General features: G+C 34.3%; 1 protein-coding gene across 3 annotated transcripts; it reads right to left on the bottom strand.

Moving 5' to 3' along the window:
• Positions 1-43,104: 43,104 nt before the first annotated feature.
• LOC136205892 (zinc finger CCCH domain-containing protein 37) lies at positions 43,105-61,112 on the bottom strand. 3 transcript variants are annotated; one of them, XM_065996735.1, is made up of 12 exons: positions 60,794-61,112; positions 55,256-55,503; positions 51,371-51,430; positions 51,197-51,271; positions 51,046-51,108; positions 50,745-50,963; positions 49,260-49,297; positions 49,128-49,174; positions 48,834-48,964; positions 46,101-46,154; positions 44,182-44,319; positions 43,105-43,736 (listed from the first exon to the last, which is right to left on the bottom strand). In XM_065996735.1, the coding sequence occupies exons 1-12, from the start codon at positions 61,095-61,097 to the stop codon at positions 43,614-43,616; spliced, it is 1,500 nt and encodes a 499-aa protein (XP_065852807.1). In that variant the 5' UTR covers positions 61,098-61,112; the 3' UTR covers positions 43,105-43,613. The 3 variants fall into 3 exon arrangements, with proteins under 3 accessions (XP_065852807.1, XP_065852808.1, XP_065852809.1); XM_065996736.1 differs by having other exon boundaries at positions 55,256-55,464; XM_065996737.1 differs by having other exon boundaries at positions 55,256-55,368.
• Positions 61,113-72,089: the final 10,977 nt, after the last annotated feature.

Below are 72,089 nucleotides of genomic sequence, written 5' to 3'. Positions count from 1 at the left end.
TCTATTAGTTTTATAGTTAGATTGATAAAAGTTAATTATATTGATTCTAAAGATAAAACGGAAAATCTATAATAGGTTTTCTTATTTTCTGAAAATCGTTTTAAAACTGATATATATATATATATATATATATATATATATATATATATATATAAATTAAATGGACAGCAGCTCGCCGCTGCCGCGAGGCAGCGGCGGGGCCAGGCGCAGTAGGGCTGCTGCCAAACAGCAGCAGCCACGTCCTCGGGCCCGTCCCGAAACCCACGTATTTTCAAATCATTTTAAATATATATATATATATATGTTTCAGAAATTAATAGTTTTCTGTTTTGATTATCGAATGAATGAATTTATTTAAAAGTTTGTTTTACCTATTTGTAAATCAAAAGTATTAAATGAATTGAAATCAAAATAATTGGGACATGCATAAATAAAGTTTTGTATAGTTGTATTAATCTAAAAGGTTAATATAGAAGATACGAAACTATTAGAATTAAAATTGGATGAAAGTTAATTGATGAGTTAATGTGATTAACCTAAATATTACATAAAGTATTTTATGTAATCAACCAATTAAATTTATTTAATTGAGTCTATGCATGTTTGGAGTTATGGACATATTTGGACCCTCTTTTTAGTCTTTTGGTATTTTTGAAATAGGGCATGCGAGTCCTGCCTTTCTACTATCTATTGTAATTTCTCCTCTCATCTAATTCCCTTCAAGTTAATTGAAGTTTTCTTTAGTAGTATAGAAATTAATATGTAATTTCAAGGCGCCATGGAGAAGATGGAGGACCTAAAGAGAAATATGTAATGGTTAGTATTTCCCTAGGTTTGGCCTTTTATTCCGTCTTTGGCTCGACGGAATAATTTAGATGATATGTCCATAACACCAATGTATGTGTCTGATGTATGCTAAAGCAAATCAAGACTAAGTTAGATTATGAGACTTAAAATAAAAATCCCTCACTAATTAAAAGTTAAGTAAATAAGCAAGTTATTAAAATCGGTTGCCCCTCCCTAATATTATAATTCAGCCGACATTACTGGGGGCCTTTGGGTTGTTGAGCAAACTCAAGCTCGGGGTCTTATGGTAACACCTGAATTATTGAAAATCATCTTTTCATGAATATGGGGTAATACTTAAATTAGATTATGATAATTGGATGAGCAAACTCATGTTATCATAAACTAATGGGCAATATGGTTGGGATTAATATGAATAGCATATTAGTTACTAATGTAGTCAGTAACCCAATATCCTAGGAATCACATCAAAGATGTGATTGATTACATGAATCTGCCTAACAAATGAGACTAGCTTGTTGAGCAAACTCAAGGTGAAATCTCAGGAGTTAGGATCCTAGCTCACTAAAGGATTTGCGAAATTCTTCGAATTAATATGGAGGGCTATTAATTTGGCAAAATAGTGGGAGCAATCTAAAATGAACTAAAAGACCTATAATTTTAGATTGATGTATTTTAAGGCAAATGAATAACGTACGTTTACTCTTTCTCACTCTCAGGTTTAAATTAAAACACTCCTAAAATCATGACTAACACCAATCTGCAAAATATACTTACCGATAACAAGTTGAACGGTTCAAACTTCACCGACTGGTATCGCAACCTCAAAATCATTTTGAAGTTCGATAAGAAAGGGTATGTACTTGATACACCGATACCCCCTTACCCGACGGATGGTGCTCCCTACCAAGAATTTTATGCTTACCTGAAGCATAAGGCTGATGACGATCACGTGGGAGACATCATACTTGCATCAATGACACCGGAATTGAAAAGGCAACATGAGGATATGGATGCCTATTCCATGGTCACGCACCTGAAAGAGTTGTTTGCGAATCAAACTCGGTGCGAACGCTACGAGATAACGAAGCAGTTATATAGATGCAAGATGCAGGAGGGCACATCTGTAATGACACATTGTGTCAAGATGATTGGCCTTATTACCAAGTTTTCTAGTATTGGAGATGCGATGGATCATGAACTAAGTGTAAACTTACTTCTTCAATCCCTCCCCGAGAGTTATTCACAGTTCATTATGAACTACTAGGTGAATGGCTTGCAAACCTCTCTTGTAGAGCTTGCAAATATGCTCGAGATAGTAGAGCCCAATATGAAGGAAAACGAGGGAATACCGGCCCTTGCTATTGAAGGATCAAAGAAGAGGAAAGGGAACTTCCCCAATCCAATCCATCCTGAGAAAGGCAAGGGAGCCATGCTCATCGAAACAAAGGAAAAGGAAATGAAGAAGCCCAAAGGAGAGTGCCACTATTGTGGTGAAGATGGGCATTGGAAAAGAAACCGTTTGGTATACCTAGCTGCCCTCAAGAAGGGAAAAGCCGGGACTTCAACATCTGGTATGTTTTATATTGAAATAAATACAATTTCACAGTCTGAATCTTGGGTATTAGATACCGGATGTGGATCTCATATTTGTATGAACATTCAAGGACTCAGACGGACTAAGGAATTGAAGAAAGGAAGCATAAACTTGCGAGTAGGAAATGGAGCAAGAGTTGCCGCCCTCGCTGTTGGAGATTATGTTTTAAGTTTGCCCTCTGGGCTTGTAATAGAATTAGGAAACTGTTTGTATGTTCCTGAAATGTCCAGAAACATTATTTCTATTAGCCGTCTTGTTGACGATGGTTTTCATATTTCAATAAAAGATAAACATTGCGAGTTTTATAGAGATGGGATTTTCTATTTTTCAGGAATATCACAAAATGGGATTTATGTGCTAGATGACAAAATTTCTGTATTCGCAATTGATACCAAAAGACATAAGCTAGATAATTCGACTTACTTGTGGCATTGTCGTTTAGGCCATATAAACAAAAGACGCATGCTTAAGCTACACCAAGATGGGCTTATAGATTCAATTGATTCTGAATCATTGGAAACATGCGAAGCATGTTTAAAAGGTAAAATGACAAAGACACCCTTTAGCAATAAAGGTGAGCGTGTAACAGACACTCTAGGATTAATACATTCAGATGTATGCGGTCCTATGTCAGTCCAAGCAAGAGGAGGATTCAGATACTTCATAAGCTTCATAGATGACCATTCCAGATATGGTTATGTTTACTTAATGAAGCACAAGTCCGAAGCTTTTGAGAAATTCAAATGCTTCAAGAATGAAGTAGAAAATCAGTTAGGAAAGAAAATAAAGATACTTCGATCCGATCGAGGTGGCGAATATCTTTCAGATGATTTTCTGAATTATCTAACTGAATGTGGGATATGCTCACAATGGACACCTCCCTATACACCACAACACAATGGTGTATCCGAAAGGAGGAACCGTACCTTACTAGATATGGTACGATCTATGATGAGCATAACATTACTTCCAAAGACATTCTGGGGCTATGCCTTAGAAACTGCCCTCTTCACCCTAAATCGAGTACCAACTAAATCCGCTAGTTCCACACCATATGAATTGTTCGTTGGTAGGAAACCCACATTCTCATTCATGAGAGTATGGGGTTGTTCAGCATTTGTCAAACGCATAGCGTCAGACAAACTAGATTCTAAATCTGATAAGTGTTTCTTCATTGGATACCCTAAGGAAACTATGGGGTATTACTTCTATCATCCAGATGATCAGAAAGTAAAAGTATCCAAGCACGCAACCTTCTTGGAGAAAGAGTTTCTCGAAGAAACAGAAAAGGGAAGCATGATTGAACTTGATGAAGTTCAAGAACAAGAAACACCAACTGAAACAATAGAGGCGGTTGAGGAACCCAAAGCAGTCCCATTAGATGAGACTCTAGTGCCACCCATTCGTAGATCACAAAGAGTTCGTGAACTCCCAATTAGATATGGTTTTCTAGTAGGAGATAATGATGAGGTTCTCGTGTTAGACGACGAACCCGAAAACTACGAAGAGGCTCTTACCAGTCCAGATTCTAAAGCATGGCTCGAGGCCATGGATTCTGAAATGGATTCCATGTACACCAACCAAGTTTGGACTTTGGTTGATCCACCCGAAGGGATAAAACCCATTGGGTGCAGGTGGATCTTCAAAAAGAAGACTGACATGGATGGAAAGGTTAGCACCTATAAAGCTAGGTTAGTTGCGAAAGGATATCGTCAGAAACAAGGAATTGATTATGACGAAACTTTCTCTCCTGTGGCTATGTCCAAATCAATCAGAATTATGCTCGCTATTGCCGCTCACTATGATTACGAGATTTGGCAAATGGATGTGAAAACAGCTTTCCTAAATGGAAACCTGCTTGAGGATGTATATATGATGCAACCTGAAGGTTTCATATCAAAGGATGCAAACAAGGTTTGCAAACTTCAAAGATCCATTTATGGACTCAAGCAAGCATCGAGAAGCTGGAACAAGCATTTTGACAAAACCATAAAACAATTTGGTTTCGAACAAAATTGCGAATAAGCTTGCATTTACAAGAAACCAAGTGGGAGCTCAGTAGCATTTCTAATATTATATGTGGACGATATATTATTAATAGGAAATGATATAGCTCTTCTACAGTCGGTAAAAGTATGGTTATCATGTAACTTCTCCATGAAAGACCTTGGTGAAGCAGCTTATATACTTGGTATAAAGATCTACAGAGATAGATCAAGAAGACTGCTTGGTCTTTCACAGGCTACATACATTGAAAAGGTGCTAAAGCGGTTTAGCATGCTTGAATCGAAATGAGGTAACTTACCCATGATACATGGAGTTAAGTTAAGCAATCATCAATGTCCTAAAACCGAAGATGATAAGAAACGCATGGCCATAATCCCATACGTCAGCGCAATCGGTTCGATTATGTATGCTATGCTTTACACTAGACCTGACGTAGCGTTCGCGTTAAGTATAACGAGTCGTTATCAAGGTAATCCGGGAGACGAGCACTGGAATGCCGTCAAGAACATTCTTAGGTACTTGAGAAGGACTAAAGACATGTTCCTAGTGTACGGAGAAGGGGATCTGAAAATAGAAGGATTTTCAGACGCCAGTCATCTCACAGATGAGAACGATTTTAGATCCCAATCAGGATACCTGTTTATCTTGAACGGGGGCGCGGTCAGTTGGAAGAGTTCCAAGCAGGGAAGTGTAGCTTTCTCTACGACCGAGTCAGAGTACATCGCTGCTGCAAAAGCAGTTTGGATTAAGAAGTTCATTACTAAACTTGGTGTGGTGCCTGACATTGTAAATCCCATTACACTGTACTGTGATAACAATGGAGCCATTGCGCAAGCAAAGGAACCACGGTCTCATAATGCATCCAAGCATTACCTAAAGCGATACCACATTGTAAGAGAGATTGTGGCAAGAGGAGATGTGAGAATAGAAAGAGTACCTATTGAGGACAATGTTGCAGATCCGTTGACAAATCCCTTAGCCTAGAAAGTACATGATCATCATCTAACTTCTACTGGGATAAGTTGTAGAAACAATTGGCTTTAGTCCAAGTGGGAGTATGTTGGGGTTTAGTGTCCTATAGACAATTGTTCTAGGATATAAACTAAATATAAATGAAATGTTCTTTATGTCATTTGTTTTAATAAGATATGGTTTTATAACTATATAAAGGCAACCCCTTTTAAAAAACTAAATAAGTCTAATAAAAGGAAATCCCTAAGTTTGTTTAAAGTGATTGTAAAGTATTCATACAAGCATGAAGTGAGACGAAACTTTATAATAAACTAATAAACTTAAAACCACACCAAGTCAAGTAATATGTTTAGGATTGACATATCACTGTTGAGACTTGCATGTAACAATATCTTCTGTCAAGACAGAGAGCTGATCTCATAAGCTTCAGATATACAGATAATCTGGACAGTTGCATGGATCCAATGAAAGAGAGTTCATTAGGATTGGGGACCCGAATTGAGATAACAGGATGGGTAGATTCATCCTTGTCACCTGTTCATCTCATTGGTATTAATAGGTATAAGTAATCCTCAGACTCAAAGGAATGTTAATTAGTGATTCTGGATTACGGAATGTGATGCTTTGATCCTGTTGTAACACGATCCATAACAAAGATGACTCTGGGGTGTGAACGGCAGACGTTGGGTGTCACAGGAAGTAATTGCAGGATAATTATACATTGGATTGAGCATTCGTCACTCCCGATAAATGGGAGATACGTCCAAGGATCGCTTGTGGAAGACTTGACTCTAAATCCTTGCAAGGTGATAGCTTAAGACTTGAAATACAGATTTCACTTAACCTATCTAATTGAAGTTGACTCGGCCTGTACAAGTAAAACGAACGTCTCGCTATATGTGACTTGACATTATCCATAATCATAAGATTCAGTTCAAGGATGTAGTTGATAAAGGATCGAATTATACTGTAACTAATACGGAAAGGTCAACGACAGAATCAACATTTCTTCTTATAGCTCTAGGGGAATGTTTCGGATTTGCTAATCACATTTCGCGTACTCATTCCGTTATGCAAAGATTAAATATAATTCTGTGAAAATTAATTTAATAGTTGCATACGGCTAGAAGCAATAAGAACCTAATGGGTCACACATAAGACTTGGAGCCCAAAAGAGAAACATATGTTAATTAATTGATGGAAGCCCAACTGAGTCCACTAAGGCCCAGTTAGTGAGGGGGGGCGATTTTATGTATGATAAATACATAAATATTTAATTTGATTTTAACAATTCTAATTAGATTATAATTGTGAATTAAACTAATTAAAGGATAAATAAGTTAGGAGTTTTAATGAGATTAAATTGCTCCTATTATTATCCTATAAGGTTATTATTATTATCTTTATATTTAAGATATAATTGTAAATAATACATAAGAATTATATTCCGAATTAAATTCTTATTCAGTAACCTAATTCTATCTAACTAGGGTTTAGATACAAGAGAATATAAATACCCCCCTACATGTAATTTTCGACATACACATGCACAACCCGGGAGAGAGAATTTCGACCCACAATATTGAGGACGAGATTATCCACCGCTTCCTTCCATTCAATTGATTTTCATCTCTTTCTCTTATTCCTTGATCTTGTGTTGATTTATTAGAGACAATCTATTCTTGATTGTTTTATACGGTTGATATCTTACTTGATTTTGGATTGTGTTTTTGTCTTGTGCTCGGGAACTCGAAGTAAGAGTTGTGGGCACTTCGATTGCAACGGTAGATAGAACATCAAAAGGTATTTCCTTCTATCCCTCTTTATATGAAATAACGATTAACGGATCTTGGGTTAATGGAAAAAGGTTAAAATTTTATATTTCCGCTGCCAAACGTTTGCCTATTTTCCTTCACACCCGGTGTCCAATTCTTTCTTGATGCCTAAATTGATATCCTTTTTAAAACGTTAAGTCTATATTTGCACTATTTTGTATGTCGAACCTAAATTAATACTTTCCAAAAACTATAGACATATTTTGATATATTATCCCTTTTATTTAACACCCCATGATAACTAATATTGTATGGGTAACGTTTTGTAATACACAAGAGTTGAAAGATATTAGGGGTGTTTGGTTCAAATTTCGGAATTGGAATTATAATCGGAATCGGAGTGCTGCGGAATCAGAATTAAAATGCATATTTATTTCTTTTGTCTGGTTTAATTCGGAATCGGAATTGAATTGCTTTTAAAAGTATTTGGTTCAAATATTAAAAACGGAATCAGAATATGAAAAAATTGAAATTAATTAAATAATAATATATTTAATAAGGTAAATAAATATAAAAGCAATTTGTGGAACATGTTAAATAACAATAAACTAAAAAATAGTTGATAGAGATTTATAAACAAGTTAACCAAACTAAAGGTTTAAGTAATAATTTTTTTCTATAGAAAAAAAGTCTGGTACCAATAAATAATTGTTGAGATTTGTATAGAAAAGAAAAAAAATCGTATCAGTCAAACTTCTACATTTTTGCAATTAATTATTAAGATATGATTGTTTATCAGGTTGACTAAATATAGATAAGGAATGGTTATAAATAATAATTTTCTTTTTCAAAGTTGGCTAAATATAATTAATTGTCATGTTTTGTTTTTTGGGCACAAAAATAACAGAGCATTTAATGATTGCACACAAATTCTTATTTCAAAAACAAGAAACTAATTTTTTTTTAAAACTAAAAAACGAAAATAATAATAAATGAGATAATTCAAACTAAATGATTGAAGAGCATGTAATGAGTGCACACATATTCATATTCATATGGAATCCAAACTTTTGGGTAAATTACACATATAGCCACTAATTATTTTTTATAATCAGTGATGAAGAAATTACGATTACTTTATGGTCAAAATCAGCAACCACTTTTTCCGAAGATTATATCGTCTCCATTGCACAAGATAAACCAATTGATGTTGCTTTCGTATCTATGATTCCAACACCTTATAATGGTACTTTTTCCAGTTTTTTTGTGACATCATATACCTACAATGTTTCTTGAACATTAACTTATAAAATGATTTGTAGATGATTTCACACTAAACAGCACAGCTGCAACTAAATTCTTCATAATTGCAAGATTTGGTCAAAAATTTCCAATTACACCCCTCATTCTTTATATATCTTTCACTTTGTTTGTCCTTTTTTTTATCATTTCAATTCTTTATGATTTTATTCTTCAATTACCCCTATCTAAGAAGAAGCGATGTAGACATTTATGTAATTAGCACATTTGCATCAAAACGATCGTTTTGATGCAGGTGTGCTAATTACATAAATGTGTACATCACTTCTTCTTGGATAGGGGCAATTCAGACCTCTCTTACCCAATTGTTTAGGATTATTCCTAATCTTTCAATCAATTATCTTTTCCTCCATTTCTCATGCCAATGTTGTTCATCTTTCTAGCCATTTCTTTCCCTCTCTTATTTTATACTACTGGTTCGTCCTTACCAATCTTCCTCATTCCTTTTGAAATTACTTTTACCTATCCGAAATATTTCTGCCCGTAACCGTTTCCTTTATCAGACGACTAAAAGTATCTGAAGAAAATCTTTATCTGTTTTTCGAGTGTGTAGACGACGATGGTTGGACTTCCACTACTTCGTTTCAGAAATATTGTTTTCCCGATTCCTATCCGTTTACGAGAAGACGCTATCAATAGATCGGGAAAAGCCGTATGTTCTCCAGTTCAGACGACGGTGGTGGTGAGACGTTGAATGTCTAAGTTTCAGATCCTCATGGCTATGGTTCTTTACAATACGTTTTTTTGCTTCTTACGGTTTTCTTCTTTGTAGTAGAGATTGAAGCTTTTTTCGTATTTCTATATCCTGAATAATTGTGATTTTCTTATTATAGTCGTCCATTTTTTTTCCTTCAAAGTGTGCTTAGGTTTTTATTTAGTTTAGTTTTTTTAGGATAATTACATTTCTTGGTTTTATTTGTCATATTCAACCATTGTAATTTTGTTCTCTTTTTTGGAAATTTAGCAGTAGTTGTACTTACCATGTATATAGAATTTTGTTCTCTTCATAGTAAATTTTATGGATAATTCTTAGAGGAAATACTAATTTTAATAATAATTTCAAAAAGGATGTGGGGTTAAAAAAAATTTCTGCTGTAATGCTTAAAAACTATACAATAGTTAAAGGGTGTTGTTAAACCCAGCCCCATTTTCCCACCCCTAGCCCCGTGAAAGGACGAAAATGCCCTTTCATGGGTTTTGGGAGGGGAAAAGCTATTTTTTTTTACGGATTCGACACGCGGGCGTGTGGCCATCACGCCTCACCTCGCGGTCGGATGTGATAGCCCCACGCCTCACCGCGTGGTCGGCCGTGACAGCCACAAGCCCGACCTTACGGTCGGGCGTGTGGCTATCACGGCCGACCACGCGGTGAGGCGTGGGGCTATCACGTCCGACCGCGAGGTGAGGCGTGATGGCCACACGCCCGCGTGTCGAATCCGCAAAAAAAATAGCTTTTTTTATCCCGTAAATAGTTCGTCAAACCCGTAAATAGTCCGTTAAACCCGTAAATAGTCCGTTAAACCCGTAAATAGTCCGTTAAACCCGTAAATATGCGGTTAAACTCGTAACTACAGAATTGTACTTAAAACCAAAAAATAATATAAGTTAATTAATAAATATTATTAATCACAACATATAAAACTAATATAATCTAGTCCAAGCCTCTCTCCTTTCAGCGTATAAATTCTCCAAGTGACGAACACTCTGATGAGAAAATAATCGCCATTGGGTGGCAATGGGAGGCACTGGAAACGAAGGATGTAAATAAAGACGTATGTAGTGACGATAACTCCCCAAATGACAAATCACAATCTCTCGCTCAGGTGGTCTTCCATCGTCCGAACGCATCGGCAGTATAGTGCAACATCCTAATTGTTTTGTAGTAAAGAGGAAAATTACTGCGTTCAATACAGATGCAGCAGCAAATAAGTCATCCGGACTCACCATCCAGTGGGACTCACCACAACCCGCTCCTGCCCATTTAATACGTGTGAGGGCAGCATCAAATCCATTCCCGTACACTGGCACATACAGATCACGGTTTGCCCGCATCTCATTCTCTATGAGCACTCTCATCAGCTTCCACTCCTCTTGGTTAAAAATGATGGCATCGGCTAAAACACGAAATCCACAGTTACCATCTGCTACAACATCATGGAATCTAGTAATAAATGGTACGATGAGACCTTGAACCCGATGTAAATGGTGGTAACTGGCGATATCCGCATCAAATCCGACTGAAAATATTAATATATGAAATTTATCAATAAAAATATATTTACTTTAACTTCAACATATATATAAATGAAATAAAATATACCCGACATCTGGCTGTTATGCACAGATGAGGATGAAGAACGGCCTCGACTACGACTACTCCTCGAACCCGAGGACCGTGCTCGACCTCGTGGTGATTGATTGTACTCCCATGCACTCGGATTTCGTTTTGTTGATGAATTTCCCTTTGGTCTACCCCTAACAGTGTCTTTGACCTCAGGTTCTTTAAAGCCACTTTGTTCTGGGTTTATCTGATCATGAATGTACATCGATATGCTACGCACCATTGAAGGATCTAATTTTTCAACCTTTTCCACAAGAGATTGAAAAAATCGGTGATCCTCAGACCCGTCAGCATATACTGGAGCAGTAACTGGTATGTCACTCAACCCTTCAAACGTAAGAGATCTCCAAAAAGGATGGATGCGGTCAACACAGACCGATTCATTTGTGTCAATATATGTTTTCAGCTCACATGCACATGGAATGCCATGAGTCATGGGCAACACGCATCCGTATTCAGTTACCACATCCATACTCAATGCGTGCATACGCTTGAGCTCATCATTTAGTACAGCCAAGCAGTAATGTGAAACGTGTAAGTCGAGATACGTGAAAGGTTCTCCACAGTGATTCACCGCAGATCTTCTTCTCGAGTCCTCGAGTGAGTATCTGATTATATACAATGACGGATTACAAAACTAATGTATTAAATTTTAAAAGATTAAAGCAAAGAACAGAATAAATGTCTTACTTGATTGCCTCGATCTGAGCCTCAATGTCCTTGTGCACCTTCGCCCACACTGTATCAAGTGCACCAGTAGATGAATTCAACCACTGTTTCAACTGTGCATGTGAACTCTCCACTCGACAGGTTGTGGTGTTTCCTAAGTGCAACACCTTGTTCGTCCATGCTCGACAAAACTTCTCTTTATGCACTAGCCACGTGGTCTCCACGTACTGAATCACACCAGGCCAGTTGCCAGTAGTATTCTTCATGGCTACCACTGCCGCCTCATATTCAGCTTCTGTCGGGGCTTCAATTATACGTTTCCATTTGGAATTTTTAAAAATTTCACCAAACTTCTTCATTCCACTCAACTTGCCAACTCTATCCTCCACATCTTTATTAATATGCCATGTGCACAATAAATGATGAGAATGAGGAAATACCTCACGAACCGGCCGCATCAGTCCTAACTCCCGGTCTGTAGCAATGACTGTCGGATGCACATCAGGTTGGAGCAAAAGCTTCAATTTTTGTAACACCCACATGTAACTACCATCGGTTTCATCCTTCATGATTGCATAGGCGATCAAGAAGTTTTTGTTAGAAGGCGTCATACCAATGATTTCAAAGAATGGCATCTTATACTTGTTTGTTTTATATGTTGAATCCATACCAACAAACAAGTAATAAGATCGAAACAGTGTGATCGATGTTGGATGTGCCATAAATAAGTGAGTCACAACATTGCTGCCCGGCACCGCTTGCGTCTAATGTATATAGTCCTTATCTATAGCAAGCCGATAAAACTGACCGATTACATCCCGACCCTCAAAGCTCTCAGTCCTGATTTTCTCCATGTAGTTATAGATATGTCTTTGTGTCGGGCAATCCTCCGGATGTTTTTCTTTGATTTCAGCAAAAATAGCACAAGGCTTAGCTTGAGCTGAACTCATTTCACGAACAAGTTTTTTGGAAGCCGGGCTTAGTCCGCTCATCTGTCTGTAGCCCTGACAATATACAGCCAACTGATGATAGTGCTGTCCTCTATCTCCAGGAATCCCATTCACCACCCAACCGCCCAATTCACCGATTTCCATAACCTTTATCTGGAATTTACAACCACAGTACTTTGTTTTTGTATTCTTCCGTAGTATAACATCCATATCCACATCCTTTTTCCTTTTATAATTCTTAACACCACGAGCACATTTAACCAATATCCACTTTGACTTGCGCCCCGTCTTGTGCGATGCTGTTGTTAACTCAAACCCGATCCCAATTGCCGTCTGTTTTGCCTAGTTAACAGCTTCATGATATGTTTGAAATGTTTGTTTGGGAAAAAACTGCGAGCTGTAATCTATGCCGTTTCCGTCAAATTCTTCCCACGAAACCTCCTGTAAATGATTAATAACGAACATTTTGTATCAGAACGTGACATTTCTATAGCGTTTCGGTGTCTAAACCCGAAAAACAGCCATAAATATGCTCGGGCGTGTGAGCATCACGCCCCACCACATGGTGGGGCGTATGAACATCACGTCCCACCTCATGGTGAGGCGTGTGGCTATCACGCCCCACCACATGGTGGGACGTGATACTCATACACCCGACCATATGGTGGGGCGTGATGCTCACACGCCCGAGTGCCGAACCAGATTTTTTTTTCCAATTCAAATTACAGAAATGCAAGGAAGTTAAATCGGAAACATACCTCGACTTCGGACGTAGCATCACTCCCGTCTACTCTCGGTGATAACGGATTGTCTTCCATCAAACGTTTTATCTTTGATTCGGATGAAAATGAGTTTGAGAGAGTTTGGGAGGGATTCAAATTTTCAGTTTTTGTTCAAAGGGCGGTTAGGTCTTTTTTCAGGGCTGGAAGTGTGAAAATGGGGCTGGGTTTAGTAACCCACTAGTTAAATGACACCGGTAATTAATACCACTGTCATTGTTTGAAGGAACCTGGTGTTTACAACACCGGGTTCGTTATAGTAGTGCTGCTGCAGCATTAAATGATGCAGCAGCCATAATAAATTTTTTTTTATAAAAATCACAATTCCAATTTCTACCATACATATCTATTATACTAATATATATTTGTAACAATACTTAATTGATCCTGATGCTTATCAAATCAAATTTAATATTTTATTATTTTTAACATGTAAAACCTTTTGCAGTCCCTACACTTTATCAAACATGCTATTTAATCATTATCTTTTAATAATACACTTTTAGACCTAAAAATTATCGTATCTGATTCGTGTTCGTGTTGTGTAATTTTTATGTTTGTGTTAAAAAGAGTATCCTAAACCTAAACTAAAAACTTTTGTGTCACAATCGTGTTAACCTGTTCAGGTTAGTATCGATTTCGTGTCGTGTTTTCGAGAGGCTAAATTTTCGATTGATATGAAACTGACACGCAAATTTTTGTGTTGACACGAAATTGACACGTAAATAAACTAATATCCAAGTTCTTGAGATGACACGAAACTGACATGCAAATTTTTGGATTGATACGAAACTGACACAAAAATTTGTATTGCATGTCAGTTTTGTGCCAACCCAAATTTTTTTTGTGTCAGTTTGGTATCAACCCAAAAATTTACGTATCAGTTTTGTGTCAACCCAAAATTTTTTGTGTCAGTTTCGTGTCAACTCAAAAATTTGCGTATCAATTTGCGTGTCGACACTAAAATTTGCGTTTCAGTTTCATCTCAACCCAAAAATTAGCCTCTCGAAAACATGACATGAAATCGACACTAAACCCGAACAAGTTGACACAGAAGATTTTAGTTTAAGTTTAAGACTCTTTTTGATACAAACCTAAACATGGCACGATACAAACACGAATCAAACACGATAATTTTCAAGTCTAGAAGTGTATTATTAAAATATAATAATTAAATAGTGTATTTGATAAAATGTAGGGACTGAAAAAGGTTTCATATGTTAAAAATAATGTAATGTTAAATTTGATTTGATAAGCATCACGAGTAAGTAAGTATTATATACAAATATACAAATATACATTAGTATAATAGGTATGTAGTGTAGAAAATATAATTGTGATTTTTACATAAAACAAATTTATTATTATGGCTGCTATATTAATTCTTCTAAACACCGGGTTCCTTGAAATAATGACATTGAAATATTAATTACCGGTATCATTTAACTATTGTAAAGTCTATATTAATTACCAGTGTCATTTAACCCGGAGTCCAATTCTTTCTTGAGGCCTAAATTGATATCATTTTTAAAACGTTAAGTCGATATTTGTACTATTTTGTATGTCGAACCTAAATTAATACTTTCCAAAAACTATAAACCTATTTTGATATATTATCCCTTTTATTTAACACCCCATGATAACTAATATTGCAGGGGTAACGTTTTGTAATACACAAGAGTTGAAAGATATTAGGGGTGTTTGGTTCAAATTTCAGAATTGAAATTATAATCGGAATCGGAGTGCTGCGGAATCAGAATCAAAATGCATATTTATTTGTTTTGTCTGGTTTAATTCGGAATCGGAATTGAACTGCTTTTAGAAGTATTTGGTTCAAATATTAAAAACGGAATCAGAATATGAAAAAATTGAAATTAATTAAATAATAATATATTTAATAAGGTAAATAAATATAAAAGCAATTTGTGGAACAGGTTAAATAACAATAAACTAAAAAATAGTTGATAGAGATTTATAAACAACTTAACCAAACTAAATGTTTAAGTAATAATTTTTTTCTATAGAAAAAAAGTCTGGTACCAATAAATAATTGTTGAGATTTGTATAGAAAAGAAAAAAAAAAATCGTGTCAGTCAACATCTACATTTTTGCAATTAATTATTAAGATATGGTTGTTTTGTAGGTTGACTAAATATAGATAAGGAATGGGTATAAATAATAATTTTCTTTTTCAAATTTGGCTAAATATAATTAATTGTCATGTTTTGTTTTTTGGGGACAAAAATAACAGAGCATTTAATGATTGCACACAAATTCTTATTTCAAAAACAAGAAACTAATTTTTTTTAAACTAAAAAACGAAAATAATAATAATAAATGAGATAATTCAAACTAAATGATTGAAAAGCATTTAATGAGTGCACACATATTCATATTCATATGGAATCCAAACTTTTGGGTAAATTACACATATATCCACTAATTATTTTTTATAATCAGTGGTGAAGAAATGACGATTACTTTATGGTCAAAATCAGCAACCACTTTTCCCGAAGATTATATCGTCTCCATTGCACAAGATAAACCAATTGATGTTGCTTTCGTATCTATGATTCCAAAACCTTATAATGGTACTTTTTCCAGTTTTTTTGTGACATCATATACCTACAATGTTTATTGAACATTAACTTATAAAATGATTTGTAGATGATTTCACACTGAACAGCACATCTGCAACTAAATTCTTCATAATGGCAAGATTTGGCCAAAAAATTTCAATTACACCCCTCATTCTTTATATATCTTTCACTTTGTTTGTCCTTTTTTTTATCATTTCAATTCTTTATGATTTTATTCTTCAATTGCCCCTATCCAAGAAGAAGTGATGTAGACATTTATGTAATTAGCACACCTGCATCAAAACGATGCAGGTGTGCTAATTACATAAATGTCTACATCACTTCTTCTTGGATATGGGCAATTCAGACATCTCTCACCCAATTGTTTAGGATTATTCCTAATCTTTCAATCAACTCTCTCTTCCTCCATTTCTCATGCCAAGGTTGTCCATCTTTCTAGCCATTTTTTCCCTCTCTTATTTTATACTACTGGTTCGTCCTTACCAATCTTCCTCATTCCTTCTGGAATTACTTTTACCTATCCGAAATATTTCTGCCTATAACCGTTTCCTTTATCAAACGACTAAAAGTATCTGAAGAAAATCTTTATCTGTTTTTCGAGTGTGTAGACGACGATGGTTGGACTTCCACTACTTCGTTTCAGAAATATTGTTTTCCCGATTCCTATCCGTTTACGAGAAGACGCTATCAATAGATCGAGAAAAGCCGTATGTTCTCCAATTCAGACGACGGTGGTGGTGAGACGTTGAATGTCTAAGTTTCAGATTCTCATGGCTATGGTTTTTTATAATACGTTTTTTTTGCTTCTTACGGTTTTCTTCTTTGTAGTAGAGATTGAAGCTTTTTTCGTATTTCTATATCCTGAATAATTGTGATTTTCTTATTATAGTCATCCATTTTTTCCCTTCAAAGTGTGCTTAGGTTTTTATTTAGTTTAGTTTTTTTAGAATAATTACATTTCTTGGTTTTATTTGTCATATTCAACCATTGTAATTTTGTTCTCTTTTTTAGAAATTTAGAAGTAGTTGTACTTACCATGTATATAGAATTTTGTTCTCCTCATAGTAAATTTTATGGATAATTCTTAGAGGAAATACTAATTTTAATAATAATTTCAGAAAGGATGTGGGGTTAAAAAAAATTTCCGCTGTAATGCTTAAAAACTTTACAATAGTTAAATGAAACCGGTAATTAATACCGGTGTCATTGTTTGAAGGAACCTGGTGTTTACAACACCGGGTTCGTTATAGTAGTGCTGCTACAGCATTAAATAATGCAGCAGCCATAATAAATTTTTTTTTATAAAATCACAATTCCAATTTCTACCATACATATCTATTATACTAATATATATTTGTAACAATATTTACTTGATCCTGATGCTTATCAAATCAAATTTAATATTTTATTATTTTTAACATGTAAAACCTTTTCCAATCCCTACACTTTATCAAACATGCTATTTAATTATTATCTTTTAATAATACTCTTTTAGACCTAAAAATTATCGTATCTGATTCGTGTTCGTATTGTGTAATTTTTTAGGTTTGTGTTAAAAAGAGTATCCTAAACCTAAACTAAAAACTTTTGTGTCACAATCGTGTTAACCTGTTCAGGTTAGTATCGACTTCGTGTCGTGTTTTCGAGAGGCTAAATTTTCTATTGATATGAAACTGACACGCAAATTTTTGTGTTGACACGAAATTGACACGTAAATAAACTAATATCCAAGTTCTTGAGATGACACGAAACTGACATGCAAATTTTTGGATTGATACGAAACTGACACAAAAACTTGTATTGTATGTCAGTTTTGTGGCAACCCAAATTTTTTTTATGTGTCAGTTTGGTATCAACCCAAACATTTACGTATCAGTTTTTGTCAACCCAAAAGTTTGTGTGTCAGTTTCGTGTCAACTCAAAAATTTGCTTATCAATTTGCGTGTCAATTTCATCTCAACCCTAAAATTAGCCTCTCGAAAACACGACACTAAACCTGAATAAGTTGACACGGAAGATTTTAGTTTAAGTTTAGGACTCTTTTTAATACAAATCAAAAAATGGCACGATACAAACACAAATCAAACACGATAATTTTCAAGTCTAAAAGTGTATTATTAAAATATAATAATTAAATAGTGTATTTGATAAAATGTAGGGACTGGAAAAGGTTTCATATGTTAAAAATACTGAAATGTTAAATTTGATTTGATAAGCATCACGAGTAAGTAAGTATTGTATACAAATATACATTAGTATAATAGGTATGTAGGGTAGAAAATAGAATTGTGATTTTTATTCAAATTTTTATTATTATTATGGCTGCTATATTAATTCTTCTAAACACCGGGTTCCTTGAAATAATGACACCGGTATATTAATTACCGATATCATTTAATTATTGTAAAGTCTATATTAATTACCGGTGTCATTTAACCTGGTGTCCAATTCTTTCTTGAGGCCTAAATTGATATCCTGAATAATTGTGATTTTCTTATTATAATCGTCCATTTTTTTCCTTCAATGTGTGCTTAGGTTTTTGTTTAGTTTAGTTTTTTTAGGATAATTAGATTTCTTGGTTTTATTTGTCATATTCAACTATTGTAATTTTGTTCTCTTTTTTGGAAATTTAGCAGTAGTTGTACTTACCATGTATATAGAATTTTGTTCTCTTCATAGTAAATTTTATGGATAATTCTTAGAGGAAATACTAATTTTAATAATAATTTCAAAAAGGATCTGGGGTTAAAAATAAATTTCTGCTATAATGCTTAAAAACTTTACAATAGTTAAATGACACCGGTTATTAATACCACTGTCATTGTTTGAAGGAACCTGGTGTTTACAACACCGGGTTCGTTATAGTAGTGCTGCTGCAACATTAAATGATGCAGCAGCCATAATAAATTTTTTTTTTATAAAAATCACAATTCCAATTTCTACCATACATATCTATTATACTAATATATATTTGTAACAATACTTAATTGATCCTGATGCTTATCAAATCAAATTTAATATTTTATTATTTTTAACATGTAAAACCTTTTCCAGTCCCTACACTTTATCAAACATGCTATTTAATCATTATCTTTTAATAATACACTTTTAGACCTAAAAATTATCGTATCTGATTCGTGTTCGTGTTGTGTAATTTTTTAGGTTTGTGTTAAAAAGAGTATCCTAAACCTAAACTAAAAACTTTCGTGTCACAATCGTGTTAACCTGTTCAGGTTAGTATCGACTTCGTGTCGTGTTTTCGAGAGGCTAAATTTTCTATTGATATGAAACTGACACGCAAATTTTTGTGTTGACACGAAATTGACACGTAAATAAACTAATATCCAAGTTCTTGAGTTGACACGAAACTGACACGCAAATTTTTGGATTGATACGAAACTGACACAAAAATTTGTATTGTATGTCCGTTTTGTGGCAACCCAAATTTTTTTTGTGTCAGTTTGGTATCAACCCAAACATTTACGTATCAGTTTTTGTCAACCCAAAAGTTTGTGTGTCAGTTTCGTGTCAACTCAAAAATTTGCGTATCAATTTGCGTGTCAGTTTCATCTCAACCCAAAAATTAGCCTCTCGAAAACACGACACGAAATCGACACTAAACCTGAACAAGTTGACACAGAAGATTTTAGTTTAAGTTTAGGACTCTTTTTAATACAAATCAAAAAATGGCACGATACAAACACGAATCAAACAAGATAATTTTCAAGTCTAAAAGTATATTATTAAAATATAATAATTAAATAGTGTATTTGATAAAATGTAGGGACTGGAAAAGGTTTCATATGTTAAAAATAATGAAATGTTAAATTTGATTTGATAAGCATAACGAGTAAGTAAATATTGTATACAAATATACATTAGTATAATAGGTATATAGGGTAGAAAATAGAATTGTGATTTTTATATAAAAAAAAATTATTATTATGGCTGCTATATTAATTCTTCTAAACACCGGGTTCCTTGAAATAATGACACCGGTATATTAATTACCGATATCATTTAACTATTGTAAAGTCTGTATTAATTACCGATGTCATTTAACCCGATGTTCAATTCTTTCTTGAGGCCTAAATTGACATCCTGAATAATTGTGATTTTCTTATTATAGTCGTCCATTTTTTCCTTCAATGTGTGCTTAGGTTTTTATTTAGTTTAGTTTTTTTTAGGATAATTAGATTTCTTGGTTTTATTTGTCATATTCAACCATTGTAATTTTGTTCTCTTTTTTGGAAATTTAGCAGTAGTTGTACTTACCATGTATATAGAATTTTGTTTTCTTCATAGTAAATTTTATGGATAATTCTTAGAGAAAATACTAATTTTAATAATAATTTAAAAAATGATGTATGGTTAAAAAAAATTCCGCTGTAATGCTTAAAAACTTTACAATAGTTAAATGACACAGGTAATTAATACCGCTGTCATTGTTTCAAGGAACCTGGTGTTTACAACACCGGGTTCATTATAGTAGTGCTGCTACAGCATTAAATGCTCCAGCAGCCATAATAATTTTTTTTTATAAAAATCACAATTCCAATTTCTACCCTACATATCTATTATACTAATATATATTTGTAACAATACTTACTTGATCCTGATGCTTATCAAATCAAATTTAATATTTTATTATTTTTAACATATAAAACCTTTTTCAGTCCCTACACTTTATCAAACATGCTATTTAATCATTATATTTTAATAATACACATTTAGACCTGAAAATTATCGTATTTGATTCGTGTTCGTGTTGTGTAATTTTTTAGGTTTGTGTTAAAAAGAGTATCCTAAACCTAAACTAAAAACTTTCGTGTCACAATCGTGTTAACCTGTTCAGGTTAGTATCGACTTCGTGTCGTGTTTTCGAGAGGCTAAATTTTCTATTGATATGAAACTGACACGCAAATTTTTGTGTTGACACGAAATTGACACGTAAATAAACTAATATCCAAGTTCTTGAGTTGACACGAAACTGACACAAAAATTTGTATTATATGTCAGTTTTGTGGCAATCCAAATTTTTTTTTGTGTCAGTTTGGTATTAACCCAAACATTTACGTATCAGTTTTTGTCAACCCAAAAGTTTGTGTGTCAGTTTCGTGTCAACTCAAAAATTTGCGTATCAATTTGCGTGTCAGTTTCATCTCAACCCAAAAATTAGCCTCTCGAAAACATGACACGAAATCGACACTAAACCTGAACAAGTTGACACAGAAGATTTTAGTTTAAGTTTAGGACTCTTTTTAATACAAATCAAAAAATGGCACGATACAAACACGAATCAAAAACGATAATTTTCAAGTCTAAAAGTATATTATTAAAATATAATAATTAAATAATGTATTTGATAAAATGTAAGGACTGGAAAAGATTTCTTATATTAAAAATAATGAAATGTTAAATTTGATTTGATAAGCATCACGAGTAAGTATTGTATACAAATATACATTAGTATAATAGGTATGTAGGGTAGAAAATAGAATTGTGATTTTTATATAAATTTTTTATTATTATTATGGCTGCTATATTAATTATTCTAAACACCGGGTTCCTTGAAATAATGACACCGGTATATTAATTACCGATATCATTTAACTATTGTAAAGTCTATATTAATTACCGGTGTCATTTAACCCGGTGTCAATTTCTTTCTTGAGGCCTAAATTGATATCCTGAATAATTGTGTTTTTCTTATTATAGTCGTCCATTTTTTTCCTTCAATGTGTGCTTAGGTTTTTATTGAGTTTAGTTTTTTTAGGATAATTAGATTTCTTGGTTTTATTTGTCATATTCAACCATTGTAATTTTGTTCTCTTTTTTGGAAATTTAGCAGTAGTTGTACTTACCATGTATATAAAATTTTATTTTCTTCATAGTAACTTTTATGGATAATTCTTAGAGAAAATACTAATTTTAATAATAATTTCAAAAAGGATGTTGGGTTAAAAAAAATTCTGCTTTAATGCTTAAAAACTTTACAATAGTTAAATGACACAGGTAATTAATACCGGTGTCATTGTTTCAAGGAACCTGGTGTTTACAACACCGGGTTCGTTATAGTAGTGCTGCTACAGCATTAAATGCTGCAACAGCCATAATAATTTTTTTTTTTTATAAAAATCACAATTCCAATTTCTACCCTACATATCTATTATACTAATATATATTTGTAACAATACTTACTTGATCCTGATGCTTATCAAATCAAATTTAATATTTTATTATTTTTAACATATAGAACCTTTTTCGGTCCCTACACTTTATCAAACATGCTATTTAATCATTATATTTTAATAATACACATTTAGACCTGAAAATTATCGTATTTGATTCGTGTTCGTGTTGTGTAATTTTTTAGTTTTGTGTTAAAAAGAGTATCCTAAACCTAAACTAAAAACTTTCGTGTCACAATCGTGTTAACCTGTTCAGGTTAGTATCGACTTCGTGTCGTGTTTTCGAGAGGCTAAATTTTCTATTGATAAGAAACTGACACGCAAATTTTTGTTTTGACACAAAATTGACACGTAAATAAACTAATATCCAAGTTCTTGAGTTGACACGAAACTGACACGCAAATTTTTGGATTGATACGAAACTGACACAAAAATTTGTATTGTATGTCAGTTTTGTGGCAACCCAAATTTTTTTTTGTGTCAGTTTAGTATCAACCCAAACATTTACGTATCAGTTTTTGTCAACCCAAAAGTTTGTGTGTCAGTTTCGTGTCAACTCAAAAATTTGCGTATCAATTTGCGTGTCAGTTTCATCTCAATCCAAAAATTAGCCTCTCGAAAACACGACACGAAATCGACACTAAACCTGAACAAGTTGACACGAAAGATTTTAGTTTAAGTTTAGGACTCTTTTTAATACAAATAAAAAAATGGCACGATACAAACACGATAATTTTCAAGTCTAAAAGTATATTATTAAAATATAATAATTAAATAGTGTATTTGATAAAATGTAGGGACTGGAAAAGGTTTCATATGTTAAAAATAATGAAATGTTAAATTTGATTTGATAAGCATCACGAGTAAGTAAGTATTGTATACAAATATACATTAGTATAATAGGTATGTAGGGTAGATAATAGAATTGTGATTTTTATAAATTTTTTTTTATTATTATGGCTGCTATATTAATTCTTCTAAACACCGGGTTCCTTGAAATAATGACACCGGTATATTAATTACTGATATCATTTAACTATTGTAAAGTCTATATTAATTACCGATGTCATTTAACCCGGTGTCCAATTCTTTCTTGAGGCCTAAATTGATATCCTGAATAATTGTGATTTTCTTATTATAGTCGTCCATTTTTTTTCCTTCAATGTGTGCTTAGGTTTTTATTTAGTTTAGTTTTTTTAGGATAATTAGATTTCTTGGTTTTATTTGTCATATTCAACCATTGTAATTTTGTTCTCTTCTTTGGAAATTTAGCAGTAGTTGTACTTACCATGTATATAGAATTTTGTTTTCTTCATAGTAAATTTTATGGATAATTCTTAGAGAAAATACTAATTTTAATAATAATTTCAAAAAGGATGTGGGGTTAAAAATAATTCCGTTGTAATGCTTAAAAACTTTACAATAGTTAAATGACACAGGTAATTAATACCGGTGTCATTGTTTCAAGGAACCTGGTGTTTACAACATCGGGTTCGTTATAGTAGTGCTGCTACAGCATTAAATGCTGCAGCAGCCATAATAATTTTTTTTTATAAAAATCACAATTCCAATTTCTACCCTACATATCTATTATACTAATATATATTTGTAACAATACTTACTTGATCCTGATGCTTATCAAATCAAATTTAATATTTTATTATTTTTAACATATAGAATCTTTTTCAGTCCCTACACTTTATCAAACATGCTATTTAATCATTATATTTTAATAATACACATTTAGACCTGAAAATTATCGTATTTGATTCGTGTTCGTGTTGTGTAATTTTTTAGGTTTGTGTTAAAAAGAGTATCCTAAACCTAAACTAAAAACTTTCGTGTCACAATCGTGTTAACCTGTTCAGGTTAGTATCGACTTCGTGTCGTGTTTTCGAAAGGCTAAATTTTCTATTGATATGAAACTGACACGCAAATTTTTGTGTTGAAACGAAATTGACACGTAAATAAACTAATATCCAAGTTCTTGAGTTGACACGAAACTGACACGTAAATTTTTGGATTGATTCGAAACTGACACAAAAATTTCTATTGTATGTCAGTTTTGTGGCAACCCAATTTCTTTTTTGTGTCAGTTTGGTATCAACCCAAACATTTACGTATCAGTTTTTGTCAACCTAAAAGTTTGTGTGTCAGTTTCGTGTCAACTCAAAAATTTGCGTATCAATTTGCGTGTCAGTTTCATCTCAACCCAAAAATAGCCTCTCGAAAACACGACACGAAATCGACACTAAGCCTGAACAAGTTGACACGGAAGATTTTAGTTTAAGTTTAGGACTCTTTTTAATACAAATAAAAAAATGGCATGATACAAACGCGAATCAAACACGATAATTTTCAAGTCTAAAAGTATATTATTAAAATATAATAATTAAATAGTGTATTTGATAAAATGTAGGGACTGGAAAAAGTTTCATATGTTAAAAATAATGAAATGTTAAATTTGATTTGATAAGCATCACGAATAAGTAAGTATTGTATACAAATATACATTAGTATAATAGGTATGTAGGGTAGAAAATAGAATTGTGATTTTTATATAAAAAAATTTATTATTATGGCTGCTATATTAATTCTTCTAAACACCGGGTTCCTTGAAATAATGACACCGATATATTAATTACCGATATCATTTAACTATTGTAAAGTCTATATTAATTACCGATGTCATTTAACCCGGTGTCCAATTCTTTCTTGAGGCCTAAATTGATATCCTTTTTAAAACGTTAAGTCTATATGTCAAATCCGATCCAAAATAGAATCGGATATGACAGTGAGACATTACCACAGACGTGAACGAGTCGGAAGTAACATCTCACAATCAAATGTTAAGAATTAAAAATCTTGTTTGAACTTAAAAACATTTTCTATATATACTTTTACATTTGTAAAAGGTCGAAAATCATTTATAATTTCCAGTTACGAATCCTTTTCTCGTGCGTTTTACCAAAACGAGTTCGAAACATAGAAAATTACTCCAATTCTAACATGTTAACTTTTAAATTGGCCTAATCTCACAAATTAACACCATAATTGGCATTCAAACCAAAATCCGGCATACCACAACTTCTTTATACTTCCAAAATTGGCAACTCGGATGCCTAAACATTCACAAGCACAAAACAAACCTATATCTACATGTACAAAATAGTATGCAATACCCTAGAAGACGACTTGGACAATCGTGGTCGTATCCAATCCTCGCCCTAGTATCGAACACTTCCCTCAGTACCTCGTACTTCTTCGCTTAAAAACATTAAAACATTTGAAAATATGAGACAAAAATCTCAGTAAGCAACTATCAACTATAGAAACTAGTTTTACATAAAATAGCTATATGTATACATTTGTGAAAACATTTAACCAAACCAAACCTTAAACTTATTAACTTGTAAACAACATCGATTTAAAACGAAATTCTAATCAATAATCTCAAATCAAACTTAATCAAAATGTAATGACTCTTATATAAATATTTACTAAAAACCAAAGTTCGAATCAAATTCAACATCGTATCCATCACCGAGTATCCCCTCGTAAATCAATCCATAACACGCAAACATAATCGAGACGTCTCTTTAACCATGCGTAATCCCATATTGGTCTTACCCAACACTTCGCTGCCAATACCCGACTAGGTCTTTAGACTGTGTACACAGGCCATGTTCCTCACTGAACATGGTCTTCAAATATCAAACCACCCGTCCGGACTACTCCTGATGGATACAAACTTTACCCAAAATCCAACCAAACTTCAATTGTATACATTTTCACATCAAATAGATCAAACTTTACTTCAATCATCAATAAATCGAAATCCATCATTTACTGAACCAAAATAGCAATTGAACCCGTGAAGAAATCCAATTTAACACCAATTGACCAAAATATCAATAAAACCCTTAAAGAAATCCAATTGAACACTAATTGAACCAAAATAACATTAAAACCCTTAAAGAAATCCAATTGAACACTAATTGAACCAAATAACATTAAAACCCTTAAAGAAATCCAATTGAACACTAATTGAACCAAAATCACATTAAAACCCTTAAGGAAATCCAAATCAACATCAATTGAACCCAAATAGCACTTAAACCCTTAGAGAAACCAATTTAACATCAATTGAACTAAATAATAATAATCAAACTCTTAAGAAAACCAATTCAACATCAAGGTAATGAATCAAAATAGTCCAAAATTACCATTGTGAACTCATTTCCTTCAAACTTGAACACAAACTCAAATCAACAACTAATACTCAAATCATTTCCAAGAAAACCCTTAGGAGACAAATTCATAGAAATTTATAGGTCAATATACATATATTTATACATGCAAACCAAAAACTAGTTGATAGTTACTTACCTTAGCCTAAATTTGAGAACAACACCACCAAAACCCTAAATCTGTCCCAAATCTGCCTGACCCGTATTCTCTGTACACTACTCCAAATCAAAATCCCTCCTGTCAGAAGTTGCTTCTATGTGTCTAGAGTCTCCAGTTAAAATTTGAGGTCATTTGGACGGTTAGATCTCCGGCAACACCCAAAACGGTGGAGCTGTCCTGTTTTTGGTGGTGGTTGAAGGTGGAGGAGAAAGGAGAGAGAATGGAGGAGGAAGAACAATGAGTTTGATAAAAAATGAGCCCCTAATTCTGAAATAATTCTATTTATAGTTCTTGATATGAGTGGATAATTATTCACTTTGGTCCTCTAAAAATATAATTTCTTTTAAAACTTACCCTAAACTTTAATTGTTATAAAAATGTGCAATTACCCTCAAAACTATACCCGTAACACCCAATTAATCGACTAATCCTAAAACGAATATAATATAACTTAGGGTTCGGGGTATAATAAATAAAAAATTAAGGACACGGACGTGACACTATATTTGTAATGTTTTGTATGTCGAACCTAAATTAATATTTTCCAAAAACTATAGACCCATTTTGATATATTATCTCTTTTATTTAACACCCCATGATAACTAATATTGTAGGGGTAACGTTTTGTAATACACAAGAGTTGAAAGATATTAGGGGTGTTTGGTTCAAATTTCGGAATTGGAATTATAATCGGAATCAGAGTGCTGCAGAATCAGAATCAGAATGCATATTTATTTCTTTTGTCTGGTTTAATTCGGAATCGGAATTGAACTGCTTTTAGAAGTATTTAGTTTAAATATTAAAATCGGAATGAGAATATGAAAAAATTGAAATTAATTAAATAATAATATATTTAATAAGGTAAATAAATATAAAAACAATTTGTGGAACAGGTTAAATAACAATAAACTAAAAAATAGTTGATAGAGATTTATAAACAAGTTAACCAAACTAAAGGTTTAAGTAATAATTTTTTTTATAGAAAAAAAGTCTGGTACCAATAAATAATTGTTGAGATTTGTATAGAAAAGAAAAAAAAAACCGTGTCAGTCAACTTTTACATTTTTGCAATTAATTATTAAGATATGGTTGTTTTGCAGGTTGACTAAATATAGATAAGGAATAGGTATAAATAATAATTTTCTTTTTCAAATTTGGCTAAATATAATTAATTGTCATGTTTTGTTTTTTTGGGACAAAAATAAAAGAGCATTTAATGATTGCACACAAATTCTTATTTCAAAAACAAGAAATTAATTTTTTTAAAAACTAAAAAATGTTTCATAATAATAAATGAGATAATTCAAACTAAATGATTAAAGAGCATTTAATGAGTGCACATATTCATATGGAATCCAAACTTTTGAGTAAATTACACATATAGCCACTAAATTTTTTTATGATCAGTGGTGAAGAAATGACGATTACTTTATAGTCAAAATCAGCAACCACTTTTCCCGAAGATTATATTGTCTCCATTGCACAAGATAAACCAATGTTGTTGCTTTCGTATCTATGATTCCAAAACCTTTTCATGGTACTTTTTCCAGTTTTTTGTGACATTATATACCTACAATGTTTCTTGAACATTAACTTATAAAATGATTTATAGATGATTTCACACTGAACAGCACAGCTGTAACTAAATTCTTCATCAATCCAAATATTCCAGAGATTTCTACCTTCTTAGAAAAGTATTTCCATCAACCTATGTTTTTAAATATATACATACCACACTTAGAGCCATAATTTGCATTTCTTTTATTCATTTTCAGCGTCCAGAGACCTTATCCATCAATTCAGAAAAATATAGAGAAGTCTCTTCAAGTCATCAACATAGAAGAAGAAAAGGAGACAAATAGAAAAACTATTCCAGAACTGCTAAAGTTGATATTCATACTGACAAGGTTTGACAATTTTTCTTCCCACGTAAAGAACTGTATAATCATAGTTACTCAATAAATATTAATATTAGTTTGATAAAAAATTATGCAACAAAAATACTAATTGTTGCTTGATATGTTGAATTTAAGTAAGCTAATCCAATGATTTATTTAAATTGTTACAAAAAAAAAAAAAAGTAAAATCGAGAAAGCAACAAAATTATAATTGTTACATTCACATTTGAGTGATCCCAATTCAACAAAAATAAAGCAAAACTAACAGATATATAATGTTGCAATTAAAATAATTTATTATTTTATTGATATATACAAATATTAAATATTATTTTTTAGAACAGTTATATAATATTAATTTTTAGGGAAAAGACAAAAATAAACCTTGTGGTTTGGACCATTTTCAAACATAGACTATGTGGTTTAAAAGTTGGCAAAAAGGTATATTAAGGTTCATTCTGTTAGCAAATACATGTCAAATTGACTAACAGTGTTAAAAAAAAGTCAAAAGTCAAAGAAAAAAGTTAATTTTGTCCGTATGTTTATTTATTTTATAAATTAACCCTTATTATTATCTAATTATCATAAACAAACCCCAAAATAAAAAATAAAAATCAAATAAACCATATTCTTCATTTCTCTTTAATTTCTTTTTTTTTCTCTCTCTCTTCTCTCTCCTCCTTATTAATTTTTCTCTCCTCTTTGTAACAATATCTGATAGAGTCAAATCTGATCCACCTATTTCACCACCATTCATAACTAATCTCCTATGTTCTTAGAGGAACGAATGTAGGAAAGTTTTTGGTAGGACCAGCGAAAGCATTTTTCATGGATAAAATATCCATCGGATTGGATAGTTCCACCACTTTCCAATGGTCAAATTCATGAGGCAAATGGTTCATATCATGGTATGTTACAATGGTTATCTTTCTCTTGCAGTCTGTGCACCTAAAACATATGATATTCTTAGAAAATGTTCTCTTATTTTCAGAATGTCAGATTGCCCACACGAGAACATTCTCGATTTCTTCAAATACGTAGGCTTCAAATGTCCAGGTACGAAAGGCATTGCTGACTTCCTGCAAGAAGTAACGTCACATAAAGATCTACAACAATATTGGTTTAGAAAGAATCGATAGCATATGACTAACATGGATGATTGTGGTCTCTTCTCTAATAACTTATTCGGTTTTAGAGAGAGAAAAATTAACAGAGAAGAGAGAGAAAGAAGAAGAAAAATAATAAACTAAAGAGAAATGGAGAAGATGGCTTATTTGATTTTTATTTTTTATTTTGAGATTTTTTTTAATTGAAATACGGATCTAGCCCAATGGGAAGTCCAACCAGGTTGGCATCCCCGAAAAGGAAAAGAACCAAATATATAAATGAAGAGATGAAAAAAGTATGAAACCAGTACAAAGAATGTTTTAAGAAAATCTAAACATATCCCTACCAAGGGCATTATCTCTAGCAAGAAGAGAGCAGAAGTCTGGAAGGGTATTCCACATTTGTAAATCTGAGGCCAGACGTCCGTAATTAGCAAGAGCGTCCGCCACTTGATTTCCCTCACGGAACACATGAGAGACAACCACCTGAATATGTGTCATTGAATCTAAACAATTTAACCAATCCACACGCATTGTCCAGGGAATGATCTGCGCACGGGCACGGAAAATTCGAATAACGTAAGTCGAGTCACTTTCAATCCAGAGACGAGTCCATCCACGTGACCTCGCAATTGAATCTGCAAAAATAGCGGCTTGCGATTCCGCCATGTGAACCAAAGCACAATCAAGGGGGAAGGCAAATGACCCAAGGGGATGCCCCTGACTATTTCGAAAAACCACACCGCAACCAGCTCTACCCGAGATCACGGAGGCATCAGTGTTAGCTTTAATCCAATCAGACGGAGGGGGCTGCCATCTAACTTCAATGATTCGAGGGGCCCTATGATGACGAGCGTTTAACCCGAGATTGTGGAGAATAGATAACTCCACAATAGAATTCCAAACCGATCCGTTGCTGATTCTATCAGAGCTACGAATTGCAGACCAAAGACAGCGTAATGCCTCATGAATGTTTGGTGGCTTGCTCTCAAAAATAGATAATAAGGGAGGTTAATTTATAAAATAAATAAATATAAGGAAAAAATTAACTCTTTTTCCTTTCAATTTTGACTTTTTTTTTAACACTGTTAGTCAATTTGGCATGTGTTTGCTAACAGAATGAACCTCAAGATACCTTTTTGCTAACTTTTAAACCACATAGTCTATGTTTGAAAATGGCACAAACCACAAGTTTTATTTTAGTACTTTTCCCTAATTTATATTAGACCTGACAATTTTCATGTTCGTGTCGTGTCAGGTTTCGGGTTTGTGTCAAAACCTGAAACACGAAAACGACACGAAAACTTTTTGTGTCACAAAATCAAAACACGAACACGACCTGCTCTTGACACGGTAAACACGACACTACATGAATTTTTTACACAATTAATTAAATTGACACGATCTGACTTAGTAACACGACCTAACATGCTCAACACGATTTGTCTAACACGACCGACCTGTCATTCCAAATATTTTGAATTTTATTTCAAATTCATAATTTAAAAAATTTAAACCTAATAAGTTAAGATAATTATTACAAACAATCTGAAATATGTTTCAAATTTTTAGAAAGGATTTTCCTATTAAATACTCTTACATTTCCAAACCCTAAAATCATAAGGGTATATTTTTGTCACACCTGACCCAAAACGGCATCGGGTATGAACGGAAAATAGGATAACGAACTTCTAACAGTCTGAAAGTCGAACCTATTATCTAATAGATAAAAATTTATTTGGATTACCTAAAGTTTTATTAATTATTTGGCTTGGACTCGATAATTCTATCAAGATTCCTACATATCCCGAATGTCTTTTAGTCTTTAAACCGGGAATCAAAGCCACGTAGTTCTACCTATTTTAGGTAGTTTCAATAGGTAGTTCTCTTAACTTATTAACTCGTTTTAACTTGTTGACACGTTGAATGACACGCTAATACTTTAATTGGATATTTCACTTTGTTATAAATCCCTTTCAAAAAATATATATATAAATCATTTTATCAAAACGAAACAAATCGTAATCAAATAAATTGCTTTAACAAACCAACTCATAATCAATCAAACGTAAAACATTATAATTCAAATCATCAAGCGTTTCCAAAACGTAATATAAAATTTGTGTGTTTATCATCGAATTCCACCCGTGTAGCTTATCATAACATTAATCGTATCAATAATCGAGATATCTCATTCATATCTCGCCTTGCCTAACGTTAGGACTACCATTCGTGCACTCTGGCCATACCACCCTTAGGTATGGTCTTACAACTTACAACTCCTACCCCGGGCAATCCTAGATGGACAAAACCATTTTGTCTTTCTTTCAAATATCACAACATAAAAATCATATTTGGACTTTCAATCCAAATCACATAAATAATAACAATAATCGCAACAACTTCCTCAATCCAAAAACAATTCAAAATACCACGATAATAATTATTCTTCAAATAATCAAAATCCAGAGTATTCAATTATTTCAAATAATCGAAATCCAAAATATATAATATTTTGAAATCTAAAGTATATAATATTTTAAACAATTTAATCAAAGTATTCAAAGTAAGTCAAATATTATATAAATAATTTTAAACGAAACACTTTTATTAGACCATTTATGTTTGTTACAGAAATTGTAACGCGTAACGCTAACTGAGAGTATCGTTAATTTAGACTGGATATATCGTTAGAGTCATTATATTTTCATAACTCTATTCATACTAATTTTTATCCTCAAATTCGCTGTGATTGTCTGAATCTATAAACATTCAAATTTTGACCATTTAAACTGACATCGTTAATTCCGACCGAAGGTTCAGTTAGACTCGTTATATTAGGATAAGTTACTTGGACTAATTTCATATTCAAATTTTGGTACAAATTTTATGTTCGACTTTATACAGACTCTACTTGATAAATATTAGTATTATTTTATTTATTTACTTTAACTTTTGCTTCAAATATTTTATTCATAAGATTTAGAATAATAGAAATATTTTTATTGGATTATTTTCGGTCACTGAGATAGTAATTTTAAACCGACATAGTATTAATCCTTCTATATTAACTCAACAAACTAAGGTTCGAAATATTTTACTAATAAGATTTAAAATAATTAAAATATTCTCATTAGTCTCTTTTAGTCCATGAGATAATAATTTTAAACTGGCGTTGTTAATTTGGACCGATTATACCCTTAAACTCGAGATGCTACTGAAAGTCTATTAATACCGAATTAAGTTTTAGTTTGATAAATCTAAAGGACAATTGTCTAAATTTCATATTTTTATTAGTGACCTATAGACTTGATAAATCACTAGGTATAAACCTGTTAAAATTTAACGAAACTATCGAAACTAAACTTACTCAAACTTATGCCTAAAACACTTTATAAATAATTTAAATATAAAACACAGTTACCGAAATATCGTCGCCAGTCACCGAAAAATAATCGGTGTGATCCGCTAGCTGTTGATCCAAAACGTCGTCGTCGAATACCGAAAATTAATCGGTACGGTATGATGATACTTGACTCGTCCCCTAAATTTTAAGAATTCACTCACCTCCAAAACATGTCTACCTCTTCCCATAATAATCCCCACATATCCTTTTAAAATGAAATATATATAGTCTTAATTTTTTTTACGCATGTTATATATAGTCTAAATGACACATATTACCTTACTCATATGCACACTACACGCGGATGACTAATTTTAATTCATGTCACTAACTCCTTCACTTCAAACAACTCTTTTATTATTACTATTTCTTTTTTAATCAAAATATGGTGTTTTGAATACATTAAAAGCAAGAATTGAAATGATGACACATTTACTAAATTAAACAATATATGCTTACTAAGTAAAATAATATATCAAATTACATCTAACACCATAAAGTAATTATTATATTATTTTAACTATAATGAAAAATTCCCTATTAATTATAAGTTTTCTTACTTTATGCATAATATTTTTTAATAAAATAATATGTAATTAAATTGTAAAATACGTATATATTATTTTATGAAGTTGAAAAATATTTAATTTAATCATCTTAATTTATAAATTTTTATAAAAATTACCTAAAACTTTTAATTTAAACTTAAAAACATTAAATTCAACCATATAATATATTTAAATTTATAAATAATTAACGCTATTTATTTCGAAAAATAAAAATTTTAAACACGGATGTTACATATTTGTAATTAAATTTCGGGTTAGTTTCGTGTTTTCGGGTTGACACGGACACGAACACGATACAAAAATTATCGTGTCATTTCGTGTCGTGTCATAAAACCATAAACACTAACACTAAAAAAGCGTGTCGTGTTCGTGTCGTGTCATCGGATCGTGTGTCGCTTTGTCGGGTCTAATTTATATTAATATATAAACTTGCAAAAGAAATTTTCTAATACTTGTACGAAATTTTTCTTTTTAACTTTCTATGGTGATTTGCACAAATGAATTTGAATTTGTTTACCAAAATTAATTTTTAAAATAAATAAATACCTTCTAATTCTATTTAGATTAAACACTCAATGATGCAATTTTAATTTATAAAAACAATTGCAATCTTTAGTATTTCAAAAAAATTAGGTTGGATTGTTTTTAACCCTTGGATAGAAAAACATCAATCATATATGACCATCGCTTCACAAAGTAAAAATAACACTCCCTTCACTCACTCAAGATAACGCGAATTTCCCTCAAAAGTTAGGGTTCATCGACCCATTCTCCTTCACTCAATACAACTGGTAGTTCAATGAATCAATTGTGACTTTTCCTCTTTTATCCTCTCCCCTTTACTTCTTGAGTGATATTCTCTTCATCGGCCATCACTTAGCCACTCTTTTCAGCTTCATTACTTCCCGGTACTTGGTGTTCCACGGCGCATATGCTATCTGCACTTGCTAGAACGCCTGGATGCTTGTTGGAGCATGAAGTAATGATGTGAAATTTGCTGCCAATGTTTACTATTTCCTTTCCCCTCTTTTTTATGCATTCTTCATTGGTGAGGGGTTTTTGGGTCCTTATTTTGTGTATCAAATGGGTGTTTTTTTTACATAAGTGGGGTTGTCGATAGTGTTATACCTAAATAAATTTGGGTTTCTTGGATTATTATTGTGATGGCAGCAATTTCAGTTAGTATATTGTGGATTAGCAATTTGTAGGTTGAAATGTTTAGAGAAAGGAATGGAAATTTGGAGAAGAAATCTAGTTGATAAGTGTAAAGGATGCAATCTTGTATATTGCATTATTGTGTAACATGGAACCTCTATTTTAGCTTTTTGGGTGAGTATAACACTGATAATAGATACCCATTTTTCATATACCTCTTTTATATAATTAACAGTTCTTTGTTATTTAATGAACTGTCCAAAAACTTTGTTGATGAGAATGCCATATAAACACAATGAAATACATAGATTGGTAATAGAAACTTAAAAAAACCCAGGAAAGGTTGTTTTTTTGCACTTGCAACATCTGAAACTGGAATTATTTACCATCTGAAAATGTTATTGACTTGAGTAGCACCCTGCCATCCTAGAAAGATGTTATTAATGTTATTGACTTGAGTTAGTATGGTTAAAATTGTTGGTCCCTTGTGATATAAGGATTAGTTCCTATAAGGAACTATTTAAAAAATTTATCCTTTAAAGGATGATTTAGTTCTTATATCCCTTAAGATTTTTCTTTTAGCACTTGATATTGAGTGAGGTCAGAGGCAACGGTAGTTAATCAAAGACTAAGGCTGCTTCTACTGTTGAGTCAGGAGATAGCACTAAGGAGTCTATTCCTTAACTCGGTATCAATAAGCACAACTCAACGTTAAATTAGTTAAGCATTTTACTAGGCACAATATAAAGCAAGCATATAAGGAGTTAAGGGTTAGAAGATGTTACTCAGCAGATTTATCTTGGTTTAGCCTCCTGCCTACATCCAGTCCCCGGAATCCTTCCAAGCTTTAATGCACTACTGAGCTCTTTTAGGTAGAGCACAAACCTCTTACAATAGATTTATAGGGTACCTTCCTCTACAAACCTATACTCAGTACTAAGAGTAGTTACAGAGTACCTTCCTCTATATCTACCTACACTTAGCACTACTCTGAATGCTAACTACTCAGTAACTCAGAGTCTCCTCTCAATTTAAGAATTGATAATTTTGTTCTATTAACAAAGAACACTTGTATAATCTAGTTTAAACGTTTACACAAAGATTGGAATTGGTGTAAGATTGTTTTGCTTTTTGCACAGAAACTTCAAGTGAGAATTTGCTCAGCGGTTCAACTTGGTGAAGATCTGCATCGAATGAAGCAAATGAAGGGCCTATTTATAGTGACACTTGAGCCTTCAGTAATTTTGAATTTCGAAATAACCGTTGGAGGGAAACGGCTCTGCTGTCCATTTCGCTCCTCAATGCTCAGAGTCTTCGGCCACACTATGCCATTTTCCCTTTCATATGATAGACATTTGTTTTCGTGTCGTCTGAATATTTTTCGTGATAGTATTTTAAATTTCTGTTATCTAAAGGCGTAATTAAAAACGTGCTCGATTCACATGTGGCGTTCCGATGATAGAATCCTGTCATCCAAAGAAAACGCGCATTTTTGTTAAATTTCACTTGCTCATCAGATGACACCTGCAATAAATGACTGTCATTGTATGAGGAAAACAAAAAAAAACGGCAAATGAAATTTTACTAATGCGGCCATATACCAAATTTAGGCGCTCGATCGTTTGACTGAAATTTAAGCTCATATATAAAACCTTTCTCTCATCCAAAACCCCATTTTAGGTTACAGAATCTTCATCTCTCTCATCCCTCTCTATCTCCATGGTTGATTTCTACATGCAATCAGTGAGCTCGAAACACGATACTAGTAAGGATCTATTGATTTTCATTGTTCCTTACTCTATCTTTTCCTCATCCGATTTACTTTTATGTATGTCGATTTCAGCAGGAGGAATAAGGATTTATTGATTTTCAAACCTATCAAAGGGTTAGATCTCTCGCTTAGATACACTGATTTTATTGTATTCATTGTTAGATTCACTCCTGAAAAGCTTAGGTCTTTATCTTTTTTAACCTAGGGCAATACAGTGCCAGATGCTGAAGATGTTCTTATTCCTTTTTATTTGAACATAATATTTGCAAGGATAGTGATAAGGGTCAAAAACCCTATCTTTAGGTGCGGTTTTAGGACGGGTTTTGTTTACTTTTTCACCAATAAGCGAGCAATTCTCGCATTTATATGGATGTGTGTGTGTTAGTTAGATTTTGTATATGTTTTATTTACTTTTATGGTTTAAGTTCGTTTTCTGATCTTTTTGGGCAAATATTGCCAAACTAGCACGTATGTTAACTTTCAGTTATCTATTATGGCTAATTGATCCACCAAAAGTCACAACAAACAGAGTGTTCACTCAAAACAAGCGATTGGTGGGTCAATTTAGCCTCGGAACTAATGTCGTTTGGAGTTTACGTGCGTGTGCAGGTCAAAACGGGATCAAGTTCGGGCGAAAAATCGCGTCTCGGGGACACTCGACAGTTACGCGGGGCATTTGGGCATCACCGCTCATCGAAACTGGCCTTTTTAGGCCAATTTAGCGAGCTGGCCCTCAGAGGCCAGCTCGGCGAGCTGACCTGTGGGAATCAGTCGGCCCCATGAAGACACGAACTATCCCCACTCTTCCCACCTGTAAAAGGAAACGAATTAGGTCAGATTAGGGACTCAAACCGCAAATATAAATAGGACTTTCATTATGTAAATTAGATATTTTTCATTTATTGTAAAAATCCTAGGCTAATTGTATCTCCATGACAATATTTCTTCAGCTTTAATGATAATTTAGTTCTTGTTTTGTTCAAATGGTTTATTTACTTAATCTTTGTCTTACGCTTTGTCTGATTGGTTTAACTCATTCACAAATCCAAAAATTAAGTTGACACATATTGCGAGCTGAATCTGACCTAGTCAGAGCCTATAAGACTGACGACCTTATAGATGATTAAGCCCAAATTGCTGAGCCTTAGAGCTAGTTTCGGCCTTACAAGGGAATCACGAACTAGGAACCTCAAAAGGATAAGTAGGGTTAATCGCCTCGGACACAAGTGACTTAGATTAGGTTTTCAATTGGTTGTCTGAACATCCTATATTCATCATTATCGTATCATTCCATATCCCTTCGGGTAATTACATTAGTGAAAGATCACCTAGGAGTAGAGTAACTTAATTAGGAGTAGGTTAACTTAATCAAAACTCAATCTCAAACCCCCAAAGCCTAGATAACACTAGAAACCGAGTAGCTCGATACTTGTAGGAATAAATCTTGTGGATTCGATACTTGGACTTGTCCAGATTTTATTACTTGACAACAACGGGGTACACTTATCCCTTAGTGAGCTTACTGGACCATCACCAGTAGGCGCATCAAGTTTTTGGCGCCATTGCCGGGGATTTATTTTCTCCGCAATATCGAACCAAAGGTCAAATTTGTTAGTTTAGGCATTCATTCTATTAATATCTTTTGTTTTATACCTTTTATACTTGTTCATGTGTTGAATAAATTAGGTTATACATGTTGGTCCCGTGTAACGTAGTAGGATTAGTTCCAGGGGGGGTTAGGAACTGATGTAACTTTTTCGCTTAATAATGCTGACTTAATTGAATATTTGATAGTTTAACTCAACTTTAGGTCAGCAAGACTGAGTGAGATGTAAGACAGATTTAATCAGATGCTGACTAGAGCTGTTTTAATATTGAGTTGGGAAATAACACTTTAAGTTAGTTTCCAACTCAGCACTCTGGTTGCTCAGCATTGGCTTTTACAGATTATTTACTAAGAAATTTTACTCAAGAAACACATGCATATATATATATCAAGAGAAAGGGTTAGAGATTACTCAGCAGACTTATCCTGGTTCGGCCTCTCCGCCTACGTCCAGTCCCCAGAATCCCTCCGGGCTTTTTCAATCCACTACTGAGCTCTTTAAAGGTAGAGCACAAACCGTTTACAATAGCAACTGAGTATGCAAGAGTACCGTCCTCTATTCGTCTACTCAATCCTATCTACCACTGAGCGTTATAACCGAACACTCAGATTTTCTCTACCTCTGAGCACTATAACCGAGTACTCAGCTTCACACTTCTAACCTTTACAATTGATACAAGATTGTTCTCATAAAACGAAGAACACTTTAGATGAATACAATTCACTCTAGACTTTTACACAATGATTGGAATTGGGTGTAAGAACTTGCTTTTTCTAATCAGACAGCTTCTCTTTTGGATCTTTTACTTAGTGAAGATTTTGCTTGTCTGTGTCTCTCTTGTATTTTCGGCAAATGATCCAAGTGATGAACTTGTCCATTTATAGTGAATTTTGAAGCCTCAATGATTTGAATTCAGACATATCCGTTGGAGTAAATGGTCTTCTTTCGTCATTGATAGGTCAGCTTCCAGAATTGCAGGCCAATCATGTCGTCTGTTTTTGGCAGGCGCCAGGTTTGCCAGTTTCGTCTTCTTGTGCCAGGTTCGTCTTCTAGCACCAGGTTTGTCTTCTTGCCAAACGCCAGATGGTCCATGCGTCTCGAAAAGGTCATTGAAATAGATTTTCGAGGCTTCTGAAATGTGTCAGACTTTGTCTCCCAAGTTGACGGATAATTGGACGCTGACTTGATTATCACTCAGTTTGACTCAGCGGCGTCTTGAATATTGCTCAGCTTGACTTCGCAGCTTCACCTTCAAGCTTTCCTGAAGAAGACATTTCTTTTGTAACGCTGAGTTGTGTTCCACTCAGCTTCTGCTGTGTGACTTACTTACGCTGACCTTGTTCTGTCTTTCTTTTATGAACTTTCAGTTCCTGTTCTCGTTAGTAAACTTTACCCAACATTGAACAAACACATTAGTACAATTAAATCAAAGCACTTAAATTTAATTGTCTTAATCATGGGATTAACTTAAATAATTTTGTCAAATCAAAATCATGTGGAAATGTGTTTCAACAATACCTTTTCTATTTCTGTTTATATGATAAAACTATACGATTGTATCATGTTATTCTGTAAAAATTTGTACTATTTATTTCTATTTTTCCAAAAACAATTTTAAGTATCTCTGTATAATCATATAAATTGTATGATGAAATTATATACTAGGTAGTTATGCTTTCCTTTTCTTGGAAATCATGTTTATTTTATTTATCTTTTCTTTTGAGCTTATGCATACTTGATCCGCGGAAATACCTTGTGTCCCTCTTAATCTTGAACTTGAACGTACTCTTCGCAGGATCAGGCAAATCGAGAATAGCAAGCCAATTGAGACAATCGAACCTATCAAAATGACAGATCCAGAGAATAACACTGAAACAGGCACTAATACCCGCTCAATGAGCGAGATCTTAGCACCACACAGACACCAGCATCTGTCTGGGATTGTGGCTCCAAACATTCCAGTCAATTCTTACGAGATCAAGTCGGGAATAATTCACTTGATCCAGCAAGCAGGGCTGTTTGGAGGGAGGTGCATGAGAGCCTGAATGATCATCTGGATTGCTTTTTGATGTGCGCAGACACCGCGAGGACAAATGGAGTTCCTCAGGATGTTGTCCGACTGAAGCTGTTTTCGTTTTCACTAACCGGACAGTCTTTGGAATGTCTAAGATCGCTAGAGCTCGGGTCAATCACCACATGGGCAGGACTGGAGAAGGAATTCCTATCTTACTACTTTCCTCATTCAAAGACGGTGATGCTGAGGAGTGAAATCACTTCATTCCACCAAACTGAGCACGAAGCGCTCCACGCATCCTGGACCAGATTTAGAAAAATGCTATGCATGTGCCCTCATCACGACATACCTAAACACCAGTAGGTGAGCATCTTCTATCATGGTTTAACGCCCACTAACTGAGCTACTGTGGACTCCGCTACAGGTGGAGATCTGTTTAGGAAGACTACAACAGAGGCATATGAGATGATTAACAAGCTGGCAAGGAAGAGTGTGCAGTGGCAAGAGGAGAAACTCGTTGGCCCCTCAAGGCAGCGGGTATTTGCTGTTGAGGACTAGGATCAGAACCTAGTTGTTACAGAGCTGAGCAAAAAGATGGACGTCTTGTTGGCAAAATTCAGCCAATCTCCCACTTGTGTGCATTGTGGCGGCGACCACCATGGAAGGGACTGTCAAGCAGGTAGCCCTTTCGTTGGAGATGGGATGGAGATGGTCAATTATGTTGGGGGACAACAAAGGTACAATCAGAACTACAATAACTACAACCCCAACAACTACAACTCCTACAATAACAACAATTGGAGGAGGCCTCAGCACCCAAACTTATCTTACGAGAGCTCAAACCAGAACGTGCTAAGGCCCCCCAACGATTTTTTCCAAGAGCATAGAGAACAGGGGCTGGGCATGCCCCCATATCAACAGCAGAACCAAGGTACTATGCCACCTTCCAAGGAGCCTGATGAAGTGGTGACTCTCTTGAATGAAATCTCGGCCAGGCTTGCCAACAATGAAGCCTTCTACAAGGATCTGAGCAATCAGGTAGCTCAGATTAACAGGGACAAACAGGAAAGGCCGCAGGGTTCTATCCCGAGCACAACGGAGAAGAATCCAAAAATCCAGAGAAAGGATTAAGGAGCGGGAAAAATCGGGTTCTCCCAGTTTTTGATTCAATTTCGAACAATCTTTTATGCTTTAAGTTCTTTATTTTTCTCTTTCGTGAATATTTTTTATTGTTTTATTTTTAAATTTCTATTTATGTTTGTTGAATCGAATTCCCCGTAGTTTTTCTTATTTCTTTCTCTTAAAAAAATATTTTTTTTTACGATTTCGCCCCCCTGGGTACCCAGCTCGCCGAGCTGCTCGGCCGAGTCGGGGCAATAGTTCGGAGAATTCCCACACTATTTATTTAATATATATATAAAAATTTAAAAAGAATGGGGGATGAATTTCATCACCCTTCTTCTTCCTTTCTTCTTTTCTTTTCTTTTCCTTCTTCATTCTCTCTTTTTTCCTTTCTCTCTCTACACAACCCTAACCCCCAAATCTTCGTTTCTCACCCGAAATTAACGATTAAGGTATGAATTCTTACCTATTTTTTATTTCAAACATGATTCTAACATTAGTTTTTAGATTAGAAGCTTAAATTTTGACTTTTGAGTAAACCTAGGTTTTGATTCGGGATGCTTCCTCTATTTTTATAAAGTGATTATTTTGTTAAAAAAAAGTACTTTAAAACAAAACTACTTCCATATTTATTTTTTAATATTTTTCAAGTGGTCTTATTTTTTTATTATTACTCGATTCTATTAGTGTCGTGTAATCGAACCATAGGTCCTTTTATTACCAAGCAACGCGATATTGGAACTTTTATCTTGATATTAAACTAATTAATAAGAGTAAAAAAAAAAAGTTACCCGAAAAATATGAAATAATTTTTTTTTAAATGTGACAATTATTTTAAAAAGTATAAGAACATTTTTCTTATAATTACCTACAATCATCATCCGATATCATTCAACAGAAAGGTATATAGATTCCGAGCAACCCACTGCACCATTTATTAGTCAATTTTTAGATTCCGAGCAACCTATTGCACCATTTATTAGTCAATTTTTAGATGCCGTTTGGTAAGATGTAATGACCTTTGTAATAGAATGACCATTATATTGAAGGCACATTACCATGTTTGGTTGCATGTTACAATTTCATTGTAATGGAATGAAAAAACCTTGAGTTAATTTTTATTGAAGAAATCTTGTAATCCCCATTACGTAGAAAAATGACTTGAATTCTCATTACATTGTCATCTAACCTCTTATTTCTCAAATCACACCTCTCATTCTTGTCAAAAATGCAAAAAGTAGAAAAACATGAAAATTGAAAACGAAAAAAAATGAAAAAAAAAACAAAAAACCGAAAAAATGCGAAAAATGAAAAAAAAAAACCAAAAAAATACGAAAATGAAAAAAAAATGAAAAACCGGAAAAATTAGAAAATAGAAAATAAAAAAACGGTGAAAAATGTTGAAAATGGAAATTAAAAGAAACGAGAAAAATGTAAAAAAATATGAAAAAACTATATACTAATTTATTGATTTCGGTTAATCTAATTTTGTATTCGATTACGATTCAATTTTTCACATTTTTCATGTTTTTCGTTGATTTTAATTATAAAATTTGATTTTAATTATGTAAATAAATTTTATGATTGCATTTAATTAGGAAAATATAAATATTGTAATGGTTATTACATTACATCATAATTGTCAACCAAACATGGTAATAGAATCACTATTCCATTCCATTACAACTTTGATTACATTACGACCTTTATTACATTACATTGCATTACGTCAATACCAAACGGACCTTTATAATTTCCTACTCGTCTCCTATAGAGATATTGGAACTTTAGTTAAAAGAACTTGTAATGTTCCTACTCATTTCCTTGCAAGGTTAGCTTGTCTCTAGTAATAAAATTGTAATGGAGCATGTCCCTCCCAGTGGCTACTTTTGCATCTCGCAGGATGCTGCCTTTCCTGCTCAATGAATGCTTTCCTCCAAAAGTAAAAATAGTGCACTTAAACTTCCAACATGATTCCACTACAAATTGACTTATAATTCCCAAAGTAAAGAAAAACAATAAAATCAGAAGATCTTAATTGAAAACTGAAAGGGTTCTCCTTCAATATTCTTTGGCAAGATAATTACAAAAAGGAAAAATATGTTACATTAAACAGATTCATATTCTTCTAAATCTAAGACAACAAATTAGTAAGAGCCTGCCAGCCAGCCAGAGGATCTTACTCTATGAGATAGGCTTTTGAGCTGATTGTATATATCCTTTCCGACATCAATTCAAGGAGGGATACCGCACCGGACAACATCGACCGTGCCTTTTGCCAAGGCAGAATCACCCATATGATCGAAATTTATCCAACCATTCTCACCGAATAATAGGGGACCTCAATCACAAGAAAGACTGACCGTAGTTTAGGCAGAACAAATAAATCTTACAGTTAAAACACCAGATACTACTTAATACAGTGACTTCCTTCCTAAGCAAGAACACAGAATAATGGCCGAAAAGGCCGACAAAAGGGATTTGCATCCCTCACATAAATCATTCTCAGGGCTGCAACTACTACTGCACTTGGCTTCCAGATTCATATCAACACTCTTCTTGTGATGCTTGAACAGCCATAACTTCTCCAGGGGTCGGATGATCGAATTTGCAATTGGCACCATATTTGCAAGAGCCTGTCTTCATATAATACGGGCAGTGAACAGCACCCTGTTGACAATCATCAAATAGTTTTTTTATGTAATATACTTCCAAATAACTTGAATATGCATGTATGTGAATAAGTTGATAAAAGCTCTTTGGGCGGAAAAAAATGAAGACCATGGATATAAATAAAGCAGAGCTCGGATATAGGCAAGCATCAAGGATCTTTCTTGTCAAACGAGGAAACAAAGTAGAACAGTAACAAAAAGCATTTTCTGAGTCATTTTGCTTTCCTCAACATTCCAACAACAAAAAGGAATAAATAACAATTAACAAGATCTTCATATGACTATAACCATGCAACGATAACGTATATCTGAATCGCAAATACTTAAATTCTTGATGAAGGATAAAACCGATAACCTGAATGAAAGAGAATTTCTCACAAAAACTGATTCCACCTTACTATCAAATACATCAAATGTTAGGGTCATGTGTCACGAACTCATACCTCTCTCCTGGGTAGTCCAGCAAGAGTGAGCTTAACAATTTGTTGCTCAACTTGCTTAGCTGAAGGTGCAGACCGATCAAGAGGGTGATGGAACCTGCATCTTTCTCCGTACTTGCACTCACCAGTCTTCATATAGAACTAAAAATTGGCAAAACATCGGATTAATAAAAACCATTCACAATGTCTTGAATCATGATAGGGCCAGCAACCTCTCTAGCTGCATGACACAACCCAACTCACCTTAAATAAAGAGATTAGCACGTGACCCACTTATTCAATGACATGGTCAGATTTTACTTTAAGTCAAAAGCCAAAACGAGGAGGTCCAAATAACGGATGGGAATGGTAGGACCAAGCTCTGATCATTTATCAAAATTCATTTTCAGCTTAATATTTTAATTTAATGATTACTTTTTTTTTGTACATATAAATAAATATTAAAAAACTAATGACAAAGCATGCACATACATGGAGATGAAAACAGAACAAAAATGTATACATGTTTGCAAAAAGAAAAGAAAAAAGGAAACCAATAAGGAAAAAGAAAATAGACATGATGCAATCCGAGCCACAATGACATATTTTCTTCCATTAACTCATTAAGAGGCTCCATATACATTTATCCATCATGTCATCTTTCGACCTGACAAATAAAATAAGGCTATCTTGACCAATCTAATTCCTAAATTTTAAACATAAATTTCAGACCTTAAATTAAATCCTAAGGCTGAACCCTAAACTCTAAAGCTTAAACCCTGAAGCGTAAATCCTAAACCCTTGAATTTTAGACCCCAAGTTAACTCTAAATCGTTAACCCTAAATACTGAACTCCAAACTCTAAATTTAAAACTCTGAAAGCCAAACCTTTAAACCCTAAATTCTAGATCATAAAGTATAAATCCTAGATCCTAAAATCTAATGTATCCTTATATTAGATTATGTCATGGAACCGTTTTAGCTAAAAGCTCGAGCTGATAGTTAAAGGTCCACTTCAAATTAATAGCTGACACACCCCCACACGCGAAAGCACACTTGGGCTTGAAGCGTGACAACACAGGCCCATATTACCATGTCCTGCAAATAACTCAACAAATGGAGCTGCCAGGAATCGAACCCAGGACCACTTGGTCACACTGGCTCTGATACCATGTCATGGAACCGTTTTAGCTAAAAGCTCGAGCTGATAGTTAAAGGTCCACTTCAAATTAATAGCTGACAGATTACAATATTTTAGTAGTTCAGTTCACATATTATTTATTTTTCTAGATATATAATAATTTCATCAACTACTAACTTATAAAAATAATAAAATATTAAAAAAGATAATTGAAAATCACATCATTATAAAAATAAGAAGTGAAATATAAAAAAGGGGCTCAAAACTTATATAAAAAATATAAAACACCAGGAGAAAATAATATAAAGCAATAAAAATTTGACAAGAGAATAAATTTCTCATGAGCAATTATTGAGAAAACAATAAAAGATAAACAACAAAAGCTCAAAAAAATCAAATAAAAGAACGTAATAGTTAAAATTAATAAAAGATAGCAAAAATACCTTGAACATAAAATATAAAAACCAAAATCCATAAAAATTTAAAATGATAGAAATTTTCAAGCCCTAAGACATGCTGTCTCAGGCGGTACGACAGTGGTAAACTTTTTAGGCAGTAGAAGTGGCATTTTTCGTAATTATATTCCTATAAGCTTGTGTATAACCTCATATTTGATCTATGGCCAGCCCTAATCAAGGGGAAAATAGTTTTGAGGTCAAATGAGTTCCTGTAAAAAAACTACCTCCAATTAAGTCAACGGAAAATTTTAAATATATATATATTTTTAATTTGCAAGAGGATAAGCTAAATCCATTGAAAAATGATGATATGTTAAATTAAAATAGGGAGGAATGAAGCGCACATCACATTCTGCCTGTCCATATCGTTGAGGATAGATTGTTAATCCCACTCCCAGCTGCAATTAGTGAACAAAAACATCAGAACAAATACTCTATAAGCAGTAGAATGCCAAGCAAATATTCATAAGAATTATGGTAACACATTTTTTAAAAGCTATCTGTTGCAGCAGAAAAATAGGAACACAAATGTCAACTGAGTAGCTTGACGAAAAAAAGATCAAGACAAAAATCATCTTACAACTATGTTGCACGGAAACGGAAACGGACACCAGGAAACATTATTTCTAAGATAATTTAGTTAGGAAACGGAAACGGAAACAAACACAAAACGCGGAAACGCTAATGCAGAAGAGCTTCCGTGCAACATAGTCTTACAATTAACTAAAAGGCTGGCTTAATAATATTTCACAGTTACATAAAAGCTTAGAATAACTCACATAGAACTAAGATCTAAACAAACTTCCAGGGCAAATAAGGACATACTGTCAACAGAGGAGGTTATTTCCCAAATGATAAAAAAAACAAGGATTTTTGGTCAAATAAACTAGTATATAATCAACAAAAGCTCTGCACAATATTTTTTTTTAAATATCAGAAACTTCCAGAAAATAAATCCTAAATGCAGAAAGATACAAGGTGAGGTGACACATTGCGGTTGTGGCTAAGGGTTTACTCAAACTTATGGTATTGACTACCAGGAAACCTTTGCTCTAGTGGAAAAAATCAATTCAAATATTATTCTCTCAGTTGCAGCTAATTTTAGTTGGCTTGTACAACAACTTGATGTGGAGAATCTTTTCTAAGCAGAAATTTGGAGTAAGTAGTATTCATGTGTATGCCCAGGTTTTGGAGGTACTGTTGGCCCAAACAGACTCTACAAACTAAAAAAATCCTTGTATGGTATTAAACAATCTACTAGGGGTCAGTGCGAACATCTTACAAAGTTGCAAAGGGATGCACATATCACGTAAGTCAAGCTAATCATACTATGTTCTATAAATATAAGCACTCTGATAAGGGCAAGATTGCAACTTCAATTGCATGTAGATGATATGATTTTGAGAGGTGATATATTTATGAATTATCTATGTTAAAGAAGAGATTAGCTGAAGGTTTGAGATTCTATGAGGACTGAAGTACGTTTTTTTAGGTACGGAGTTTACAAGATCAAGATTAGACATGTTTGTGAATAAGTGGAATACATTCTCAATTTACTGAATGAGACTGGTTTCTTGGGATGTTGGGCATCTGAGACTCTAATTGGAGCTAATTTGAAACTAGAACCAGATACTGCTGAAAATGTGGTTGGCAAGGGAAAATTTCAGCATTTGATGGGAAAGCTAATTTACCTGTCCCATACTCACCCTGATGTTGCATTTGCAGTTAGCATCATAAGAAGTTTATGCATGCTCTAGGAAAAAACGCACTTTGGTGCTGCATATAGGATACTAGGTTTCTAAAAGGAATACCAGGGAAAAGCTTGATGCTTAGAAAACATGGGAAGATTTAAATAGTAACTTATGCAGATGTTAATTGGGCAAGAAGCATTACTGACATGTTTGTTGGTGGTAATCTGTTTACTTGGCGAAATAAAAAGCAACACATTGTGACTCGGAGTAGTGCTGAGGCTGAGTATGGACCTCTTGCACATGCTATTTATTTATGAGATCGTGTGGATTACAAGAGTACTAGAAGACTTGCACATTTCCGCTTCACACCTTGTGCCACCAAAGCTGCAATTTCAATTGTTCATGTTCCAGTTTTTGATGATAGAATGAAGCACAACATTTTATCAAAGAAAAACTTGAAGCTGGCACAGTTTGCCACCCTTTACATACCTACAGGTCAGCAGGTAGCTAATACTCTTACCAAAGGGTTAGCACAACATCAATTTGATTCACTTGTAAGCATGCTAGCTATGGAATATATTCACAAACCAGCCTGAGGGGGGTGTTGAAAAAAGGAATTATGTAAAATAGGTTTTATACAAACCTAAGGTGATCAAGAACCTATATATTTTAGAAATCCCACATTAACCTAGGACTCTGCTGGGTGAGCCTTGGCGCAATGTTGTTGTGTGACCGAGAGGTCACGGGTTTGAGTCTTAGGAGCGGCCTCTTGCCAAAAAAATTGGCAGGGGAAGGCTTGCTCCCAATACACCCTTGTGGTGGGAGGGACCCCTCCCCAGACTGTCGCTCAGCTGGGACGAGTAGTGCACTGGGCCAGCCTTTAATCTAGGACTCTGCTATACAGATATCTAGGATGTTATATCAGTTTAAAAGCTTATATTCTTCTACTGCAACAAATTCCGATTTAATATTAGTTTCAAAATCAAACATTAGAAAGTAAAATTTTCCCACAAATCATTTCTGCAGTAACTATTCCTATCAAGAAGCTCTTTTTAATTGAACAGATGGGGAAAATAAGTTCATACACATATTAAAGCTTCTTGCAAGAATTTCATCATGCTTGGTAATTGGTATCCCCAACCACCATCCTTCCATTAAGGGATTCTTCTCTCCTAAAACACAGGGGAACATGCTAAGGAACACTCTTCAGTCAACAACCATATTTCCCGACTTATAACCCTCCATGATCCAGAACAAAAGAATTCCTTCTCCCACCCCCAACCCTTACTACCAATAATAACAATGATTAAGCAAAAAAGGTTCTGCCTAGCTAATAAACAAAAATAAAAATAACGAAAATGAACAGACTTAGATTATTTTATTTACCGTTGCCTGAGCCAATCTGGGATCAATAGATTGATATATAGAGGCAGCTGGATTAACAAATCCAACGCCCAAATTAGCCAGATGGTTAGCTAAAATGGGATGGCCTACGGCAGCAGCAGCTGGAGTGAATGCTGCAAAAGGATATTGGCAACTAGAGTCATTTCAAATGAAATGATAAACTGGAAAGAAGAGGAATATAATGAATGAAGCACAAAGCATGTCTTGACAAGTTGTAAAGATATTAGAATTCAAAGTCTGAAGTCTTAAACTAAAAGTACCAGGGAGTTTGCATACCATTTCTATCAGGATGATTGTAGCGGCAAGTGGGACCATACTTGCAACTGATTGGAAGAACAAATAAAACTTTAGTGATGTTTGCCAAGTCCATTTATTACAAAACTTTTGAATGTATAGGCGAAGGCAAACCTTCCAGTTTTCAGATAGAATGGACAATCCGCTTCACCCTGCATGAACAAGTCAATTAAAATTCAGGCTAAGAAATATAACAAAACTATTATATTGACAGGCATGGAATCAGTCAACCAATAACACAAAAATCACAAAATTTGCCCCATCAATTGAAGAATAAATTTGATTAACTTGTTGATGTACACATATAAAAAGGAAAAAAAAAACAATACTGGAAATCCAAAAAAAAAAAAAGAACCCAAGAAGATACAAAGACTGTAAAGCTTTGACGAAGATAGATTGTTTCGTATTTGTTAATGAACTATTTCAGTGTTATGTAACAACATTCCCATTTCTTTCGCACATGAGTGTTATACCACAAGCCCAAATTTGCAATGCAAAAAGCTGTAGACAATTCTTGTGCTAACAGCACAATCCTGTTGCACATGACTGACCAGAATTTAAATATTGAAAGGATGCATTGCATATATGGATTCAACTTCTGAGCAATCAGAACAGATGTGACTACTTATAAGTACTAACTACTAAGATAGAATTTCAGATTGATGCTATATGCCTTTATATGAATTAACTGCAGCAGAATGGAGGATGCAAGCATTATATACTTCCTAGTTATTTGTTCACATTTCCAATTATGATTTGGCAATTCTGAGTTGGAACTTGTGATGAAGGCAATCTATGCAGTATTAACAAAAGAAAAGCATACTGTAGAAAAAATGTGCAAATGAAAAAAAAAAAAAAAAAACAATTCTAAGCATTTCCTTGAAGCGTGCATAACACAATCCTATATTACCATGTCCTGTAATTAAATCAACAAATGGGGCTGCCAGGAATCGAACCCTAGACCACTTGGTCAAACTGGCTCTAATACCATGTCATGGAACCAATTGAACTAAAACCTCAAGCTTATAGTTAAAGGTCCACTTCATATTAATATCTGGCATTCATAGATCGCAACCTCAAGAGAATAGACTCTCCAACATTATCCTAATCATCCAAAAATTTCAGCACTAAAAGGAAACCATTCCTAATGCCATCTTAACCCAAAAGAGACCCAATACTGCTAAAGAGATCCAAATTCTAGTTCCAGCATAGTGAAAATTATTATTTCTCACATAGAGTATTGGACAATAAAACAATTAAATATACAAATATGCCTGTAAAAATCCATTTATGCTAAAAGAATACTCATTACTACCTTAACTAACTTGCATGCCACCTAAAATATAAACCATAATCCAAGTTTCTTGAGTATTTAAACTTGATTTATTGATCTTTCAGTCGCATCATATCCATATTTCTCATAGCTTTTTATTTAAAGGTTTGTCTGCTTAATCACAATAACCAATGAATTCGCCACATTCTCACCATTTTGCACAAGTATCATGGTTATTCAAAAGAAAAGCACCAAGATTTCTTTAAAAGAAAATAATAAAACTGCAAAAGGAACATCTCTAAGCACATTGGTTAAAATTAAATTACCGGTCTCATTGGAAGTCCTTTGGTGTTATGATATGAGGCTGGAGTGAATGAAATGGACATATTAACTGCATTGACATCTTCCAATGATCCATCAGCCCTGATTGCTATTTCTTTCTGCCATGCATCACCATTCTCTTGTCCCAGTGATATTTGGATATCTTTTGGGTGATGGAATTTGCAAGTTGCACCAAATTTGCAATTCCCAGTCTTCATATAAAACTGTTTACATACACCATGATAAGCAAGCTGACCACCCACTTGACTATATGGCTATTTGAGAAATAAGAGATTGATATCTTACTGCACATGTAGGCTCGGAAGGCCTCTCTGGTAAGACAAAAACACCACTGTTTTCTGAACCAACCTGAAGCAATCGTAAAGCATGCAATTGAAAAACTGACATTAAAACTATGTGACATTTTTTTGTGGGAATCTATGATGGTACTACATACCGGAGCCAAATTATATTTAGGATGATTGAACTTGCATTTTGAACCATACTTGCACCTTTGAGTTTTTAGAAAGTACTACAAGATAATTGAGCAGTAATAAGCTATAAAAAAAATATAGGCCTGAAGTATATTTAATAGCAGCCAAAGCAAGCATTAGATTGAAATGCTACTTACAGGGCAATCAGGCTCTCCTGGTCTATCAGGAAGGGATTCAATCGCAGTAACAGGTGGGACCTACACGAAAAGAATAACTTAAAAATAATAAAAAAGATATTGTAACAGGGTGACAGATAACAGGAGTAATCAATAGTTAGGTTAGCCAGACTACATCACCACTTTTGAACTAGGTTAACAGGATTTTGATTCCACACAACTGATTGAAATAAATTAAAAACTTATATGCATGTTATAGTTGAAGTGAAACTAGATATTATTACCAACATCTTATCCCGTATAACATCTACAGTAAAATGTCGATAAATGCATATCCTTAGGACCGGAAAAGAATATTCACTTAGGGAAATATTTTATTTATTCCTAAATCAATAAATTATTCATTTATCATTAAATCAGTATTATTATTTTATAGATGATTTTTCATTGTAAAATGCATATATTGTATGCGGTAAGAAAAATTAATAGAAATGTGATGGATGTCGAACATCTTTTGAACTATCCTAACGAGAATGATGCCGCTATGGGATCGCCTACAGATGAAGAAATTATCCAATCAATAATCAACCATGATGATGAAAATGATCCAAACCCAGATGATAGTCACGTTGTCCAAATGTATTGTCAAAAGAAGTTTTTCAAGCAATGGTCACCTTAAACTACTTACTACAACAAGAGACCAGAAGTTGTGACTGCACTACAAAAAGTGAAGGATGGTGTTCATTTTGGTTTAGGTGGTAAGAAAAAACAATAAACTATGGATGCATTTTTGCAGAAGAAATTACTTCTAGTATGAGTATTGTTGATTAATTGAAAGGTTTTGGTCTATTTATATATTTCTTTTGTATGGGATTCAATAATTATTAATTTATATTTTCATTGGGCCCTTAAGGATTTAAATATCTTTATTGCTTAATGCATCTAGCGAGGTTCTTACTTCAGTCCATTTGCCCAAGTTTTTTCCTATAGAAATTATCATATAAACGAGGTTATTACTTTATCAACATTCACTTTATAGAGGTTTAACTGTAGAAGGATTCAATATACAACCAAAATGGAGATGACAGACACAACAAACAGACTATGTAATACAAAATAGAAGATGTTCAATTATATGTATATGAAATAAATCTGAGAGTGGGTAAAGAAAAAAGAGTTCAAACGACAGTAAAATGTGCCTATGGTGGAGAAAGAAAATTTTAAAGCAAATAATATAAAGGATAACATCAAATAATAAGGAAGGCATAAAAACATTAAAAAAGATGAAGGAGAAAACATGGTGAGACTACAATTTGAATGTTTGTGCCCCAGAAATTAAACACTAATATTAGACCACATAAAAGAGTATCAATAATAATATAACTAATCATAAGATAGATAAGCATATTGGATCAGCTCATGAATCACTTAAAGAACAAGGAAACTAAAACCAAACTACATTATTTTAATTTTTCTTTTTTATGAAATACATTTTCTAAATTTAGTACTTTGGTTTTGATTGAGGTCTTCAGTTTCTGTAATAGTATCAAGTTTTTACCAATAGATAGATATGTGCAAAAACGAAATAGAACGGCTATACGATTTGGAGATCTGAAAACACAAACCCACAGCATTTGCTTCAAACTGTACACATTTACAGCATAAGCCATGGAACTAGGCATAGAGATTGACCAAACATAGGATTCTATCAACAAAAAGGACAATGATCAAGAAACAATAGATACTAGTACCAGATACACTACAATATGACTGGAACTAAAATCAGATGCACTACAGAAAAACCTTCATAACAAAAATACATGGGATATCTTTTAATGGAAGGTATTTAAAACACCATAATTCTCAGAAGGATAATCTATCAACCAAAATGTCTCATGTATATAACTCGATTATTAGCAACGATTACTTACACTCCAAAAGGAGCCAAATTTAGCATGCACGTTAGTTATTCAATTAGCCAGATTAAACGAGCCCATTTAACTATATAAAAAATATTTCAAAAAAAACATAAGGATATAGTTCTGATGATTTGTTATCCATAAGTTTATCCTGACATATCTTAAATAAAACCCATCCTGAGAGTTGAGTTTACAAGCAATTGACCACTGCTTATAATCTAATTACAGTTAAACCTAGTATGAGCAACAATTAATCGGTCAGAAGTACATATCATAATTGCCGAAATGTTTATCTCCTTTGAGAAGAACAAATAACCATTCTGGCCAGCTGCATATGATAAAAATATTAATTAACTTTTAGGGCATATCAACAGCTTAAGCCACGCAATCTAAACTAATTGCCTCTACTCAAAATTAAAACTTTTGCCTTGTATGCATCCACCAATTACACATTGAAACATAAAATGTGTATTACAAGAGCTAGTAATAGGTCAACCATAATTGACTTAGGCAATGAAACTTGTGGCAAGAAAAAAAAAATCAGTACAGCCCTTTTGACATGTAAATAAGGTATCAAATACAAGAAGTTTCCAGATTTAGTTAATGACAATATAGAAGACCACTTACAAAAATAGAAATTATTCCCAGCATCCACAGATTTCAACAACTATATTCTCTTATACATGTGAGACAAAGTGGACAAAAGTGCCACGTCCAGATTCAAAAATTTCAGCTTTAAAACATCAGAACATCTTCCAGATCCAAGAATAAATGGTAGTAAGCACCTTTTAATATAGGATATACAAAGCAAACACAACTATTGGCTACATAAAGGCATTTTCTTCGATAGAAGGACAAGGAGAAAGATTATTACAGTATGCAGCAGGTAGTATTATAAAAACAATACCCAATATCCAATTAAAATGTTAAATATAGATCAGAATAATAATAATAATAATGGTTGAAGTTGATAGACTCAATACAGTTTCTTTCACCAAGGCTAACAAAAACCATTAAATAAGCTGGAGAATGCTATGATCAGATACTGCCACATTCAAAGGAAAAACTTTTATCATTTAAGATGCAAAAATTTTAAAACAAAAGAGAATATGAAAGCATAAAAATAGAGCACAGTGGCAGCATGTATATGAAATACATGCTAAATTCTAATGGATAAGCATTTATTTGTCAGAAGCTTAATGATGAAAAGTTCTGCTGGAAATTCACAAGCTCCTTGGTCATTTTTGTTTATGCAAGAGAATTAGTTATATATATATATATATATATATATATATATATAACTGGAAAATTAGTTAATTTAGGAGTGGGTGCTTTCGGAATTTTTTTGAGATTTTCTGTAAAAATATTTATTAGCCTTTTTTAGGGCCTTGTTGGTAGAGAATAGCGTACAGACATCATGTTGCGAATTGAATTCCGATCCTTAAAAATAAAAAGAATAGCATAGTTCTTCTGAGTCTTTAGAGTTTAAGATAGCTCTGGTACTACAAATACCTAGGTTCATAAATTCTAGTTCGGATTTCAGTTAATGAACTTTTCTGGCAACCTTTGATGTGAGTTGTGTGATTCCATTCACTCCCTATATACGATTTCCAAGAAACCTTAGGTGTAAAACTTGAAAAGTTCAAGGTATGATTCTTAGAACCTTTTTCTTTCTTTAGTTTTATTCTAAACCAGTCCCTCCACAGCCTCAATTTCTAAATCCCATTATCCTCAACAGTATAAACCCTGAAGTTACAAACTGCACAAGCTTTCCTACATCAATAAGCTATAATGATATGACAGAAAAATCAATTTGCTCATTTGATCAATAATTACATAAATTTATGTACCTCACAACTCAATATTTTAGGTATTTATTCATTAAGCTTTGACCCGATGTTGATAAAAATATATAAAATACTGATATATACACAGAGATACCTTATATGTCTAATGATTATAAACATAAGTAAAAACAAGTGGTCACCTCTTTCCATTCTGGGATTCCACCCTCAGGAACCCAAATAGGATGATCAAACTTGCAGCTATCTCCAAATTTACAGGTTCGTGTTTGCATATAGTGGGCACAATCCTTCTCTCCTGGTCTTTGTGGATATACAGGTAAATTGCTTGGATTCTCAAATCTAGAACGCTTGGAAAAAATGTTGGTAGAATACCAAGCTTCAGTTTGCCCAACTGTGTTATGGGCACCCAAAATAGTTGGATGATAGAGCACTATATAAATAGTAGAGAAGTATATGCAAAATAAATCACAAGAAGCATATAATAATATATATGTATTGATTAAGAATTTAAGTTTGAAAGTTGGCTTAACAAAAATAAGAAAATAACATATAGGATATATTGTATATAACCTTTAAATAAAAATAAATGCAAACAAATATAAAATATTTATAACTTCAAAATAATGGACATTTAAAATATGTGTGGAGAAAGTAGACGGGAAATTTTCATGATCGGTAATAAAAATATGGAGGTGAATTTAATTATCAAATTTAGTTTCTGTAATCCACTTTCTTTACATATATTTACTAGTTTACCTACCACTCAAACTCTGCAAGATCCTTGCACCATGTGATATCACATAACAAGTAAATCCTTAACTTCTCCCCTTTAATGTGTTCCCAACCCAAGAAGTTGAATTAGGACTTGAAACTATACATTATTAGAATCTACTTGCCCCTTAGTTAGATCCTCCAAGTTATCTCTTTTTCTCCTCTTATAATTAGTGTAGAATTGTGTAAGATATGAAATAGAATATGTTTATCTTGATTTTGAGAATAATATATAACTTGCTACGATTTAAAATTAAATAAATATTTAAATGTAAGTTAAAACAATGTGTCTATCAATTGATATATTTTGATATATAAACTTGACAAATTGAATGAGAATCAAAGGATATTAATTTATCACATGCCACAAAGTTAAAATACCCCACCTTTAAAAGTTCCACCACTCAATATCTATTGCATTTTGGGTTAATTTTAGATTCAAAAAGACATTGAACTGTTTAGCCATCACCTACGAATCTTTGTCATTGTTTCTTGTGGGCTTTAGGTTCATTGAAATTCTTACTAGCTGCCTCTCTTTTTACATCTGATCTCATTGTAATGGCAATAAGAAATTCCATTGAATTAGCCATTGATTTCAATCTTATGGTCCCCTTTTCAGAAAGTTACTTTCCTAGCAAACTATTTATCAACACCTTCTACAATGGTTGATAAATTGACCAAAGTGAATACCCACAGTTGAATTAAAAGCTGAATGACTGCTCCATATAACTTTGGTGGTCAATTTGAGATTTGGGCCGAACAATGAACAGACAAAGCTGAAAATCTTTAGTGGTATCATGACTAGACTCCATTTCATATTTAAGGCAAAATCATGCCTCATTTGCATGCCAATTGCCAAATCATGTATTTACACTAGCTAAATGGGCCATGACTTTTTCGTCCCATTATGCTTTAGACTAACTCCGCCTGTGAGGGTCACTTGGTGGCCTTTACAGCCGGTCCCAAGCCCGTACAAAGGAGGAGGGTTGCGGTAGGTTTGTGGCGGCCAGCGTAAAACTTAGTCACATCTTATGACATGAACCATAAATAGGATTAGATGTGTCTATAAGACAAGCTTTTTGGGATGACTTAGAGGAAGTGGTGCAACAGGTTCCTAGGGATGAAAAAATGGTACTAGGGGGTGATCTCAATGGACACGTGGGTTCTAGGCGAGATGGGTTTGAGAGTGTTCATGGAGGGTATGGTTTTGGAGATAAGAATGAAGCAGGAAATGATATTTTGGAATTCGCATCAGCCTATGACTTGAGTATCATGAACACATGGTTTATGAAGAGAACATCCCACTTAGTGACTTATCGGAGTGGCGGTAATGCGAGCCAAATTGACTTCTTCTTAGTAAGGAGTGCTTGGAGAAAGAGTTATATTGATTGTAAGGTGATCCCTGGTGAGAGTACGACAACCCAACATAGAGTAGTGGTGCTAGATTTTCGAAGTAGGAAATGTATAAGAAAACAAACACCTCAAGTAGAGACTAAGATTAAGTGGTGGAAATTGCAAGGGGAGAATCAACAAAAATTTGTGGATGAGATGACCAAAAAAGATATTTGGACTTGCAATATGGATTCAGATATAGATTCGATATGGAATAAGATGGAGCATAGTATAAGGGAAGTAGCGAAGGAAGTTCTAGGGGAATCTAAAGGTAGCATGCCACCGGGTAAGGACACATCTTGGTGGACAGAAGAAGTACGACAAGCAGTAAAGAGTAAGAGAGAATCCTATAAACTATTGGGGAAATGTAGGAGTGACGAGAACTACGAAAAATACAAAGAGGCTAAAAGGGAAGTAAAGAAGGTCATACGAGATGCTAGAGCAAAGGTGAATCGGGATCTGTATACAAGATTGGATACGAAAGAAGGGGAAAGAGACATATATAGAATTGCTCGGATGAGAGATAGGAAGACACGAGATCTCGGAAAAGTTAAATGTGTGAAGGATGTGGACCAGAAAGTCCTAGTTGGAGATAAGGATATCAAGGAACGATGGAGGTCCTATTTTGATGACTTATTTAATGGAGATCGCCAACAAGATGTTGGAGATATAAGTATCCATCACGATATGATAAATCATGAATGCCTGCGGAGAATTCAAAAGGGTGAAGTCAAAATGGCATTAAGTAAGATGAAGTTGAAGAAAGCAGTAGGACTTGATGGCATCCCTATTGAGATTTGGAGATGTTTGGGAGAAAGAGGAATCGAATGGTTGACGACGTTCTTCAACAAAATTTGGAGAAACAATAAGATGCCATCAGAATGGAGGAAAAGTACTTTAATCCCTTTGTATAAGAACAAAGGCGATGTCCAAGATTGTGCCAACTATCGGGGAATCAAATTAATGAGTCACACTATGAAACTTTGGGAGCGAGTGATTGAACAAAGGCTAACGAGGACGGTGAAGATCTCGGAAAACCAGTTTGGCTTTATGCCGGGAAGATCAACTATGGAAGCCATCCATCTAATGAGACAATTAATGGAGCACTATCGAAATAAGAAGAAAGACTTGCATATGGTTTTCATTGACTTGGAGAAAGCATATGATAAGGTACCAAGGGAAGTACTTTGGTGGGCCTTGATAAGGAAAGGCATTTCGCGGAAATATATTGACATCATAAAGGACATGTATGAGGGAGTATGCACGAGTGTACGTACTAGTGTTGGGAAGACTGAAGAGTTTCCTATTACGATTGGAGTGCATCAAGGTTCCGCACTAAGCCCATTTCTTTTTGCCATCGTTATGGATGAACTAACAAGTTCACTTCAAGATGGTATACCATGGTGCATGCTGTTTGCAGATGATATTGTGTTGGTTGAGGAGACGAAAGAAGGAGTGGAGATGAAGTTGGAACTATGGAGGCAAACTCTAGAATCTAGAGGCTTTAAGTTGAGTCGAAGTAAGACAGAATATTTGGAGTGTAAGTTTAGCGGCCGTAGGAGTAGGGAGGCAGGGACAATCATCCTAGATGGGAGAGTTGTTCAGGCCTCGGATTGCTTCCGGTATTTAGGATCTATTATCCAAACGGATGGAGAAGTAGATGGAGATGTTGCTCATAGGATTAAAGCTGGTGGGTCGAAGTGGAAGAGTGCTACGGGTTTCCTTTGTGATCCCGGCATGCCTAATAGATTGAAGGGAAAATTCTACCGGACGGCAATTAGACCAGCATTGTTATATGGTACGGAGTGTTGGGCAGTGAAACACTGCCACATCCATAAGATGTCGGTGGCGGAGATGCGTATGTTGAGATGGATGTGTGGTCACACGAGAAAGGACCGGGTGCGTAATGAAATAATTAGGACAAAAGTAGGGGTCACATCTATTGAGAATAAAATGAGAGAAAACCGACTAAGGTGGTTTGGCCATGTGAGACGTAGAGCGCTTGATGCGCCGGTTAGGAGAACCGAAGAGTGGCAAAGGGATGTAGTGGTGAGGGGTAAGGGAAGACCTAAGCAAACTTGGAGGAGGGTGATCGAGAGTGATATGAGTTTATTGGGAATTGAGGAAAATATGGTAGTGGATAGGACGGAGTGGAGGGAGCGAATCTGTGTCGCTGACACGACTTGATTTTCACGGTTTTATATGATGGTTCATGTTAGCCGACCCCGAATCATTTCGGGACTAAGGCTTTGTTGTTGTTTTTATGCTTTAGACTATCTTATATAGTGCATCCCTATACATATTTATTTTATAAGTAGAAAAACCAAGTTAGAATATCCTTAATGATAACTATGTTTTGATATAAATCATGGCAAAATAGTTATCAATTGTTGCAGCGCACATGTCAGTAGGGAAAGGATTAAGATAATGATACGAAAATTCATGACAGAATAAGTGTACAAGAGCACCTCCTAACATAGTCATCAAATGCTAGAAATAGACACATAAAATTGACTTGATCATTCAGTCAATCAAGACTGTACAAGAAGCCTTCTCCTGGCCCCAAAAAACTATGGCACTCTAAACTGCAGGTAGTGGAACTAAATACTGACTGCTGATTACAGGAAACATTTAGTGATTCAAAATAAAACTCCCAAACACCTACTTAACAGACTGGAGAGCACATAAAACTACATTTAGTTATTCAACTTACATGCTCACATAAAAAAACGAATTGCAAGCCCATAAATATCGATTGCTGGTGATTCCAATTTTTGCAGTCATATAAAAAACAATTCCAAACTTCAAAGTCCTTGAAATTGGATATGGCCTTTTCTCAGCATATTATGAGAATGCATCACCTATCAATCTGGATTGCTGCTATTTCTTGGATCAAATTTTGAACACTATTTGTTGATCCCTTAAATCTGTTCAAATTACTGATTGTTAATCTAATTTTCCTAATATTAGATCTGAACATTCTCATAATGCAGATGTCACAACCTCAATACTAATTAAATTAAGATCTTGATAAGTCTTCATTCTTCATAATCCAATTTGGCACATTAAATGTTGGGCAGGCTTACAAGTTAATACTTAAAAACAGAGAACTGTAGATTAAGGTTCAATCCTGATTCCAACAGAAGGTTCTTTGAGTATTTCCAGCAAATTTGAAGAATTGCACTGTGCAAATAGCAATTACTTGGGCTTTCCTAATAATACTAACAATTGCAGAAACAGCAATCGCAATAACAACAATTCTTCAACCAAACGATGGTCTACAGTCCTTCTCTAGTATATGGATAAAGCAACTGGTACTTCAGTCCCAGACAGTACAGCTAAAGTAAAACAACCAAAACAAAAAAACGAAAACAAAAACAAAAAACGGAAAAACATACTAATTCGTTACTAGTTGAGAAAAAGAACTAGAATAGATGTACGAATCCAAAGATAATTTTCTACTCGGGACATGTGAGAACAAACTCGGAAGAACCAAACAGAAAAAGGCACAGAAAAAAACAAAGAAGCAAATAAGGAAGGAAGGAGTAGATAGTAACCTTCAGAAGAGCGTTTGATGCCGGCGAGTAGAGGCTCAACATCGACACCAGGTGGAGGGGTAAACGACGAAAAATGTGAAGCGGTGGCGGCAGCAGAAGCAATGCCTCTGTCGGCTGAGTACCGGAGGGCTTCGGCCTGAGTTAGATACATGGATAAGGCCGGCGAGTGAGAAGATTCCGACTCTGAGAGAACTCCGAGGTATCTTAGCAGGGCTGAGTCGGAGAAATATGAACCGATGAAGGATTTGGTGGTGGCAGCAATATATGATGGTGGTGGGGCCGCCCCGTAGTGTTGATTTGCCATAATAAAACCCTATAGCCCACTAAAATTTTCATTATACTTCTTTTCTCAATTCAAGTTTTACTAGCTAAACTTCTAATCTTTTGAATAGATAAGTTAATTGTTTGATTAATTATTGTTAAATTGTTTTATTAATTATTAAACTTACTTAGAGTGATATGTTTAACTTCATACGTCTATATGATAGAGCATGAGTTAATATATTACTTTAAACAAATTCAGTTCACCAATCTCTCCCTCGTCTTTCCTCGGATGCCAAACCTCGCCTTACTTTCTTTAAATGGTCTAGCTTCCTTGAACTACTAGTTTTCCAGCTCGGTGATAAGTTATTTATAGTCTTCCGTGTCATGACACTTTCGCTTTTATGAAAGTTGCAAAAAGTTTCATTACTTCACGAGGTTGATTTCTTCATCTTGAGAGGGATATGTGATGGGTACCCTGTTTTTCTTCACCCAGTAAAGAACATCATCTCGAGAAGCATTCAGGAAAATCGGTGACCTCTCCAAGTTCCTTCATGGCTTTTTCCTCTCCCGGTCCCTCTCTTTCCTAATTGGCCTGCTAGGCGGCTTTCTCGTTTAGCAAAGGATTTAACCTGTAGGCCTCCCACCTGGAGAAATCTCTTACCATGGTCATCAGATATTTGAAGGTTCGGGTTCTATTAGTGGTTAGCTCCCATGGATAATTCCTTGCTAAGGCAGTTGTCGGCTCTAATGTCGATCGCTCCCTCAACGTTCACTGCCTTGACCTAAATGACTTTTTGCTAGAATCTTTCCATGTAGTTATTAAGAGTTTCTTTCTTGTGTTGGACCATGTAGCTGAGATCGTGCTTGCTTTCTAAAATGGATGTTACGAAATGATTGGCGAAGAGTTCATACATTTTCTTGAAGTTGGTGATGGTCTTTGTCCCTAAGACTCGTACCAATAGGAAGTAGCTAATTTGGTGGTAGGAAATAGGCGGCACATTGTAGTGTTGGCTGTCGTGGTAGTATACATGGCTCGGCCAGAGTTTTTAACATGAGTATTGAGGTCTTTTGTCCATCTTACTCCTTCAGCAGTGGGTATTTAAACCCTCGGGACATCGGCTCGCTCATGATTTTCTACACATGGGTATTTATATCTTTGTGGTGCCAAGATGCCCGGCGTCGATCCCTGCCTTAGCAATGGTACTCATGAGCTTGTCAAACTCCTTTTGCATTGCCTTGAGTTTAGTCTCGGGTTCTTCATCTTGGTCGAGAGGTCCCTTTCTTTTGGCGCCTAATGCTCTCGGGTTTGGGGCTTCGTCGCTCTTTCTTGGTGTTGACTTATGAAATATTTTGATAATAACAGTATTCCCAAACAGTTGAACTATTCACTACAGTGACAATATTCTTTACGAAAATTGTTTAAATTAAAGGAGATGAATTATTATCGAATTATTGTAAAATAATATATTTAATATTGTTCTAAGTATAAAAACAAAAGATCAAATACAATTCTTATAATATACAAAAAGAATTATTACATAAACACTCCTTTACTATTCAAGAAATGAAGAATAAAGACAAAAAAAAAAGATCTCCTACCGTTTACATTAAAGAAATGACCTGCAAGAATAAAATACGAAGAATAAAAGTGGCAATAGAGAGAAAGTACTTAATACAAGAGTCTCATAAAGAGAGACATTTATTAAGTAAATTTTTTTTTATCATAAAAGCATCTGTATAAGATACATACACATCTTAATTTATTAAAGAATGTTTTATTGGAAAAGGGTCTCACTTTTGTCAAAAGACTTATTTAAAGCATATATTCAAAAAGGGTTATGTTTACTAAAAGACGAAATAACAGACACTTTACAATGGACATATTTTCTTCAACTATAAAAAGAGATCAACTCTTCACTTCACCCTTTGGGAAGACTTACTATATTGTTGCTACATCAAGATTATCAAAAAGTCTCTCTAAATATTTTCCATTAAGATCAAAGATTGAGTGTTCATATTTTCTTGTATTCAATTCAATCATATTGTAAAAAGTTCTTATTTAATCTTCAAAAGTAAGATTTTAAATACACTAGGTTGTGTCTAGGATAGTTTAATCACTTTAGCTATAAAAGTGACCAATGGTGTAATTCTTACAGGAGAAAAGAATTGTAACGGTCAGTCAAGCACCCGCAAGTCTTAATAAGTTTAGTACTAGAATTTGTAAAAAGTATTGTGAGGTTTATTAAGCACATTTAAGCTTAATCCGGGTTTATTAAGCACTCATATGCTTAACTCAAGTTTGTTAAGCACCCGTAAGCTTAACTCAGATTTCTTAAGCACCAGTAAGCTTAAGGAAGGTTTGATCCATACCTACAAAAATATTGTAATACAAATCTTAAGACGTAGTCTTGAGAGTGGTGTATGTCTAGTTTTGTCGAATCACTATAAACTTCTTTGTGTCACAATTTCTCTATCATTCCTCTTTATATTATTTAAGCAAGCCTGATATTATTTATCAGTTAGAGAAAATACTATCTCTAATCAACTATACATAAACTGCTCTATAAGTATTACAATCACCCATTTCCGCATCTTGTGTGAAACTTGCTTTTCATGGCTTAATACTTTTTTTTATTATTCTTAATAATAATTTTATTTCAATTAAAATAATTTTATTTATACATATAACTCATTCACCCCTCTTTAGGATATATTTTAACCTTACTTAGACCCTCAATTGGTATGAGAGCATAACTCTTTCCTTTTAAGATTTAACCATTTAGGAGTTAAAGATTTTATAATGGGTAGCAATTCAAATAGTATTTCAAATGTATCTCCTAGTGGTCAATCAATTTATAAACCACCATTGTTTTATGGATCAAACTATATTTTCTAGAAAATAAGGATGAACATTTTTATATATCTACATTTTTTGAAAAAAAAAAAGCGATTAATAAATTTCTTCTTTTCCTTAAAAAAAATCAGTAGATATACATCTGGTTTGGAGATTGATTAAAAATGGACAACATGTTCCTTCAAAAATTGTTGATGGAACAATTGTTGCCAAAACAAAAATGGTTTTGACAAAGATGACTGGATAAGATTTCACTAAACAATTTTGAAAATGAACTGAATCACAAAATTTTTAAAAAAAAAATTTGCGCACAATGTGCTTACATTATAAAGAAGAAAGAAAAATTCTCACCCCATCCGGATGTGATTCGAACCCATGACCTCCCTAGTCATAGGTAAGCTCTCAACCACTAGGCTAAGAGTTTCACCACAACCGAATCACAAGATTTATTTTTATACTTTTTCCTATAATATACACTTTAATTATAAATTATTTTTAATTAAAAATAAAAAAATCTTAAAGAAAGTTTCTTTTAACAAAAGAAAAGGTTAAATTAACATATTTCCTTTAAAAAAAATATACAGCCTATATTTAGGCTTTCAATTCTATTCAAATAATTAAAAAAACTAAAAATCTAAAGTAAAAATATATATACTTTCCAATAAGGTTTATGTATACACTCGGTTTGAAGTGTGATTCCACATTCAACCTTCAAACCGAGTGTGCTTCTACACACACATATAGATATATGTATGTGTGTGTGTATAATCTCCAAACTTTTTTTAGGGATGGGGGATGGACCCCGCCCCGTTGCCACCCCTAAATGTGGCTAGTGTGGACAATATATGTGTTAATACCATATATATAACCCTTGAGGTAGTAAATAAAGTAGTTGTCTTGTTAAGTAAGGATAACCAAGGTCAAGCAGTAAATGGAGATGGGATACCAGATCTGCAGATTGAAGCAGTTGAAGGTGATAATAATCTGAGTTGAGATTCAGAGGTTGACGAAGATGGAGATGACAATTTTCATAGGATACAAGAGATGAAGATGAAGATTACATAGATGATATCAATAGTGACTCGGAGCCAAAGGTTAAACCTTAGGAAAAGGCCTCAACCTCTAGTAGAAGTTCAAATTGAATCTTTAGGGATTGATAAAGGTGTACAGGGCAAATTTAACAGCAAAGAAAAAGAAGGTCGTGTAGGTGGTGATAAGGATCATATTGGGTCATCTGATATAGACAGTTTTGATGAAGAATCCAAAGATGAAGATGAAGCAAATATGAGGAAAAGAAGAAGAAGGGTTTATTATGGGTAAGTATATGTGAGGAGCCTATGTTTGAGATTGGGATGATATTCAAGGGTGTATGAGGTTAGAGAAGTTTTGGGTAAGTATTCTATAAAAAGAAGTGCAAATTGAAGCTTAGACCTAACAATTGGTATAAGGTTATGGCTAAACTAGTGGAGGAGACTGTCTTTGGGAATTGTTTGCCAGTCTGGACACAAAGTCAAAGATTTTCTTGGTGAAGATTTATCATCCTCAACACACTTGTTATTGATTAATAAAAACAATCGATGTGACTCTAAGTTCATAGCAAATTACTGCAGGGATAAGATTATAGATACTCCAAATATTAGGTTTTGGAAATTGCAAGATTTGGTGAAGGAGAAACTTGAGGTTTATGTTGGGAAAACTATTTGGAGTGGAGCTAAGTACATTATGATGAAGTAGTTCATGGGTGATTATAAAGAAGAATACAACAGGTTATATGGTTACAGGGATGAGATATTAAAGTCTAATCCTAGTTTAAGCTATGTGATTCATGTTGATACGAAAGGTATACCTCCTAAGCACATATTTAGAGGGTTTTATGTATGTTTCAAAGCTATATAGGAAGGGTTCAAAGAGGGCTACAAAAGATGTATAGGCATGGATGGTTGTTTTTTTAAAGGTCTCTATAATGGGAAGTTCTTGTCTGCAGTTTGTAAAGATGGAAATTCTCAGATGTATCCCATAACATGGGCAGTTGATGATGGACTTGAGACGAAAGAGACATGGAAGTGGTTTGCCAAGCTTATTCAATAAGACTTAGAGTTGGGTGAATGAGCATGATTCACACTAATCTTTGATATGCAGAAGGTATGCACTTATATACTATTTTTAGTAACTGTTTATGGTATGGACCTTTGTGAATGTTAGTTAGTTAGTAAAGTTATTATGAGTAACTATTTGTATTATATTGAACAACTGCTTCATTGAATTATGCATTGTGTATTTGCTATTTACTATGTTTAATAGGGTTTGATTCCAACAATAACATAATAGTTGCATGAGGCTAAACATAGGATGTGCGCTAGGCATGTAATATTCAATTGGGGTAAAGAGTGGAGAGAAATTGAGAGGAATGTATGTTTTTAGAAGATTTGTAAGTCTACTTTTAAGGTAGAGCCAAGAGACGATCTTGTTGAACTGTTTAAATTTGGTGGGAAACCAATTATAAATGTCTTGTTGAATTACAATAAGCAATAGGACAATACAATAAATTTCATTTTTTTGTCATAAATGTTCCATATAATTTATTTATTTATTTAGAACTTTTCTTACTGATAACTCTCATTTATATAGTATTTTTAGGATTAATTTAGATTGTTTTAATTAGCTTCTAGTTAAGTTTTTGTATTAATTTGATAGTTTTTAGTTAAATTTAGTATTTTCCATTATTTATGGCATTTTCTGTGTTTTCAGGGTTTTTCAGGACTATTTGAGCATTTCCGAACCAGACCCACGTCTATTGGAGCATTTTTGGATTATTCAGAGACCGTCAAAGCACTTTTAGAATTCATCAGGGACCATTAGAGCACTTTTTGGAAGCCCATGAACCTAAACAGATAAAAGCCGGAGCAAGATCGCCCCATTTAGGACCTGTCTCCTCGAGACAGGCCCTCGTCTTGTCGAGACACTCCTACTCTCGACGAGATGAGGCAGGGAAAGGTGCATCAGCACCTTCCCCCTTGCTGGAATGCGCGAATCGGGCCCTAAAGCCTATTAAAAACACTTTGTAAATGTCCTTTTTACCCTTGAGGCATTAGGGTTTCCTCCCTAACTCTATAAATAGGGAGCTAATCCTAATCCTTGGAGGAGATTAGATTTTTAATAATCCAGAGAGCCGCTAGGGCTTCCTCTTCTCCACAATGTAGATTTATAGTTTTGTTTAGATTAGATTTTCCTGCTTTCTAGATTAGGTTTATTTTCAGTTTTTATTTTCTCTTTTATTGAAGAACAATCGATGGGAGAAGCTCCCAATCTTCTATTTCTGTAATCAGAATCGACAAACGGGTTTTGGATTTCTATCTCTCCCTCTTATCTTTTACTTTTATATTTAATTGAAGCTTTTTCCATTATTCCTATTGTTCCATTGCTATGATTGGTTTGTCTATGAACTGATCTCCATCCAATTTGGGATGGGGATGAAATTGATTGTATGAATATGTATGATTAGGGATCCAGGGCCTTTTGGTTGATCAGTTTATGCATGCTTAATGCCTAGAAATTGTCAGGAATAGGATTATTGCTAGAATGAGACTCGATGACGATCAACTAGCCTGCTTTATGTATATACTGTGCCTAATACCTAAACCTGACAAAGATAGGATTATAGATAGATAATAACCTGACCATGGAATTATCTATGCCGAACTTGTGTAAATCTGACCTCGCTAGAGACCACTAGGAGTGCGGCTTCGTTGCTGGGCTACGGCTTTAGCCTTAGTTGCCAAAGAACCTAATGCTTTGCATGACCTAAGGTATATGCCTAATCAAGCCGTCACCCGAATGCATGTGAATAGGTTAGATAAATCTTGATCACATTTGTCTTTCTTATTAGGGCAATTATCGTCAAGCACTGGTAAAACATAAATCTGAACTCCCTAAACCCATACATAGGATTTAATCAAAGGATTCCTCAGCCTAGATTGTGTCATCCATTGATTCACCTTCTACCCTGTCAATTGTTCACTTTATTTTGTTATGTTATTCCTTTCAATGCATTTAATTAGTTATTAAAAAACCAAACATTTATCCAACCCTCTAAACAATTAGACCACTCTAGGTAGATTTACTAATTATAACAAATAGTATTTGTGGTTCGATCTCGTGCTTAGCACAATATTACTTGTTGCGATAGGATACACTTGTCCTATTAATTGCTATATATTTTACGAGCATCACTTACCAAATAGAGATATAATCAAATATTTATTAGCCAGTCCAAACACATCATTATCTCATCTCAACATATAATATAAATTATAAACAGAACATGGTATCATTCTCCTTATAGGTATCCCTGCACTATCCTAGTGCGTAGCAATTCAGCACAGAGTATCTCCAGCGCCCTAAGATACTTTGATACTAGCCTCAAGGGCAAGTGCCTAGCAAGTATGTCCTAACTCAATCATATATACCAATACCAAAACCACTATTGAGTATAACACACCTAAGGCAAGCCGTTAATCCGTGAATTTTATTTTCTCTTATACCTGATCACACTCATATTATAAAATAATCAATTAACACAGACACACACACACACACACACACACACACACACACACACACATATATATATATATATATATATATATATATATATATATGGGTTCACTCTTAATGGGTATTGTCACTTTATCACCATCTATGGGTACTATTTAATGGCCATTGGATCAATATCCAATGGTCTAGATTTAAGTTTATTCATTAATGTTAAATTTGACTTTTCAAACTTATAAAATGGATACCTGATGACATGGCAGTCACTTAATAATTTAATTTAAATAATTAAAAAACTAAAATTGAATCCACCTTAGTTCAAACTAGACCTCGCCATGGGCCGATGAGCCTGCCCGGCCGGCCCGAGCCCAAACCCATTTAGCACTGGACACATAGTGTCAGGCCCGGCTTGACCCAAGCCCGATTAAGCCCGTCTAGTAAATGGGCAGGCCTGGGCTATGTAAATACCCGGCCCGGCCCGTTATATATATATATATATATATATATATATATATATATATATATATATATATATATATATATTTATGAATTTAATTATATAAATTAAATAAGTCCATAAAAACTCTACATATATAAATTTATAGATAATTAAATAAGTAATCAGTATTTATTTACAATTTACTGAAATAATAAAGTCCTGTTAATGAAACTTCTTTGGAGAATGTGGCAATGCCCCTCCTCCCTTTGGGTCCGTCTCTTGTGCGGGAAGTATCGGAAAGATAGAATCTTTGGTGGCCTGAAGGAGAGGGTTGTTAGCTGTTCCTTCCTCTGGAAAGGGCTCAGTGCCGTGTTTGCTGAATTCTGTACGGGGATTGGCCTAGAGGTGGGTAATGGTAGATCTATTAGCTTCTAGTATGACACCTGGATTGGTGATAAACCGCTGATTGATGTGTGTAATGCCCCTCCGTCGGCTGATCTCCTTTCCTGGAAAATTGCTGATGTGGTGGACTCGGAGGGAGACTGGATCTGGTCAAAGTTCGACTCTTTCTTTAGTCTGGAGACCCTTCTTAACATTAGAGGAGTGAAGATTAGCAATCAAGAGGAGGATAAGGATAGACATTGCTGGGCCTTGACGAATAATGGTACTTTTTCTTGTAAATCGGCCTATGAAGCTTTTACCCCTAATAGGGCTGATCCTCCCTTGGAGATTTGGAAGTCCATATGGTCCCTCAAGTTCCCTTACCGTATCAGGAGCTTCCTTTGGCTGGGTATCAAAGACAGGCTCCTTACGAATGCGGATAGGCACAGAAGGCACTTGACTGAGTCTAGTGCCTGTAGTAGATGCAGAGGCAATGTGGAAACCTTGTGCTATGCCTTGAGGGATTGCCCAAATAGTAAGAAGATCTGGGAAGGGATCCTCCCTCATCACATCCTCCCTTCCTTCATGGCCTTTTCTGAAGGGGACTGGTTCTCTCAAGGAGCCAAGGGGAACTTGCTGGCCAACATGGAGCACGGTGCCATCCTCTTTGCTATTACTTGTCACCAAATCTGGAAGTGGAGGAATGAAGATTTATTTGCGGGTAAGTCTGTCCTTATTCCTGATTTACTGTTTTTCTTCTCGAAGAAGCTCTCTGTTATTACTAAAAGCTTTGAAAGAGATTCCCTTGTTCGCCCCTCCCCGGATAAAGAGATCCTGCTAGTTGGCTGGAGTAAGCCTAGAGAAGGGTTTGCTAAGTTGAATACTGATGGCTCCTGCCTTAGCAATGGCAAAATTGCTGCTGGAGGAGTTCTTCGGGATGCTGGTGGCAATTGGATGGCGGGGTTTACCCATAACTTGGGGACGGGCTCCTCCTTTTCTGCGGAGCTCTGGGGTATCTTGTCAGGTATTAAACTCGCCATTCGCATGGGTGTTAAAAAGCTCTCGGTGGAATCTGATAATCTGGAGGCTATTAACAGGATTTCAGATAGCCAGGCTGTTTGTCTGAAGAGCCAGAATCTCATCAAAGCTATTTTGAGGCTTCGTCCTGCCTTTGAGTATCTTAATTTCTCCCATATTTTTAGGGAGCAAAACCGCGTGGCGGATCGCTTAGCAGCTGCTGGGCATGGGAGAATGTTAGGTGTTTCTACCCTCTCAGTTCCTCCTTCTTTTCTTTTGCCTTCTCTCCTAGAGGATAGGATTGTGGTCAGCCTTCATAGACTGATCCCGGTGTAGGTTTTTGTTGGTTTTGTTTTTTTCCTTTCCTTTCTTACCAAAAAAAATTTACAATTTACAATTATGTTTATTATTTTTTATTAAAAAAAGTTAGTATTTTATTTTAATTGATTTTTTTTTTAATTTAGATATGGGCTTGGGCGGGCGGGTTTGGGATTTCTTTTTTAGGCCCGAGCTCGACTATATTAGTGTGGGTTTGGGCTAGGCTTGGGCTTATCAGATTTGATCACAAGCCCGATAGGTCCGGCCCGAATCCGACCCATACCGAGGTCTAGTTCAAACCACCGCCTAACTTAATGACAAGCCAAGCAATTATTCAAACTCCTTGTTTACTGTGTTTTTTTTTCCTAAAGTATCTTCGAATTACTATATATTAAATTCTCAATCAAATACAAACAATTAATGCTGTTATTAATGCTTTTATAATTTATTTTTTATTTATTGTTTTATTTAAACTTTATAATATGCTTTTATAATTTGTTTTTTATTCAAATTTTTCCTATTAGGAAAGTCTTTTATCATTAAATTTTTTTTTTGGTAGAAAAGGAAAAGAAAAACGAATAACAACAAACTACCCAGGAATTAGCCTAGGGAAGCTAACCCCAATCCTATCTTCTAAGAGAAGATGAGAGATGAAACTAGGGGAAACAGGAAGGGTAGTAACGCCTAACGTCCCTTCATGGCCCGCCGCCGCCAAGCGATCAGCAACACGATTCTGCTCTCTAAAAATGTGTCTGAACTCTACGAACTCAAAGGAGGAGCAAAGCCTTATAATAGCTTTGATGAGGTTGCGACTGTTAAGACCCATAGAATGATTCTCAGAAATCATTTTGATTACTTCCAAATTATCAGACTCCACAGAGAGCCTCTTAACACCCAGCCTTTTAGCAAGATTGATTCCAGTAAGAATAGCCCAGAGCTCCGCAGAAAAGGAAGAACCCAACCCTAAATTCTGGGAGAACCCAGAAAGCCAGACGCCCCCTACATCTCTAAGCACACCTCCAGCCGCAATCTTACCGTTACTGAGGCAGGAACCATCAGTATTCAGCTTCACAACCCCCTCTCTTGACCTGCTCCATCCCACGAGATGGACATCACAACACTGAGAGGCTCTGGCAAGGGACTCTCCTTTGAAACTATCGATAATAGAGAAAAGTTTTTTCGAGAAGAAATCAGCTAAGTTTGTCATAAAAACAGTTTTATCTCCAAAAATCTCCTCGTTTCTCCATTTCCAAACTTGGTGACAGATAATAGCAAAGAAAATGTCACCATGCTCCATGTATGGAAGCAACTTTCCTCTAACACCATCAGAGAACCAGTCGACCTCAGAATGTGCCATGAAGGAAGAGAAAATATGGTGTGGGAGAATTTTCCTCCAAACCTCTTTACTATTAGAGCAATCTCTAAGAGCATGGCACAAAGTCTCAATATGACCTCTGCATCTACTGCAAGCT

This window comes from Euphorbia lathyris, chromosome 9, assembly GCF_963576675.1.
Source record: "Euphorbia lathyris chromosome 9, ddEupLath1.1, whole genome shotgun sequence".
Taxonomy (NCBI): domain Eukaryota; kingdom Viridiplantae; phylum Streptophyta; class Magnoliopsida; order Malpighiales; family Euphorbiaceae; genus Euphorbia; species Euphorbia lathyris.
The sequence above is the reverse complement of the archived record's forward strand: the minus strand, read 5'-3'. Positions and strand labels throughout refer to the sequence as shown.

What these genes read in the sequence shown, in the direction of transcription:
- LOC136205892 (XM_065996735.1), bottom strand. Translation starts at nt 61,097, where the DNA reads ATGGCAAATCAACACTACGGGGCGGCCCCACCACCATCATATATTGCT. An exon ending in CATCAAACGCTCTTCTGAAG is followed by an intron (nt 55,504 to 60,793) that starts GTTACTATCTAC and finishes CTATTTATATAG; the next exon opens with TGCTCTATCATCCAACTATT. An exon ending in CAATCATCCTGATAGAAATG is followed by an intron (nt 48,965 to 49,127) that starts GTATGCAAACTC and finishes ATCCTTTTGCAG; the next exon opens with CATTCACTCCAGCTGCTGCT.